Here is a 62,361-nt window from a genome sequence, read left to right as displayed (position 1 = left end):
TTTATTTTCCTATTGCCAAGAGGGCCATTCATACAAACTACCAAGAGGGCCATTCCATATCTATGTTTCTGCTGCCGAGAGGGCCATCGCTTCTTCTTGTATACCAAGAGGGCTATTCATACAAACCTGCCGAGAAGGCCATGTATTTCAAACTACCAAGAAGGCTATTTATTTTAATCACCAAGAAGGCCATTCATACAGATATGCCAAGAGGGCATTTTATTTCGATTGCCGAAAAGGCCCTGCATATAAATTGTAGGATGTAACAAGACAGCAAATCGATGTAAAACCGGTCATGAGACCGCAGTATTTTCTCAAAAGATAAGGCGATATAAATCTGATCATGAGACCGCAGTATTCGTCATTCAAAAAGCCAACGTTATTCAGCAGATGGAAGCAAATTGGTAGCCGCCAAAGAGCAGGTTGATCAAATCAAATCCAGGCAGATTGTGGAGCAAACGTGAAACTTTTTCTTACGCAACCGGTCGAGATAAAGTGCCCATGAGAGTCAAGCTCTCCGGCCAGGACTTCGAAGATCCCTCCCAACTATGCTCAGCCACACAAAATTGTTTATTTGCTTGCGTGCTTTGTCTGTTTTATTATTCCGTAACCGGTCGGACACACATCGGAACACCCAAAGGCCTTCCCACATAAGGGATGCCTTTTTCCTCCAATCGAGTCGAACTACAAGTGACTTGATTCCCAAAAATAGGAATATGTAGGCGGACTCAATGCCCGAGAGTCAGTCACACTTTCACCAATCACACCGGACTTCCCAGCTTGGCAGCTGAGGAATCCGAGAATTTGCTTTGATATGCATTTAGAAGTCATAATTGAGTCGTACTACAAATGGCCTGAATTCTCATGAAACCTGAGATATGTAGGAAACCTCGAAACCATGGTCCGGCCATATATTTTGAAAATAGCATAAAAATGAGGGGGAATATGACTTGGGTCCTGCAAAATCGTGTTAGTCACCTTTTCTTCGGGGAATGATTCCATCATCCCCGAACACCAAAGGGGCAGTTCTTGACACCTAACTTTTGACCTCTCATAATTTATTTTAACGGCTCAAAGCACTTGAATATTAAATGGGGTAATATATGTTTTCTTTTAGAAAATCAAGATGATTTTATAAACTATGCAGATAATATTTTACCTTTATTGTTTGGTGAAGTAATTTCTATAACAAATCATTTGGAAATTATTTCACGGCAATTAATGTTGCATTTTACTAATTTCAACCAGAAAATAGTGTGGAACAGTTATTTATTTAATTATGCAATTATAAGAAATTAATCAGCAAATATTTACCCCATTTTCTTTAAAATTCAAGGAAAATTGTTTGATTGAAATAAATAGTCATTTTTACCCCCAGTTTTAATTTCTGCATGTACAATTCTCAAAATAATTATAATTGATTTAAATAATTAATTATAATTATATTTATAAATTGCTTATTGTAGGTGTAACTATGACTACAGTTGAAATAATCAATTAGTTAGTCAAATAAGGCCATAATTGAAATAACAAATTTCATGTTTTAATGGCTACACCTATAAATCCAATATTTTTGTGAAAATCATTCGTGTCTTTGAATTGATTTGTTATTTGGTTTTAATTTAATTGTTTAATAATCAATCTTTTTTTTACATGCGCATTAGTTCGCATTTCTTTTTTTCCCCTTATACATATATATGTGCGTTAATATATTTATATATGATACATACACATATATATGTATAATATACACATAAATGTATAGGGCCACCCCCTCTTTTTTTATTTTGGACCGAGTCCAGCCCAATAGGGCCAGACCCGGCCCACGCCCTGGGTATTTAACCCCCTCTCTTCAGACAAACAGACCCCTAAGGCGGTGATTTGTATATTTGCCAAGGTTTCTTTAAGAAACCCTAGCCGCCAGGAGGCGACTCGCCTCTCTCTTACATGTATCGCCATTTTTGGCAAATTCTCAGAGTTATCAGAGGCATGGCAGTCATGTTGGGTCTTTTTGAGGAGAGCATTTTAATGTTTCTTCATCTTTCACTCAACTCAACACCGAAGCCAGAAGAGGTATAACTTGCTTCTTTTACACTACTTTTTCGATTTTCAACGGATACATGACTGAAAAACCTTAATGGATTTTGTTTTATTTGATTTTAAATGGTAGGTTTTGTCACACCCCAACCTTGGTAAGGCGTGACTGGCACTCAGCACCTTACGAGAACCGAGCGGACCAAACTGTAACTCACGTTTTCTGTATCTCGAAAGGCAACATAAGACTAAGGTACTATAAGCCATAGGGGCACAAGCCCAAAAGATAACATACTTAAGTCTTCAAACTAATCTCGAGTGCATGTGCCGGTAAGGCTATCCATAATAATGATACAATATAGTATAAGTCGAGATAATTATAAGATATCTAACCGCGTGCATATCTATCTATGAGCCTACAGAGTACATGACATAAAGTGGCCGAAATGGTGGCCCCGCCATACCCATGCAAATGCATATACAAAGGCCCATGTTGACTCACGGGCAACTGGCTCGAAGCAAGGGAGCGCCACGACTCGCTCGCCGAGCCGTGGTATCCTTGCTAAAAGATCTGTCAAGCTGTATCTCAAGACCTGCGGGCATGAAACGCAGCGCCCTCAGCAAAGGGTCGTTAGTACGAGCAATATACTGAGTATGCAAGGCGGAAAGTGCAACAAAATAGCCATATACTAAAGATGAGAAGAATAAGAATCAACCTAGCATTCTTGAACTACCGATGGAAATCTAGCATATGTATACATACCTCTTCATCTTCTTGCGATCTTTACTAGGGTCGTATACCCTACCATAGTCTTGGTTACATTATCATCAAACATTATCTGAACATGTGTTGCGGCGTGCAACCTGATCCATATATGATACATGTCCCTCTATACTCTCGCATGCTTAACCATATCTATGTAGAGCATCGTGCCTTTATCTTACTAATCATCCTATACAATCGCCCAAATGATCGTGGTAATGCCCGACCACCGTAGTCCGTGGTAATAACTACCCGTCCGATTATCACCCGACGGTAGAGCGCAACTACTCGACCGATCGGGCCGTAATCGCCCGGGACGCAAGTAGCACGGGGTAACTACCCGACTAGCCTTCCCGGTGGTAAATATATACATCCGCCCAATAGTCATAGACTGGTGGTAATTATAATCAACATCATAACTAAACTTCTACAAGTAATCTCTATGCACTTTCCGTGGTCATCACTTAACCCGTAAAGGTCTACATAATCACATAAGACTTATAAGCACAAAGCCATTAGTACTTCTTCCCACTTGACTAGACTATAACCAAATCCTATGATACAACATGAATCTCTCTTCGAACATTAAATACCTCATTAGAGATCTTCTGCTAGCACTCTATTCATGTCCTATAAAATATTCCTTAAGAACCTGTTCCTAAACTCATTAGATTATTATTAAGGAACCGTCATCATGAACACATCTCACCTTGGAGGAACAAAGTCATAAGATGAGATCAACATCAATGAATAACATCAATAGCCATGAAATAAGCTCAAGGATATCACAAGAACGTCGGGAACTGTAAGCTTTGGTACTTTTAGAAACGAGGTTATTGAAGATATCATGTATATGTTCACAACAAAGGAATCATGCCTTAAGAAAGGACGGTTTAGCCTTAACATACCTTTCAGTCTTCTTAGTCACCCAATGTTTATTCTCCCAAGCTCGTATGTCTACATATAAATCATTTATACTATCATTAGACTCGTTGCCACACACTTGTCTCAAGCATTTAAATGAAACCCCTTTTTGAATCTGCCAAAATTCGGGCAGCATCTCCCCTGTTTATATGCCCAGCCCGAAATCATAATCCAGCAACCAACAACAATAACAACATCAACTACAATATTATCAATACCAATATATTCCATAAAATATCCCACACGACATTTGTCTAATTTTTTGACCAACAAATCCACTATACGATTATTCTACAACTCTACTTCCGTAAATAAACTTATATCCATATTAATAAGGAGAGATTCGTACCTTATTCCCGCTAATACCGTGATATCTCCAATATTTGCCTTGAATTCCAACTAAGATTCACCGCAATACGATAGTATAATCTCAACTACGCGCTGTCCAAACTTAAATCCGGAGATTATACTTAATTCGTGTTAAAATCTAATGGACGTAACTCGGGGAGAATTTTCTAGAAGATTTGGGTAATATTTGGAGAATTCTTGGCTAAAAAATGAGGTTTAGGATCAGATTTGATCCTTAAATAGTGGGTCAAATTGGTCCGGTCACCGTAGCAAGATCGTAGCAAGTGGTATCAGAAAGACTATAGCAGCCCAGTTGCCATCGTAGCCACGTTTCTGCTCTGTCAGCCTAACTTGTAACGCCAATAATTCTCCACTTCAATGCCGTATCGATAAGCGATTTGTTGCGTTGGAAACTAGACTCGATGAACTTCATTTTAGGCTTTTAAAACACCTTAATACTCTCAATATACTAGGAGATATATCCCTCCAAAGTTGACCCAAAATTCTTTCCAAAATTTTACCAATTTCTAAATTTTCGACAAACTTATTTTCTTCGATTTGCTTGGTCCCGAAATCTTCCAAAACTCTCCACACATGATATTTATCATTAATCATACTTGATAATAGTCATGTCCTTTGGTTCCAAGGTCGTCCTTCTCGGTTATGACTTACGAGATCGTAATTCATCCTTTACTCATACAATATACTTAATAATGTTTCATTCCTCATAATCCAAAGTTGTTTTACTTAGCCATAGCTCGACATACTTACGTTCAAATTTACTAAGTGCTTCTTTGAAAGTACGGGGTGTAACAGGTTTCTATTGGTCGTTAAGAGACCCTACAGATTTACCTTTTGTTGGCCGATTCTTGGCCTTTGATGTTTAATCTGAGTAGATCTCAGCCCTGCAATACGAGATTGTGAGGAGGACCCAAAAGACTGGGTTTTATCCCACATTGTGGACTTAGGGTTTTGATAAGTTTGAGATTCCTATATAAAGGGTCTCTGTATTAGCATTTGAAAAAAGCAGAAAAAATTATTTTTCACAAAAGTATAGACTTACGCTCAAGTTTTGGCATTTTGCTTTGAGACTAAGATTTTAAGAAGTTTAAATTTTTTTTGAAACCTGGTTCGTGTTGTGTGGTTAAGCTTGAATTTGGGAGTAAAAGGGCTTCCAATTCCTATTCTCGACGAGGTTGCACCAACAGAAGTTAAAATCCCTAATTTTTTTTCTTTTTATGTATTTATCTATTTAAATTTCATAGATTCAGTTTTTTTTTGTTTTTTTTTTATGTCTAAGTTGCATTAGGAATCATATATTAGATTTATTGCAATAGGTACTGTCTTAGTTAAACTGTTTGTTTAATTTATATAGATTATATTAAAGTGATTAGTCTTAGAAGGACCTTTTACCTGCTTGTTCTGTGTGATGTCTTTGTTATATGAGTTGACTTTAGTGTGGGATTACATGGTCAAGTGCCCTTTTGCCAGTCTAATATGTATATATGGTTCATAAGTCTGATATGCGAAGTCTGTTTCGTTTGCTTTTTCCACTACAAGATCATGTTATGGAAATTGGTTCACTTAGAGTTAATAAAGTTCAAATTTAGGGTCATGTTTATGAGAGTAAGAACATGTTAAGTACCTTATGATTAAATACTATGGTTACGGGGCCTATCCTTAATAATAATAAAAGCTCTGAGTTTCTTATTAGGGAGATGCTGATTGTTTTCCTACCATACTGTCTTTGGATAAAAAGGGGACCTAAAAATTGTGTTATGTGTAAAGTTGGTTTATATGTATAAATGTCCCTTCTAGACCACTTTTTCCTAAAAAGGGGATCTGTTGTTGAAGATTCTTTGAAACCTGAGGCATTAGCACTTCATAACTTGAACCTACTAAGATATAAGTTGGGATGTTGGTCATAATGTGTTATCAGATTTTTTTATCAGGTATACCTAAGCAGTGACCTAATTTGTTTAATCAAAATATGTTTATGGGATTAGCCTTTAACTGGCCTATTTTAGGAAGGTGTTATATGTAGTTTGACTAAAGTGCTTTATTATGTGATGGTGACTTACACTAGGTATAATTAAATTTGATTTAAAATTGTATTGACAAGAGTTTTTTAGTTGAGTCCATACTTAACAAGGTTTGTGTTCATAGTTAATAGAAAAGGTCTTACCAACTTGGTTGAGTGTGAAATAACATTAAAATAGACCTGAATCTGTTAACACTAGTTGTCTAGGTTGTCTTGATCTTATCACTAATTAGCCTTGATAGAGTCTAAATGAAGGTTGAATTGCCTATGACCTGCTTACTGTCCCTATTATGTGATTGCCCTTCTTCTTTTCTATTTGATAAAAGATTATATTATAAGTTGCCTGCTTTGGTTTTGGTCCTATCTGGCATTTATGAACATCTGTCAGTTTAAATGTTTGTGGTTCATCAGTGGAATACTGTCATAAGTGTATCCTCATTTTCATCCTACCTTGTTGCTTGCTTATGCTCCTGTATGATTTTAAAAGGTAGAAATATGCCTCTTTGAAGATTTAATGGTCTTTATCCCTTGTCTGTTTGTTTCAACTTTGGAAACGCTATTTTAATTTTTTACAAAATCCAAGTGTCTGAGTCCTTCATAAATCCCTTTGGTGCCATCCAATCATTTGCTTATGTCACGCCCCAATTCCAGAGTGACGTGACCGGCCCCGAAGCCAAACTAGGCCCGAGTGAATAACTCTAAATCTGAAACCTTGGTGTGTGAACCCCAACTTAAATTGATAATGTCTAATCTGGAGATATATAAAAATACTGACCATCTCGTCTGAACTGGGCGCACACCCAAAATGTATATATATAACTGAGCAAGCCGAGGAGGCTGCTTTAATCGTACAAAACCAACAACATCCAACAGACATATACGAGCTAGCAAGGCTATCACACTGACATACTATTTACAGGACTCCTCTACAAGCCACTAGAGAGATGTGACAGACTATACCATGCTAACTGGAATCAAAAGTGGAAAGACTCAAAGGACTCGGCAACTCCGAATGTATGGGAGCTCACCAATCACCGATGTCGCATCCCGTCTACCGGGGAGGCTTATCATACGTCGATCCGCACCGCAGCATGAACGCGAACGCCCCGACAAAAGGGACATCAGTACGAAATGATGTACCGAGTATGTAAGGCAATGATAACTGAAACAATACAATTCGGAGGCCAAAGAATGCCCTGAATACCTCCCCAAGCCTGTCTCATATGAAATGCAATATAATACCATTATATATATATATATATATATATATATATATATATATATATATATATATATATATATATATGTCTCGACCGACCAAGTGGGCTGTGCAACTATAAAATCTCACCGGCCAAGTAGCCGTGCAATATGTCTCACCGACCCGTCACTCGTGCAATATGTCTCATCGACCCGTAGCCGTGCATATCTGTTTCCCACCGACCCATGTGCCATACATATCTGTCTCACTAACCCATAGGCCAGGCAAAATAAAAATGTCCCACTGACCAAGTCGCCAGGCTAAAGAAAAGTATCTGTCTCACTGACCAAGTTGCCATGCTAAAGAAAAGTGTATATGTGTATCATACATATGCTGAAAACACTGATATTGTCACGTGTCTCTGCTGTCTTTCTATGAACTCAAGGACATATGGAGGGGATGTGGCCTCTCAGAAGGAATAACACAACACTCGGAGACTAGACAACTATCATGACAAGCTCTACTTTGACAAGTCTCGAATCATAAGATTTATCACACTCTTACTATCTATGATAACATGCCAAGAAAAAGACGGAACAATCTTAACATACCTGATTGATCTCCTACAAATTAACACTTATTCTCCCAAACATGTAAATCTACATTTAAGAGAAATTATACGACCGTTAGACTTATCGTCATATGCCTATCTCAAGTCTTTACACGAAACTCCTTTAGAATCTGCCAAAATTCGGGCAGTATCTCCCCTGTTTATATCCCTAGCCCTGGATCATAATTTCAACAACCAACACAACAACAACAATAACATCATCCTCAATACCAAAATATTCCATAAAACATCCCACACGATGTTTATCCAATTTTCTCAACCAACAAATTTGGTATACGATCATTTAATAGTTCTACCTTTGTAAATACGCCTAAATCAATATCAATAAGGAATATTCATACCTTACCTCCGCTAGAACCGCAATATCTTCAATTTTTAACTTGAATTCCAGCCAAAATTCACCGCGATACGATATTATAATCGCAACTATAAGCTGTCTGGACCTGAAGTCGGAGATTATACTTAATTCGGGCTAAAATTTGATGTTGGGAAGTAGTGGGAAATTTTCAGAATATTGGGGAATTTTCTGGGGTGTTTGGATGAAGAAAGGGGGGTAAGCCTCCTTTATATAATGTTACAGATTCTGTCCAAACCGACTTAAAAATTACTCAGCGCGTTCACACCACCTTGGGGCGCGTTCGCGCTGAGTTGTCCCCTGGCTCCTCTGTGCATTCGCGCCACCCTTAGATGCGTTAGCGCAGAGTTAAACCCTTCTCTGGCAGCCTGTCTTAAAATGGTCATAACGCTTGATCCCGATGTCCGATCGATGCACGATTTATTTCTTTGGAAATTAGACTTCATGAACTTCAATTTAGGCTTTTGCTTTACCTCAAACCTCCTCATATACTAAAAGATATTCCTTCTCCAAGTTGGGCCAAAATTGTCCCCCATCTTTTCTCCAAAGTCCCGACAACTTAACTTCCTTAATCCACTTGCCCTTCAATGCTTCCCTAGCTTATTATATGAACTTAAACTCTCATAAACATAAGGTAGGCGCATACAATCTCATATATCCTAAAAGGTACTCCGGTACCAACAATACACAACTAACACCTAACCAATCTTAACGTACCAAACTACGAGGTGTAACATTCCTTCCCCTTAGAAACATTCTTCCTCAAATGTTAAACTCTTAGGAATTCTACGAAAATTTCACCAGAGTTTCCCCTGTAATTGTACCACTACCATCCTATCACAACAACCCAAAATATACAGTGCCTCGCAGCGCTACAACAACAACGCCAATAATGGCCCCACACGGCAAAGGATCTATAAGAAGGAAAATGTTACGCACCCAAAGACACTGACGCCTCTGTCCGAACTCCTTCTGGGAGTGGAAACAAATGTGGATACCTGGACTTCATATCTTTCTCAGCCTCCTAAGTCATTTCTTCCCTATTGTTGTTTCTCCAAAGAACTTTCACTGAGGCTACATCTTTAGTTCTTAGCCTCCGAACTTGTCTATCCAGGATTGTAATGAGAACCTCTTCATATGATAATTGTTTGGTAATCTGAACATCATCGATAGGCACAACTATCGAAGGATCTCCAACACATTTACGGAGCATGGATACATGGAAGACTGGGTATACGGACTCTAAGTTGGAAAGTAGATCCAATTCGTAAGCTACCTTGCCCACTTTACGAATAATCCTATAAGGCCCAACATATCGAGGGTTAAGCTTACCCTTTTTACCAAACCTCATGACGCCTTTCATTGGCAACACCATTAGGAATACCCAATCATTTACTTGGAACTCTAAGTCTCGTCGGCAATTATCCGCATAAGACTTTTGTCGACTTTGGGCTATTAATAATCGATCTCGAATAAGCTTAACTTTATCCACCGCTTGCTGGATTAAATCTAGCCCTACTAATTTCGTCTCTCCCACTTGAAACCATCCAATTGGTGATCTGTACTCCCTCCGATATAAACTTCATTCAAGGCCATCTGAATACTGGAGTGGCAACTATTATTGTATGCAAACTCAATAAGAGGCAAGTGATCATCCCAATTTCCCTCAAAATCTAGCACACATGCCCTTAATATATCTTCAAGGGTTTGAATGGTACACTCTGCCTACCATCTGTCTGGGGTGAAATGCTGTGCTAAGATTCACCTGAGTCCCTAGACTCTCCTGAAAAGATCTCCAAAAATTAGTCGCGAACTGCGTATCCCTCTGAGAGACAATGGATATAGGAACACCATGAAGTCGGACTATCTCCTTAATATAAAGCTTCGGTAATCCTGACAGGTAGAAAATGTGCTAATTTTGTCAACCTGTCAACAATCACCTATATAGAATTGAATTTACACTGAGATCGGGGTAAGCCTGAGATGAAATCCATATTAACTACTTCCCACTTCCAAGTCGGGATCTCCATAGCCTGTAATAATCCGTCGGGCTTCTGATGCTCAATCTTCACCTATTGACAGTTAGGACACTGGGCCACGAACTCCGCTATATCCTTCTTCATTCCATCCTACCAATAAACCTTTTTAATGTCGCGGTACATTTTTGTTGACCTAGGATGGATAGAATAGCGGGAGCAATGCGCTTCCGCCATAATTTCCTGACGTATGACAACATCATCCTTAATAGCCTTCATTGACTCATTATAAGGATACAGTTCCACAAAAGAAGAAATCGCCAGTATGAAGGGTCTTTATACTGGCGCCTTTTCACCTCGGCTATTAAGGATGATGTTGCTGTAGTCTGAACAGTAACTCCGGCATCTCCTAAATCTATAAATCTGACCCCCAAATTGTCTAGCTGAAGAAGCTCATGAGCCATCTCCCTTTTTCCAGCCCGTAGGTATGCTAAGCTACCCATAGATTTGTGACTGAGGGCATCTGCCACTACATTCGCTTTCCCTGGATGGTATAAAATATCAACATCATAATCTTTCAGCAATTCTAACCACCGCCTTTGCCGCAAGTTTAGCTCTTTACGCGAAGATGTACCGCACTCTTATGATCTGTATAGATATCAACATGAACGCCATATAAGTAATGTCTCCAGCTTTTAAGTGCATGAATCACGGCTGCTAAATCTAGGTCGTGAATTGGGTAGTTCCTCTCGTGCTTCCTGAGCTGTCTAGAAGCATAAGCAATCACCTTGCCGTGTTGCATCAATACACAACCCAATCCGACCCTCGAAGCGTCACAATAGACATCAACGCCCTCAGATCTCTTTGGAAGTGCTAGAACTGGTGCTGAGGTCAACCTATCCTTCAATTCTTGAAAACTTGGCTCGCAAGCATCTGTCCATTGGAACTTGGCTGCCTTCTGAGTCAACTTCGTCAATGGGGCAGAAAGAGAAGAAAAACCCTCCACAAATCTTCTATAATACCCTGCTAAACCCAGAAAACTACGAACCTCTGTCGGCGTCGTAGGTCAAGGCCAAGTCTTCACTGCCTCTATCTTCTGAGTATCTAATTTGATGCCCTCATCTGATACAATATGCCCTAGAAAAGCCACAGAGTTTAACCAAAATTCACATTTGGAGAATTTCGCGTACAAGGTCTGATCCTGAAGGACTCTAAGTACCGCACGCAAATGGTTTGAATGCTCAGTCTCTGATCGAGAATAAACCAAAATATCGTCTATAGACACAATCAAAAACAGGTCCAGGAAGGGTTTGAATACACGATTCATCAGGTCCATGAATATAGCTGGAGCATTAGTCAACCCGAAAGACATAACAAGAAACTAGAAATGACCATATCTAGTCCTAAATGCTATCTTCGGAATATCCTTCCCTTTGATCGAACCTGATGATAACCTGACCTCAAGTTTATCTTGGAGAAATATTTAGCACCCTGCAGTTGATCAAATAAATCATCTATTGTTGGAAGTGGATACTTATTCTTAATCGTCACCTTATTCAACTGCCTATAGTCGATACACATCCGTAGCGAACCGTCCTTATTTCTTACGAACAATACTGGGGCTCCCCATGGTGACATGCTAGGTATGATAAAACCCTTCTCCAATAGATCCTCCAACTGTTCCTTCAACTTCTTCAACTCAGTAGGGGCTATCCTATAAGGAGGGATGGATATCGACTGAGTATTCGGCAGTACATCTATAGCGAAGTCAATTTCTCGCTCTGGGCGAGACCTCGAAGCTCATCTGGGAACATGTTGGGGAACTCATTAACTACAGGAATGGTAGATGCATCCTTTCGAAATCATCTTCTTCGCCTTGAGATAGGAAATGAATCTACCTTTCGGCGAACCAATATTGACCTTCCATTCCAAAGTTGTTTCCTTCGAAAAGTGGAACGTAATAGTTCTCATCTAACACCCTACACTAGCATAGACGGAAGCTAACTAATCCATTCCCATAATGACGTCGAAGTCGACCATCTGCAACTCTACAAGATCCGCTATGGTCTGACGAACACAAATAACTACAAAACAACCACGATAGATCTTCCTAGCAATAACAGACTCACCAACAGGTGTAGACACAGAAAATGGTTCATCCAACATTTCCAGCACTATATCGAATTTCCCCGTAATAAGTGGAGTGAAATAGGACAAATTGGACCCCGTATATATTAACGCATAAACATTATATGAATAACAGACCGCAATGTACCATCCAACATACGGCGAGGAATCCAAGTCTTGACGACCGCCAAAGCATGAATCTTGTTCGAGCACCGCCCTTTGTGCTCCGCCCCTACCTCTCTCTTTACCTGAAGACCGGTGACCTGCGGCCAGAAGGATGCACGAATGTTGATGACCCTACTACTGACCCTGTCGGCTGTGCCATACCAGTAGGTCTCCCCCATGGGCAGCCCCTCATGAAATGGTCTAGACTGCCACATGTACAACAAGCTCTCGATCCATACTGACATCGCCCATAGTGCGCTCTGCCACAATTACCACATTACTGTAGTAGTGATCTAGCCTATATCAGACCCCTCTATCGTCGTGACCCGGACATACTGGAACTCTCTTCTATTCCCGATGGAATATAATACCCCAGTATGTATCCTCGGGACCGAGTCGATGGTGCCTAAACTCCGCCTTGGTGGTGGGGTCTGTACCCCCCCCTACCGCAAACCCACCGGCCAGCCCCAGCTCTCTTATGATGTCTCTCGGACGCGACCACACCGTCGAAGTCGATGATCCTCGCAGTTCTGTGCAAACGCCTAAATACGAGAAAGGTCCATATTATCATTTACCACCGCAGTGGTACAGGCCTCAACATAGTCGGGGTGCAAACCCGATATGAACCTGTGAATCCTGGCCCTCGAAGAATCAAAGAAGGATTGATCATATCTGGCCAAGGTATGAAATCAGAGGCAATAATCTCAGACGCTGGAACTACCTTGCTGCACCGTAAAAAACTGATCTATCCTCGCCTCTCACACCTCCAATGACAAATGATGATCGAGAAAATCCTCTAAAAACTCAGACCAACACGCTGGAGGTGCCTCAGGACCTCTAGCTTGCTCCCACCGCTCATACCATAAGACCGCTATATAATGAAGCCTGAAAGCTGCTAACTCTGCTGCCTTAGTCTCGGTAGCATGCATGACCCTGAAAATACGCTGAAGCTTATCGACAAAGTTCTGTGGATCCTCGTCCCGCTTAATCCCTGAGTGCTCTGGAGGGTCAAGTGCTAAAAACTCACGAACCCTCGAACTTTGGGACCCATCAGCGGTCACTGCTCCAGCAGGTACTCTCGGTTGTCTCTGTGTCGTCACAATCTTGGTCAATAAGTGCACCGCCCTCTTAATATCCTGGTCTGTCGGTGCAGGAGAAGGCACTGGAGGTACTGCCTCCCTCGGGGGCTCCTCAAGCGGTAGAGTCGTCGATGATGGCGGGGATAGGGTCTCACCCTAGCCCTCAAGCCGAGCCTCAACTGTCGGGTGTGCCCTACTTCTCCCCTCACCAGTCGCCATATCACTTCTTCGGTTACAGTCTTCCTCATCACCGGCATAGCTGTGCACAAATACGAAAGAATAAGTTTAACTTAAATCTCCTATGACTTGGCTCTACAACACGATTTAGATCTGGAAGAAGGGTAACCAATTCCTAAATGCCCTGTAGCTTCCTTTTTATATGATGTTGTGCACAACACACCTATAAATAAGACTCTACCAGATATGGCTTATAGACTCCCTAGGACAGACATGCTATGATACAAAGTTTATCACGCCCCAATTCCAAAGTGACTTGACAGGTACCCGAAGCCAAACTAGGCTCGAGCAAACCACTCTAAATCTGAAATCTTGGGGTGTGAACCACAACTTAAACTGATAATGTCTAACATAGAAATATATAAAAATACTGACTATCTCGCCTGAACTGGGCGCACACCCAAAATGTATATATATAACTGAGCAAGCCGAGGAGGCTATCACACTGGCATATTGTTTAAAGGACTCGACTGTTATAGGGGAGATGTGTATCGTATCACTTACAATGCGGAATCAAGGAAAGACTCCAAAGGACACGGCAACTCCGAACAAAAGGGGAGCTTACCAATCAGCTGATGTCAGATCCTGTCTACTGGGGAGGCCTATCAATTTGTCGATCGGTACCTGTAAGCATGAATGCAGCACCCCCAATAAAAGGGACATCAGTACGAAATAATGTACCGAGTATGTAAGGAACGATAACTGAAACTGAACTAAAATAATTCAATCCGGAGGCCAAAGAATGCCCTGAATACCTCCCCAAACCTGTCTCAAATGAAATGTAATATAATACCATTATATATATATATATATATATATATATATATATAAGTGGCCAGGCAACTGTAAAATCTCACTGGCCAAGTAGCCAGGCAATATGTCTCACTAACCCGTCGGCCAGACAATCTGTCTCATTGACCCGTAGGCCAGGCATATCTGTCTCGCTGACCCGTAGGCTAGGCATACTATCTCATTGACCCGTCGGCCATGAAATATAAAAATGTCTCACTGACCAAGTCGCCAAGCTAAAGAAAAGTATTTGTCTCACTGACTAAGTGGCCAGGCTAAAGAAAAGTATATATGTATATCATGCATATGCTGAAAACACTGATACTATAACATGTCTCTTCTATTTTTCTATAAACTCAAGGACATAGGGAGGGTATGTGGCCCCTCAGAAGGAATAACACAACACTCGGAGATTAGACAACTATCATGACAAGCTCTACTTTGACAAGTCTCGAATCATAAGATTTATCACGCTCTTACCATATATGGAAACATGCCAAGAAAAGAAGGAACAGCCTTAACATACCTGATTGATCTCCTACGAATTAACGCTTATTCTCCCGAACTTGTAAATCTACATTCAAGAGAAATTATACTACCGTTAGACTTATCGTCATATGCCTATCTCAAGTCTTTGCACCAAACTCCTTTAGAATCTGCCAAAATTGGGGCAGCATAATTTCAACAACTAGCACAACAACAACAACAACAATAACATCATCCTCAATACCAAAATATTCCATAAAATATCCCACACGATGTTTAACTAATTTTCTCAACTAACAAATTTTGTATACGATCATTTAATAGTTCTACCTTTATAAATACGCCTAAATCAATATCAATAAGGAAGATTCATACCTTACCTCCTCTAGAACCGCAATATCTTCACTTTCCACCTTGAATTCCAGCCAAAATTTTGCGCAATACGATACTATAATGGCAACTATACGATGTCTGGACTTGAATTCGGAGATTATACTTAATTCGGGCTAAAATTTAATGTTGGAAAGTAGTGGGAAATTTTCAGAATATTGGGGAATTTTCTGGGGTGTTTGGATGAAGAAAGGGGGAGTAAGCTCCCTTTATGTAATGTTCCAGATTCTGTCCAAACCTACTTAAAAATTACTAAGTGTGTTCGTACTGCCTTGGGGCGCATTCGCGCTGAGTTATCCCCTGGCTCCTATGTGCGTTCGCGCCACCCTTAGGCGCGTTCGCGCAGAGTTAAACCCTGCTCTAGCAACTTGTCTTAAAACGATCATAACGCTTCATCCCGATGCCCAATCGATGCATGGTTTGTTGCGTTGGAAACTAGACTTCATGAACTTCAATTTAGGCTTTTGCTTTACCTCAAATCTCCTCATATACTAAAAGATATTCCTTCTCCAAGTTGGGCCAAAATTGTCCCCCATCTTTTCTCCAAAGTCCCGACAACTTAATTTCCTTAATCCACTCGCCCTTCAATGCCTCCCTAGCTTATTATATGAACTTAAACTCTCATAATCATAAGGTAGGCGCATACAATCTCATATATCCTAGAAGGTACTCTAGTACCCACAATTACACAGCTAACACCTAACGAATCTTAACGTACCAAACTACGAGGTGTAATAGCTTACCTATCTGAAGACTGTCATGTTAAAAAATGAATTTAATAGCTAACCATCTAGGATCTCTGGTGACTAGTTTAAATACTTGCAAGGGTATTAAGAAAGTCATTTTGATACTATGGATTGGAACTTCAGAGTCATGATTTGTTGAGGTTGTTGCTATGATGATTATGTTGGGAAGGGTAATACATGATTTATAGCAAAAAACAAGCAAGTCTTTGGGAGTTATGTGTCACATTTTGTTTAAACTAGGAGTGTTCCATTTAGCAGTTTACTGGGAATTAGAATTGTTTCTTTTCTTTTTCTCTCTTCTTCTATGTGAAGTATGGTTTGTGTGTGATTAGATGTATGTGTGAACCAAGTATTTCCATAAGGGTCTTGTTTTCTTGTACGTTGTCTGTCCCCTCACAGGTTGGGATTGAATGGGAGGTATATACCTCAGTGTATTTGGTAACACATGGCCTGATTAATTAGGATATATCATCTATGATAATGGAGTTTACCTTTTTCTTATTTTCCTGAATCAATGTCTAGTTGGGCATTGGTTTTCGTTAGCTTGATGGGACTGAGATTTGCTTTGTTACTTTTTTTTTTCTTTCTTTTTTTGTAACTTACTTGGGAGATCATGTTTTCTTTATTTCTTTAAAAATTGCTGGTCTGATGTTGGGAATTTGTTGTGCTTTGATTCCTTTTCCTTCTTGCATCATACTAGTTGATTAATTCTAAGGATGTATACTGTGCATATGGAACATTCTGTGTAGTCTCTTTTGCCACAAAAGACATAAGCGTGGGGAAAATTCTTCTCCTATGTATATCATAGTTCAATACATAAGTAGAGAATTGAAGTAGTACTTGGGGATTAAGTTTGAACTTCCTCTAATGTCTGCCATGTTTGGGGTTCCTAGAAAGCCCTTGGATCTTGTGCGACATTAGGAACAAGGGGGTAAAACTTTCCTTTTTGAACTACTTTCACATCTCCATGGTTGCATACCCATGGTATATTGGCTGGAAAACTTGTATACCCTTGTTTGTGTGATGAATGTCATCTGGGCAGATGACTTGTGTGAACTTTATTTTTATCTATTTCAAATATTGGGTTTTCTCTTCTATTAATACAATTCACATGGCCTTTCCATATATTTGGGTCTTCGTCTTATTTGTGTTTGGGCCTGTTCTTTCTATCTGTTTCAACCCAATATTTAGTGGGCTATATTCAGTCCAATGGTTTGCTACGAAGTAACATATACATTTTTTCCATTATGCGATTTCTGTTACATTAGAAAGTCTTTGCTAAGTTTATGTGTTTGTTTAGATTACTTGCTAATCTTTATTTTCCCTCTTTTGCTTTGCATGAAATACTGTCTATTGGGATTCTCCTATTGTGTAAATTCATTGGGCCAAAGGCCCAATACCTTCTTTGATCGAGTCCGTGGAAAAAATGAATAAAAGGGAAGGTGATATGTTTTGAAGGCCCATCCAATGGGTGAAAATGGCACTGATGGGCTTGGGTAGGCCCATCAGTTAAAAAATTCACTTTCCTCCCTTCCATTTTTATATTTGACATGTATACATTGTATATATATTGAATATGTGAATAATGGAACCCTTATGCATGCTAGAACTTAGGTAGAACACCTAGTATTTTTAAGAGATCGCCAAAAACTTTTTAAAAAAAAACTCGGTTAATGATTAATTTTGCATAAAACGGGAATTTGGTTTGATTTTGAGTTCTCAAATTAGTTTAAATGACACAGCTAATGGCAAAAGAGAAAAATTCGGATCTTGGTTAAGTTTAAAAAAAATGGAGCAACGTTTAATGTTTTTCCTTTAAGATGACTAAAAATGAAATGAATTTACAAGCTATCATCCATGATTTGAAAAAGGGCAAACTGCTTAATATTTTGAAATTGGTTGGAAACAGTCTTTTTACAAAACTCAAAAGACCATTTTTCAAAATTTGGACTCGATCCGTTGAAACATAAGAGAATTTGCATACATTGTTAAAAGTGGAAATAGGTTTTGGACTTAGCAAAAATCTGATGAGATTGTGATTGGTTTGGGCTTCACAGCTCCAAAACGAAAGGGACTGAAATGATAAAAACTATTTGGACCAAGATTGAGGACTTTGGGTTTGGAATATAAGTTGACTTTATGGTCTTAAATGATAAAATTGGGCTTAAAAAGTTGTATTTCCTTACATATATAATGTATAAAATCGGAGATATACTCCATATTTTCTATATATATGTATAACAAAACCCTAAGTACTAAACCCATATTGTTAAGACTAGAATAGTAGCGACTCTACTCGGGAGAAATCCCGGGTGTGTCCTCGTCTGGCAACGAAGTGAGTTGAACACTTGCGTGGATTTTAAAACCAAAACCCCTTTTTTACAAGAGGAATTTTTGCCAAATTCTTTCTTGAAACCATGTTATGATATGAAAAGAAATGACATTTTTGCGGAAAATTAAAACACTCTTTTGCAAACAAATACATTAATTATACATTGAAGCTCATAGGTCAACCGTATTCTACGGATCTTTAATACTAGGGTGCGTAAAACCTTCCCTAGGGGATCACCAGAACCCTTTCTTCGAACATTGGTCCAAAAGATTTTTTTTTATTTAGAAAAATCTTTTAAACTTGATTTTCCTAGTTTTCCATAATAAATTAGGTGGCGACTCTAAAAATATAAAAAAAAAATCCAATTAGAGCACCAAAAACCTCATAGTAACTTTTATGCCTAACCCGCGTAAAAGCGAACCTTAGCATACGGAAGCAGCAACAGAAATTGAAAAACTGTGACCTGAGAGGGATCAGTTAAAGGTCATAGTGGATGAACTTCGAGACCAAATGATGAAGGACCAGCGAGCACATAGTGATAGAGTTGATAAACTCCTTCAAGCCCAAAACCGTCCCAGTAATCCTCCTAAGTCCCTGTCTTTTCAAACATGCCCTTTTTTTCGCCTAGATTATGTACTTGTAGTTGTTGTGACTTTTGGTACATTTGCAGATGAAATCAATATAATTGTGTACTGAATTGATTACTATCCTCTTTGCTAATTTCTATTGGGAAAATTACTCTGTCTTTGTGTTTCATTCTTTGGTTGTACCTTAATTACTTTTCGATGATGCCAAAATAGAAAAGTGTGTGGTATGTGGTTATAGCCGATGAATTAGCAATGTTGTGATCAAAAGGGGGAAGGACCGCAAAAATGGTTTAGCGATGATTAGCAATGCTATGATTAAAAGGGGCGAAGGACTGACATTAACGGGATTATTCTGTGTGCACCACACTGATGAGTGATCTAGTCCTCCAGTCTATGTTTGAATCCTATTGCTAAGATTTATTATGCTTTAAAACTGATCTATATCTCAGGGGGAACAAGTGGGACTTAATTCTCAGGAGGGACATTGTGCCAAAGTTCGTCATAATCAAAAAGGGGGGAAATTGATAAGACAAAGTGCATTCTATGTTTTGATTATTGTCAAACTGCTGAAGTAATAGAAAGAGACCTGGTTTGCTATTTGCTCCTTCTATACGTCGCACAGTCAACAGCAACAGCTGTAAAGCTGCACTGCCAATTGTACAACTATACATCAGTGTTGCGGCCCATCCCTTAAGTCAAACATGGGGTGAGTGGTCTCTATCTCACTCACATGTTCCCCAATATATATACAACTTGTTCCAACATATTGAGTAACACTTGAAAACCTAAACTACCTTGTGCAAATCCTTGCCTCCACAAGTTCTCAAGTGCTGTCAAGAACAAAGCCACTTACAAGTTGAAGAACCTGATCCAAACACCAGATTATGTCTATGTTCTTTAGGTTGTTGTGAGTCTTTGTTCATTTGTTCTACCTGCTGTAAACCTACTCTTCTTTCAAAATTTCGTTATAGGTAGCTTAAATTCTCAGTAGTTGTTAGGCAGTTTACCTATTCAATCTATTGAATGGTACCCTTGGCTAGAGTTAGTTAAGTGTGCTAGTTGGTTTGGCTAGAGTTAGTCAAACATAATTGTGTGCTTGGCTAAGGGTAGTCAAGAGTTGTAGCTTACAATAGGTGTATTGTAAGGGTGAGGGATTTATGTGAGTTAAATTTCTAGATTGCAAGAGGTTGTAATCTGAAGTTGCTCGGTGTTAGTGGAGTTGAAATCCTACGTGGTAGGTCGTGGTTTTTAATCCCTTGAGCAAGGAGTTTTTCACGGTAAAATCTTGTGTTATTTACCTACTACACTGTCTGAGAGAACTGGTAGACAACCAGGTCTCTCCATATACTGTTTGATGGGACGCACTGCTACTATCAAAAATATTTTTACAACTTATAACTTCGAATATGTATTCTTATGACTATAAATATTTGTTATATAAAAATAACAATGGGAAGTTCAAATAAAATTATTTTAAATTTTAAATGTATCATACTAATTTATCCCCCTCTCATGGACCCAAATTCGGCTCATCTGAGGAGCTAATGACTGAATTTTGCAGAGAATGCAGAATACCATGGAAAGGTAATTTGAGATCTATCAGTATAAGTAGCTGATTCAGAGAATATCACGGAAATTGATCTATATTTCAACATTAAATAGGAAATTAATGCCTTTTGATATAGTGAAACACCACTTATTTTTAAAATAAAATACCATCTATTATGAAACAGAAGGAGTATCATAATGTGTCTCCTTTGTCGCTTACTTATAATACTTAATTGTTTCTTGAAGTGCATTTGTGTTTTTCTTTTTTAAAATTTTATTGAACTCTCTGATCGGAAAAGATGGATTGCAACTAGCAGACAGTGAGTCCTTAAGATTAAAAGTCCAGTACGTTGCATATTTGTAATTTACTTCCTAAATCAGCTCCTTCAGTGTCTTTGCATATCTGTCATTTGTATACCTTCAAACCTGAAGCTTTAGTCTATCAAGAATTTAATGGAGCTACTTAGTCATTTCTTTTTATTATTATTTAATTTGCATTCCGATTTTGCCTTTGTGAAATTTTTAAAAAAGAGTGGTTTCATTATTTTGCAAGAAAAAAAAGGTGTAAATCACAAAAGAGAACATGCATTAGGGGTGCAAAACACAACAAATTCAATACTTCACATATTGGTAGGGGGAGAGAAGCTTTGGGTAAATAAGTAATTTTTACTTCTTTTGGAATTGAATAATACCAGACAAAAGCACGAACAGCAAAAACTCTAAGTGTAATCGACTCTTAACTCTAGTTAGAGCCGAATCTCACACCTACAAGATGTAAAATGATAGTTTTATAGTATATCATTTACCATTAATTTAACCTCTAGATTGCTTATTAGTTGTTGTCTCGTAAAAATGAAATAGATTTAAGAATATCATGTATGTTTGTTTCCACACCACATAGAGGGACATCATAGAAATTCAGATTATATCATCACAATAAAAAATAAAAAATAAAAAATAAATAAAAAAGACAAACTCAATACTAGAACTAGTAATAATTCTCTATCTAAAAATTTCTCTCCTCCTCTCTTAATGTCATCAAATGAGCCCGATTAACGATAACAACTCCAACCCCATCAATTCTTCCACTCCTTCTCTCACCAGTAACCAAATACCATCCCCCCACAACCAAATATTTTATCGAATTTCGACAAACCACAAATCAAAACAATCATAATCCAAAATCACAATCAAGAGAGTAATAATCACATGCAATTCCAACTAGCAAAAATTGGTACTACAGAGGATCAGGTGAAGATCAATGTACCCCAAAGCACCCCGGTTAATGGGAAATTGACTGCTGGAGGTTACAGAACTAATGATAATAAGGGGAATAGAAGAAATGAGCAACAAACGATTTCCAAACCGATGTTTGCTGCTATGATTTTTTTTGGTGAAGGAAAAGTTTTATTGATCTCCATGAAACAACTTACAATTTCAAAGAGTTCAGCCTCTTCCCTACATCTACGTATCAGCTATACATTAGCAAAAACTGGAACATAAACAACCTATCTAAGTATGTCCTCTATCCATCCTTTATCAGTGTTGTTATATTTCCTCTTCAACAATATATCCTTTCTGATGAAAGATCAAGAAGGTCAAGAAAACCAAGAAGCACAAGATTGAAATTCAAGAGCAAGAAAGTCCAAGAAGCTCAAGTTTCAAGATTAATTTCTTCCAAGAATGGGAATTCTTGTTTCTTGAATCCTTTTCTAAATAGGTTACTTGTTTCTTGATTTATATTATAGTAGGGATATAATTTCCTATTATTAGAAGGATCTTTGTCCTAGTTCTAGTAGGATTCTAGTTTTCTTTATTGTTTTCCTTATAGAATAGGGATTTTGCTTTCCTTGTTTTTAGCTATTTCTTTTCTAGAGTAGAATAGAGATTTGTAGTTATAAAAGAAGAGACCCTAGGCCTATATAAAGGGTTCTCATGACTTGTAAAGACATAATCCACATTTTTCAGCTTAAACCCTTGTTTGCAATAGAGTTATTTTTTCTATTTGGTGTTCTTTATCCTTGTTTTTGGTTCCAAGCAAGGTGGTGGTAGTCTTTACCTTGTTTTCAGTTGCGTTGGTGATTCTTTAACACGTTAATTGATTTCAAGTGGTGACTTAGGGACTCTTTAGGTTCTTGTTCATTCAAGAACGCGTTTCTTGATTGATAATTCGTTCTAGTTCATACCCAGAACCTTAACTTTCTTTCCATCATCCTGATCTCAATATTTACTTGTTTTAAAAAATTCAATAGTTATTTTCATAGTTCAGATCGTCATCTTTCATCTTGTTTTACAATCACCTAATTCCAAGACATATAACCTGAGATATGTTTGTTTCTTGAAATCTGCCCATCAAATCGCTTCAAGAACAAGATCCTGGTCGATTGATTTTTTGTTAACTAGAAGAATCACATCAATTTGGTATTAGAGCCTGTTTCACATCAATTTGGTGTTAGAGCACAGTTTTTGAATATCATGGATTATATGCAAGAAAGAAGAGGGTGTTGGGTTCAAGAAGATGAAAAACTATGGAAAAAGGATTCTCTTTTCCGCACTAGCTGTATCTCCCATGGAACAAGGGGAGAATGATGAAATATCAAGAAGGTCAAGAAATCCAAGAAAACCGAGAAGCACAAGATTGAAATTCAAGAGCAAGAAAGTCCAAGAAGCTCAAGTTTCAAGATTAATTTCTTCCAAGAATGGGAATTCTTATTTCTTGAATCCTTTTCTAAATAGGTTTTTAGTTTCTTGATTTATATTATAGTAGGGATATAATTTCCTTGTAGTTGTTAGGGTTCACATTTTGCTGGCGGTTAGCACTCGGAAAGCAACTTCGAACTTGTTGGTGCTTCTTCGGACTTTGTTTTGAAAAGAGTCACCACCTAATTTTAGAAAATTAAGAAAATCAGTTTCGAAGGATTTATTAATATACAGTGAAAAAGCCTTCGTAATCCAAAGTTCTAGGTAAGGGTTTTGGTGATTCCCAAGGAAAGGTGTTAGGCACCCTAATATTAAGGATCCATACTATACGGTTGACCTTCGAGTTCCAATGTATGATTATTTGCATGAACTGTTTATTAAGTGTTATTTTCCCGCATTATAAAGTCTGTCATTTTGCATATCATTTATGAATTGAATGTATTCCCTTTATATATATAGGGTATTTAGGTTCGGATTTATAATATCCGGATATAAATAATTTCCTTTTATATATAAGGATAGTATTTGTTATAAAAGATGTGAAGAATTTTTTATACTTAACTGAGAAATGTAAATATGTTTTTTTTCATGCATAACTCATACATGGTTTAGGTTAATCCGTTTAATACATTTTTTAGAACGACTTGCGTAAAACTTGGCATATTTCCAACGCGGATTTGTTTATAAACACTTATAAAACTGTATGTGTTATATGGACAAAATGGGCTTGTTTAATAAAATCATACAACCAAATAGGTTTGATTCCTTCTGGGCTCGGCCAAAAACCTTTTTATAGTTTTTCTTTAAAACTTCATTGAGCTCGGCCCAACGCGTTTCTTTCCTTTTACAATTAATCATAGTCAGCCGTTTACAACCCAAAATTTCACCAATTCCTTTTAATTATTCGGGTTCTGGATCCAAAACTTTTCCTTTATTTTTACTAGATCCATACTAAGTGTATTTTGAAGGGAGAACTGGTCTGGTTTATATATATATATATATATATATATATATATATATATATATATATATATATATATAAAAAGAAAAAACAAGTCAAAGCTTTAAATGTTTTTACTTGTTTTCACTTATCCATTCTAAAAAAAACTGTATTTAAAAAAATAATTTTTTCCATGTTTTATCTCGAAAAATTATTTACACTAAGCAGGTCTAAAAATCCATTTTTGGGGACCTAAATTCGGCTAAACGGCATAAGCACCGTTATTCTAAGATGGCTAGTTCAAACAATTAAAGATTCCAATATAATATGCGAGCTTTTACAACTTTATACAAATATAAATATATAATAAAACTGCATTTTAAAGCTAGCAAAAATAAAAATACAAGAGAAGGAAGACTAGAGGCGTACCAAGCTCCTAGTTAGCCATTTTCACCCATGATCGGGCCTTCTTTGTGCCTTTAACAATATTAGCTTCCATTTCTTTCCTCGAACTTGATAATCTTTGAAAGAATTTTCCTATTGGACCTTTGGCCCAAGTGGTCGTGAAGTAAGGAGAAGGAAGAGAGGGACCCGGTTAGTTAATATTTACTGAACCTATCACATAATTGACTGTATTTATGCAAGATACGTACACATATACATACACAAGTCTTTTAAAAAAAAAAAAAAAAGACGAAGATACAGCATTGGGCCTTAATGGCAGAGATTAAGGCAACATGGGGGGGGGGGGGGGGGGGGGGGGGGAGGTATCACTATCCGTATCCCTGATGCCTTTCAAGATCAAAAAAGGTTTCATCAAACTTAGGCATGGCAGGCTATCGGGGGGAAGGCTAAACCAACCTCAAGGTTGCCTTAATTTCTCAACCATACATAGCAGCAGGGAAGAAGCATGATAGAACAATATTCATACTCAACAATAGCATGGTCTAGACAAGATGTGATGTCTTAAAATAGAGGACAGTAGTTTGCAGTTAAAGCGCATAAGCATAGTGTAGACAAAACAAGCTGAGACACGTAGATATGGTATAAACAGATGCAAACTGAAACACATTGATATAGTACCGACAGAGTCAAACTGCAAGTCTGATACTTATGAGGATGATACAAAGTTGCCCACACAATGGCCACAATATAATGGACAATGTACATGACTTATGCACAGTCAAAGCAAGCACACACATAAGCTAAATCATGGCATTTCTTAAACTTGGATGAACTTTTACAAGATGCAATAATACGAAAGAAGGCATTGTTTATGACTTTAATTGACATAGCATGGATAGGATCAGATTCCCTAGCTGAGCAATCACTTACAGAATAGGTAACACACAGGACAAATAACTGCGCTCTAACTACTGTGACACCAGTAGAAGCAAAGTACAAATAGATCTAAATATGCAAGGGAGATACAGGAAGGATCAGGGCCTTTCTAAGCCTAATGACCACCAGCATGATGCAGCACTATCTTAAGAGTAAGCAGTTCCAGACAAGGCAAGTAACCATGGTGCAAGCAGGGCCAAATACAAGCAATGTCAAAATGTTCTAAGTCCAAATGACCTTATGTAAGATATACAGTCTTCAGGGAAGAGTAACTATATTTGGATACATATACTATAAGCAAATAAAATGCAAGCAGTCCCAAACATGTGCAGATGGTGCAAAATTATCACTATAGATTCCAATTGATTTCATTATGACAATTGTTACACCTCGAAAAATTTTCCGTTGATGCACAGTGAATAGGATAATGAAGAGAACGAAGTATATGATATTTCGATAAGTAAGTAATGACTTTTGATGACCTTAAGTAAGATTTTAAAGGCATCTGATGTTAGACGAGAAACTTTCCAAGAGAAGGCAATGTATACGATAAGTATCGGAAAAAGATTTATGAGTAGCAAGTTGATGACAACATAATGATGTTTTGGGGAAGAGTTATAACACCCCTTAGATTGTTAATGAAGTGATAAACAAGTGTTAAGAAGGTTCCATAAAGATTGGAGATCGAACGAGACGACAGGACAACTTCGGAGAAGCTGTGGGTTTCACGGCCACTTCCACGGACCGTGAAACCTTGTACGGATCGTGGAATGGTCCGTGGAACTGCCAGCAGAGATGGTGGTAGGCTGGTGGTGAACCACGACCAGAACCACGGACAGCATCATGTTCCACGGACCGTGGAACTCCCGACGGGCGGAACTCTTCCAAGTTTATAAATGTGATCCCAACTTCATTTATTTCATTCCACACACTTCTTCATCTCTCTCAAGACCTCTAGAACATTCCATACACTTCATACACAAGAATTCCAGGAAAATTTATGATCAACTTCATCAAACCAACAAGAATCAAGATTGTGAAACTCATTAAAGTCATCTAAACCAAGAAATTCCAAAAGAAGTGAATTAGGGTTTTTGGTGTAAGAAGGGAATATCCACTCAACACTTATTCTACCATTATATAAGGTAAGTTTTATGGTATTTTCATGATGTTTGAAATATTGTAAAGTTGAAACACTAGAATTGTAGAAGAATATGTGAAATGGGTCATAAATGTGGGAATAGTGTCATTGTTGAGTAGAAGTTTGGATTGAGTTGTGGGTATTGATATGTTGAGATTGTAAATACGTTATGAATGACATTTAGAACATGGAATGAGCATTATATGTGAAGAAACATGATAGTGAACTATGGTCATGATTATGGAGGAATTGAGGGGAATTACCAAATGTAGATAATGCAAATGAATGATGATTGTTGTTTATGATATTGTGATAGTTATTAATGTTTGGGAGTTGATATGGAATATGGAGGAAGTCGTAAAAACAAAAGAAATGCTGCCCAATTTTCTTTAGCTTTAGTAAGTACGTTCTTATGATTGTTTAGCTAATGTCGATACGAATTCCCTTGAAGGTATAATGAGTGCATCAAAGGAGAACAAGCAAGCAATCGAATAGTTAAACAACAAAGGTATGTAAGGCTAGTCCTTTCTTTCTAAGGCATGACTTTATGGTATGAATCCTCCTATCTTTCTATGACTTCTCTACATATATGTATGTATCGGGAATGATGAGTCTACGTTATAAAAGAGCTCGCATGAGAAGAAGTTAAGAGGTATGTTATAAATATGATGATGAGCCCAAGTCTAGAGATCCTAAAACTCATGATACAAAATTTCTACAAAGCCAATGACCTTTATACGATTCTTTGCTATTATTCATTGTTGCTAGACCCATTTTATGATGTTCGCCTCTTTCCTTTCAAGGCATGATTTTCCTCCTCCTCCATGAATCTCCTAAATTTCGAAGAACTAAGAGCCCACGTTCATGAATAGCCATACGAGCGAAAGATAAGAGATATATTATGAGCACGATAGTAATGACGATGAGTCTATTACTATAAAGAGCTACACATGTATAAGATAAAGAAGAGAGATAAGGCACAAGTATGATAATTGATGATGATGAGTTAAAGTCTAAAGAAGTTATAGTTCATGATATGAAGTTCCTATAAAGCTAATGAAGCTATCCATAGTTCATTGATGTTGATTATTGTATACACTCACCTTATATGCTAATTCCTTCAAGGTGAGGCAGAATGTTCATGAATGCTCCATAATGTAATCGGGGGTCCACGACCTTATGTCAACCCGATAGGGTATGATTAGCTATGAGTCTCTATACATGCTTTATGATGAATTATGATAAGTATATTATGATGAGCATATGATGATATCACACCGCGCCTATATGGCCGGGCAGTCACCGCCAAGGCAGGCAGCTATACACCATGGCCAAATGGCATGGGCAGCACCACTAGTGGGCGGCATGAGATGGTACCCCGGACGTGGGAGGCCTAGACGCGGGCTAATGTTATTGATTATCACACCGTACCTATATGGTCAGGCAGCTTATACATTTATGCATATATGATATGATGATGATTATGACGATGGCCGAGCATGCATTATTCCTTTTATGATTCGATCGATTCTGATTGCTCCTCATTTGATGTCTCCCTTATTTCATTGACAACTTATTATTGTTAATGCCTTACATACAATGTTCGCGACAATGTTCGGACATCGATGTCCTTACATATCCTATCGAATAGTTACGAGCCCTCCGTGTTCGAAGGTGCTATTTTGAGACGAAATATTTTGTGTACATATATTTTGGGCACGACGGGGACTGCACTTCCATAATCCACAGTAGAGCTCGTAGATCGCGGTGTGGGTAGTGCGGTCTTACGATCTTTCATGTATATATATATATATTATTCCGAAGGTGCTACGTTGATAAAAGTTACGTTTCAAATGTTAATAATTTTTCATGATTATGTACATAGAATAAGTGGTGCTCGGTGGTTAGCCCCGGGTGCCCGTCATAGCCCTAGTCGGGTCGTGACAAAAGTGGTATCCGAGCAGTTCAGTCCAAGAAAGTGTCTACGAGCCGTGTCTAGTAGAGTCTTGTTTATGGTGTGTTACACGCCACGCTAATAATCAGGAGGCTACAGGGCATTTAGGAAAAATGACCATCTTTCTTCCTATGAGATCGTGCGATAGAGCCATGTTATAAGATTTTCCCCCTCCCTAATGGTGCGTTTATGATTTCAGTAAAGTCGATGAAAGGAAAAGCTACTACAGCCCAGAAGGGCAAGGAAGTGATTGCAGAAGGGCTAGAACGGGGGCCATCTACGGATATGGAGGAGAGTGAACCCCAAAACAAGGCCCTATCTCGGTTTCTACGTACCCCGCCCACTTTAGAGGATCAGAGGGAAGCCCCAATCTTAGCTCCCGCACCCCCAGTCCCTTCTCCAAACACCTCGGGCCAAGAGATGAGACAAGCCATTCTTCTATTGACTCAGTTAGTAGCCGCTCAAGCTCAGCAGCAGGATGTGGGCCACGGTAACAGGGGTCGGAGAAAAAGAGTTAATTCTTCAGGGTTTGATCACGAGTTTAGGGGCGCTCTGAAATAGCAATTCTCCAAGCACTCAGTTCGTTTGACAACTAGCGCTCCTCCACAGTTTCCTGGACCGTGTGTGATGGATCTAGTAATTCTAGGCTGCCCCAGAGTCTCAGGGTACCCAGGTCTTGGGTTAGGGGTGATTCAAGCCAGATAAGATCGCTCGTACCGCGATGTAGTCAATGCAGGAAGTTACATTGGGGACCGTACCGCTTGGGTTTGGATGTTTGCTATGTTTGCGGCCAGTCAGGCTATATTATGAGAGAGTGCCCATTTCGAGGCGGTAGGCGTGCGGTTCAGCCCACGGGATCCGCAGCCGGCTCTTCCTCATCCATGCGCCCTCCGAGGCAAGACTCCCAGACACCAGTAGGTCAGGGTAGAGGTAGGGGAGAGCGCTTAGTTCGAGTGGACGCCAGCGTCATACTTATGCATTAGCTGGGCGACGGAATCTTGAGTATCCCTCCGTTATTGACCCAGGTATAATTTCAGTAATCTCTTATGATATGTATGCGCCGATTGATTCGGGTCCTACGCTGTCATATATTACTCTCGATATGATGATTGTGTTGAGGTGAGCCAACCCAACAAACTAAGATGATTATATTTGTTGATGACCTAGTGATAGCCGGAATCGTGATTTCCAAGTAAGTTGACTGGAGGTGTGTGATATCTAATAATATGTGCATGTATATGTGTATATATATATATATAATGGAATCCTAGACCGAGTGTGCAGGCGCAACTTGTGAGACAAGCTCTGTTATTTATATCCTTTAATGGTAAGTGATCTTATGTTGCTGAGTTACGTATTATGTATGTCCCGATACATGTCCTATTAAGGCATGGGACGTGTTTTATTGGGCTATGTGTAGGTTTGGGATTGTTATGTTTACAAGAGAAACCCTGGCCAAATTTTCCTTGGAATTTAAAAGAAATGGCGGGAACCGTAGACAGAATTATCGTGAAGAGAAGAGAAGGCCAGCGATGAGTTATTGAAGACGGAGTGTATGAGAATAATATATATTCTAAAGGACAAAGCGGTACTGAGTTAAGGATAGGATTCCATGTCCGAGGAATAATTCGAAATGGGAAGAAAGGGAAAAAGATGATGCTATAAGTGAATTTTGGGTATCGAAGAAAGGTAAGTGACATTGTGTGGATGGTATGGGTAACTAGACATACTACTATTGTGAGCATTCCTCTGGGATAAAAGTTGTTAACTGGAGTGAATCTAGACATTGACTCATAACTACCAGATGAGCTAAGTGAAATACGTCCTTGTTCGGATTGCTATGTCGGTTGTATTACGTGATTACGAAACTATAAGACGAGTATGTTAGGACTTCACACATGAATTATCGTAGTTATAGATCATGGGAAACGGCATGGATAAGATGCAGTATGGTAAGGGATATATATATATGAAATCAAAATTTGAAAGTGAAGCAACGGATTGGAGAATGGTACAGGCAAAAACCCTTAAAGGGGGGGAAGCGAGTAAAAAGAACACAAGTATAGAGACTGAACGATAGACCCTAAGATGTGATAGATAGATGTAATGAACGACGATAGTAACGATGCTAAAGATGCCTATGATCTTATATGTATATGTGCCTACATATAACACTAAACCCTCGTGGTCGGGTATGCTATGTAAATGCTATGTATATGAAATCAATATGAGTACGAATATGCTAAGCAAATGTAATATGTGTGATATGTATATGATACGAATGTGAGTACAAATATGTTACGGATACGGAACGGCTATGAAAATGAATATGTAGATGAATGCGGGTATGAATGAAAATACGACTACGAGCGGGTATGGATACATGTATATGTATAGGTGTGTATGCACACGAATCACTCAAGAACGATTATGTAACTTGCCAGTATTTATACTTTGCCAATGAAACCAAGTGAGATAGATTTGCAAACCATGTAAGACTTAATATCATTATTGAGCAAGAAGAAGGGTCGACGAGACTTAGAACTTCAAATGAAAGATTGGGTATTCTTAGAAGTGTTGTCAACGAAGAGCATTATGAGATTTGGCAAAAAGGGGAAGCTTAGTCCCCGATACATTGGGCCTTATGAGATTGTGCGCAAGGTAGGCAAAGTGGCTTACGAATTAGATCTACAACCTGAATTGGAGTCAGTTCACCCAGTTTTCCGTGTCCCGATGCTTCATAAATATGTTGGAGATCCTACTAGGACCGTGCCAGTAAATGAAGTTCAAGTAACAGAAAAATCGACATGGAGAGGTACCCATTGCCATATTGGATAGGCAAGTACGGAGGCTTAGAAACAAAGAAGGGGCCTCAGTTAAGATTTTGTAGAGAGATAATAGGCGAGAAGAGATGACATGGGAAGCGGAAGAAATCATGAGATCCAAGTATCCGCACTTATTTCAGCCCCCGGAAGAGGGCCAAGACGAGACGTCAAGATCATAAGGTATGTATGTTTTCCTTTTATGCATGTGGGTCTTGTGTGACAAATTCTATTGCTATTACATTGTGGCCCTGTGAGGCACTGTTATTATGGGTTGTTGTGATAGGATGATAGTACCATATTATAGGGAAAACTCTGGCGAAATTTTTGTAGAATTCCCGAGTGCTTAACATTCGAGGACGAATGTTCTTAAGGGGGAAAGAATGTTACACCTCGAAAAATTTTCCGTTGATGCACAGTGAATAGGATAATGAAGAGCATGAAGTATATGATGTTCCGATAAGTAAGTAATGACTTTTGATGACCTTAAGTAAGATTTTAAAGGCATCCGATGTTAGACGAGAAAGTTGCCAAGAGAAGGCAATATATACGATAAGTATCGGAAAAAGATTTATGAGTAGCAAGTTGATGACAACATAATGATGTTTTGGGGAAGAGTTATAACGCCCCTTAGATTGTTAATGAAGTGATAAACAAGTGTTAAGAAGGTTCCATAAAGATTGGAGATCGAACGAGACGACGGGAACAACTTCGGAGAAGCTGTGGGTTTCACGGCCACTTCCACGGACCATGAAACCTTGTACGGATCGTGGAATGGTCCGTGGAACTGCCAGAAGAGATGGTGGTAGGCTGGTGGTGAACCACGACCAGAACCACGGACAGCATCATGTTCCACGGACCGTGGAACTCCCGACGGGCGGAACTCTTCCAAGTTTATAAATGTGATCCCAACTTCATTTATTTCATTCCACACACTTCTTCATCTCTCTCAAGACCTCTAGAACATTCCATACACTTCATACACAAGAATTCCAAGAAAATTTATGATCAACTTCATCAAACCAACAAGAATCAAGATTGTGAAACTCATTAAAGTCATCTAAACTAAGAAATTCCAAAAGAAGTGAATTAGGGTTTTTGGTGTAAGAAGGGAATCTCCACTCAACACTTATTCTACCATTATCTAAGGTAAGTTTTATGGTATTTTCATAATGTTTGAAATATTGTAAAGTTGAAACACTAGAATTGTAGAAAAATATGTGAAATGGGTCATAAATGTGGGAATAGTGTCATTGTTGAGTAGAAGTTTGGATTGAGTTGTGGGTATTGATATGTTGAGATTGTAAATACGTTATGAATGACATTTAGAACATGGAATGAGCATTATATGTGAAGAAACATGATAGTGAACTATGGTCATGATTATGGAGGAATTGAAGGGGAATTACCAAATGTAGATAATGCAAATGAATGATGATTGTTGTTTATGATATTGTGATAGTTATTAACGTTTGGGAGTTGATATGGAATATGGAGGAAGTCGTAAAAACAAAAGAAATGCTGCCCAATTTTCTTTAGCTTTAGTAAGTACGTTCTTATGATTGTTTAGCTAATGTCGATACGAATTCCCTTGAAGGTATAATGAGTGCATCAAAGGAGAACAAGCAAGCAATCGAATAGTTAAACGACAAAGGTATGTAAGGCTAGTCCTTTCTTTCTAAGGCATGACTCTATGGTATGAATCCTCCTATCTTTCTATGACTTCTCTACATATATGTATGTATCGGGAATGATGAGTCTACGTTATAAAGAGCTCGCATGAGAAGAAGTTAAGAGGTATGTTATAAATATGATGATGAGCCCAAGTCTAGAGATCCTAAAACTCATTATACAAAATTTCTACAAAGCCAATGACCTTTATACGATTCTTTGCTATTATTCATTGTTGCTAGACCCATTTTATGATGTTCGCCTCTTTCCTTTCAAGGCATGATTTTCCTCCTCCTCCATGAATCTCCTAAATTTCGAAGAACTAAGAGCCCACGTTCATGAATAGCCATACGAAAAAAAGATAAGAGATATATTATGAGCACGATAGTAATGACGATGAGTCTATGACTATAAGGAGCTACACATGTATAAGATAAATAAGAGAGCTACAAGTATGATAATTGATGATGATGAGTTAAAGTCTAAAGAAGTTATAGAGATATGAAGTTCCTATAAAGCTAATGAAGCTATCCATAGTTCATTAATGTTGATTATTGTATACACTCACCTTATATGCTAATTCCTTCAAGGTGAAAGTCTAAAGAATGCTCCATAATGTAATCGGGGTCCACGACCTTATGTCAATGAGGGTATGATTAGCGTAGTCTAATACATGCTTTATGATGAATTATGATAGTATATTATGATGAGCATATGATGATATCACACCGCGCCTATATTATATGCTAATTCCTGGCCAAAAGCATGGCAAAGCAGCACCACTAGTGGGCGGCATGAGATGGTACCCGGACGTGGGAGGCCTGGACGCGGGCTAATGTTATTGATTATCACACCGTACCTATATGCTCCATAACGTAATATATTATACATTTATGATATGATGATGATTATGACCTCGATAGGGTATGATTATTCCTTTTATGATTCTATACATGCCTCATTTGATGAATTATTTCATTGACAACTTATTATATTATGCCTTACATAGTACAATGATGATGTCCACCACGTAGACAGGGAGACGGTGCAGATCCATAGGAGCTATCAGCAGATTTACAGGAGCCCTCCTTATTCCGGAGGTGCTATTTTGATAGGTATTTTTTGTGTACATGAGTGGTACTCGTGCTATACAAAGATTTTGTGTGGACCTTTATACGATTCTTTGCTATTATTCATTGTTGCTAGATCCATTTTATGATGTTCGCCTCTTTCCTTTCAAGGCATGATTTTCCTCCTCCTCTATGAATCTCCCAAATTCCGAAGAACTAAGAGCCCACGTTCATGAATAGCCATACGAAAAAAAAAAAGATAAGAGATATATTATGAGCACGATAGTAATGTTATGAGTCTATGACTATAAGGAGCTACCATGTATAAGATAAAGAAGAGAGATAAGGCACAAGTATGATAATGGATGATTATGAGTTAAAGCTATAGTTCATGATATGAATGATGATTATGAAAGTATCCATAGTTCATTGATATTGATTATTGTGTACACTCACTTTATATGCTAATTCCTTCAAGGTGAGGCAGAATGTTCATGAATGCTCCATAATGTAATCGGGGGTCCATGACCTTATGTCACCTCGATAGGGTATGATTAGCTATGAGTCTCTATACATGCATTATGATGAATTATGGTAAGTATATTATAATGAGCATATGATGATATCACACCACGCCTATATGGCCGGGCAGTCATCCTTTATACACCATGGCCAAATGGCATGGGCAGCACCACTAGTGGGCGGCATGAGATGGTACCCCGGACGCGGGAGGCCTGGATGCGGGCTAATGTTATTGATTATCACACCATACCTATATGGTCGGGCAGCTTATACATTTATGCATATATGATATGATGATGATTATGACAAGAGCCCATGCATTATTCCTTTTATGATTGCTATTTTGCTCCTCATTTGATGTCTCCCTTATTTCATTGACGACTTATTATTATTTATGCCTTACATACTTAGTACAATGTTCGTACTGATATCCTTTTCCTTGGACGCTGTGTTCATGCCCACAGGTAGACAGGGAGACGGTGCAGATCCATAGGATCTATCAGCAGATTTACAGGAGCCCTCCTTTATTCCGAAGGTGCTATTTTGAGACAGTATTTTGTGTACATATATTTTGGGCACGACGGGGTCCTGTCCCGTGTATATATATATATATATATATATATATATATATATATATATATATATATATATATATATATATATATATATATATATTCTTTGATAGCCTAAGGGCTTACGTTGATAAAAGTAAATACGTTTCAAATGTTAATAGTTTTCCATGATTATGAGTATAAATTATGAGTGAGAGCAGATGAATAATAGAATGAGTGGTGCTCGGTGGTTAGCCCCGGGTGCCCGTCATGGCCCTAGTCAGGTCGTGACAATAACAAACATGGATCAAGAACAATATGAGTCACATGAAGGATACAAGTTCAGAATGGATAAAGGAAAGGATGTGAGAAGAGTAATTCATGCTTCTTATCTGTGTTCTTGAAGATGGGCATTATATGATCTTTCAAAGGTACAACTGCTTAATGTTCAGAATTTTTAAATACCTTTTAGACCTTCCCCATTTTATGCCCAATATAAATACATATATGCAATTAAGCTTTTCATTTAACTTCAGCAAATCATTCATTAGGCTATCTCTGTTTCTAGTTTTACACCCTTGAGTCTATATGATTACAAAGGCTTCATACAGTAGGCTTGCCCTATAGGCCATGGAAGTGCCATGGTGCTCTTTATATGGAGGGAAGGTGTTATGAACCAGACAGTTTCCTGGTTCTCCCTTAACCCTCTCTCTAGAACACCTTTTAAAAAGACTCATTCAGCTCATGTGGCTTTTAGCTTACTATTAGTCCCTAATGATCATAAGGACTCTACTTTAAGCTACTTGTAACTGAATGTTCACATAGGTGAAAATACAAGCAGGCAGGATCATTCAAGCATAGATAGGGATTACTTTCATCTCTAAAACCTAATTGAGTTCATATAAGGACATAAAATGAGTTAAAATGGCATAAGATAACTTTCTAGATGACTTTAACCTCACAGAGGTGTCACAGACTATTCCTAAGCATTGAAAAGACCCAATCATATCATAAATCTCATTCGCCTACATCTCAGAGGTATATATCAGTTAAATAGCTAAGCAATGATAACTAAACATATAAGCAACATTACCAGAAGTACAAGCAAGTAGAAACAACTGAGTAGTGGCACTATATTCATCTCAATTAGGCTACCAGAACCGAGATCAAGGACTTCAAGCAATTTGAATATGGATGTAGCATTGTCACAACCCAAATCACGAATTATGTCGGCACCCACACTAATCCCCCTGGTAGGCGAACCCTTCCCCTAACTACCTTAATTTCATACAACATACGGAATAACAATATGTAAACGCACTCCAACAGTTTAAATATTGAAACCAATGCGGAATAAATACTTTTAATAAAAAATTCCCAAAACCTGGTCTAGACTTGTATAAGAGCTTCTACGAAGTTTACATTTTGAAGTAAATAACAGACTCAAACTAGATATGACTTCTGTTTAAGGATAAGGAACAACAAAAATCTAAGAAGAGACTCTGGGTTGCAAGATCTCAAATAGCTCATCCAAATGCCTCTGACGAATGCCTCGAAACTGTCGCGAGACTTCTAATATCACCTGAAAATAACTCTACACTCCACAAGGAGTGTAGCAAGAGTAGTATGAGCACAACACAAGGCTCGTAGGTATCGTAGGCTGAAAATGGTTAGTTCATGCATATAAACAAGAAGCAACTAACAAGTAAGCAGATAAGTTATCAAACACAATCACAATTCTAGCAAATTTAGAAGTCTTGCAGTAACTATAGTCATAAGGGATTTCAATATCCCAAGTTATAAGCCTAGGTGGAAATCTCTAAACCTTGAGTCCATCAAGCCTTTAAAATAAATACTTACAAACAACAACATGTTACGCCTTGGAAATTTCCTGTTAGCGTACAGTGAATAGACTAACGAAGGGCATGGCATATACGATGTTTTGATAAGTAAAAAATAGCATTTGATGACCCTAATCCAGATTTCAAAGACATTTAAGGTAAGGGAAGAAAGTTGTTAAGGAAAGCAAGTTATATGTTGTGTGTCGGGCAAGATTTACGAGTATCGAGTTAATGATATTTTAATGATGCTTTGGAGAAGAGTTATAACGTCCCTTAGATTAGTAATGAGGTGCTAAATAAGTGCCAAGAAGGTTCCATAAGGATTGGAGATCAAACGAGTCGACGAGAATGAGTTCGGATGAACTGGCATTATACGGCCCAACATACTGGCCGTATAAATTATACTGGCCGTATGTCTGGCCGTATAATCAGCCCAAAATGGCACATCTCACTGGACCAGATCTACAGCCAGACATACGGTCAGTATAATTTATACGGACCGTATGTTGGTCCGTAGAATATGGTCGGGACATATTTTAAAATGATATAAGGACCTCTCTCTCATTTTATTTCATTTCATTTCTCTTCTCCACAACTCAAGAATCCTCTAGAACTCTCTCCACTCTTCATCCACAAGAACCCAAGATAAATTGATGATCAACTTTATCAAACCAACAAATCAAGTGTAAGAAATTCATTGAAGTCCATCTACGCCAAGAAATTCCAAGAGAAGTGAACTAGGGTTTTGGTGCAAGAAGAGTATTTCCACTCAAGGCTTATTCTTTCATTATCTAAGGTTAGTTTTATGGTATTTTCATTTTGTTTAAGGTATTGAGAAGTTGAAACACTTGGATTGTAGAAGAATATAGAAAATGGGTCATAAATGTGGGAATAGTGTCATTGTTAAGCCATAGCTTGGAATGAATCATGAATATTGATATGTTGTGAATGTAAGTATGTTATGAATGGCATTTAGAACATGGGATAAGCATTATATGTGAAAGAACGTTATAGTGAACTATGACCATGGTTATGAAGGAATTGAAGTGAAATTGTGAAATGTGGATAATGTAAATGAATGACGATTGTTGCCTATAATATTATGAATGTTGTTACGGATGTTTGGGAGTTGATATGGAATATGGGGAAAGTTGTATAAACAAAGGAAATGGCACCCAATTTTCTCTAGCTTTAGTAAGCACGTTCTTATAATTGTTTATCTAATATCGATACGAACTCCCTTGAAGGTAAAGACGTGAGCATTAAAGGAGAACGATCAAGTGATAGAATAGCTAGAGGAAAAAGGTATGTGAGGCTAGTCCTTTCCTTCTAAGGCATGAATCTTATGGCATGATTTTCCCCTTTCTTCAAGAATTTCCTATATTCCAAAAAACTAAGTGTCTATGTTCATGGATAGCCATATGAGATAAGAGATACATTATGAGCACGATAACGATTATGATGAGCTTAAGTCTAAAGATTCTAGAGTTCATGATATGATGTTCCTATAAAGCTAATGATGCTATCTATACTCCATTGATTTTATTTATTATATACACTCACCTTATATGCTAATTCCTTCAAGGTGAGGCAAAATATTTATGAATGCTCCATAATGGAATCGGGGGTTCACAACCTTACATCACCTCGATAAAGTATAGTTGTCTAGTTTCTATGCATGCATTATGATGAGTACATGATGATGATACTAGACCGCACCTATATGGCCGGGCAGACACCGCTAAGGCGGGCAGCATATACACCATGTTTAGATGGCATGGGCAGACACCACTAGTGGGCGGCATGAGATGGTACCCCGGACGCGGGAGGCCTGGACGCAGGCTAATGATTATCACACCATACCTATATGGTCGGGTAGCTTATACATATATGCATATATGATATGATGATGATTATGAAGTAAGCCAACATGCAATATTTCTTTTATAATTGACAGACAGTTACAGATTGCTCCTCATTTGATGTATTATTATTGTTTATGCTTACATACTCAGTACAATGTTCGTACTGACGTCTGTTTTCTTTGGACGCTGTGTTCATGCCCACAGTGTTCATGCCCATAGGTAGACAGGGAGGCGATCCAGACTCGTAGGAGCTATTAGCTGACTGAGAGCACTCCTTTGTTCCGGAGGTGCCATTGACGATTCTTTTGCGTATATACATGTTTTGGGCAATGGCGGGGTCCTGTCCCGTCCATATGTCTAGTACTCTAGTAGAGGCTCGTAGATGCGTAGTTGTGGGTAGTATGGTCTCACAGTTTCTCATCGTATATATATATATATATATATATATATATATATATATATATATATATATATATTTTGATAGCCGAAGGGCTTATGTATATAAAGGTAAATATGTTTCAAATGAAAATAGTTTTTCTATGATTCTGAGCATAAGAGATATGAATGAGCGCAGGTTGAGTAATAGAATGAGTGGTGCTCGGTGGTTAGCCCCGGGTACCCGTCATGGCCCTAGTCGGGTCGCGACACAACAACTCAATAATTCACCAATCAAGAATCAATCAGAGAATGTGCCATACAATGACATGAATAACAATTCAAATGGAGTGCAATGTCGTGCTATGCAATGTAGTAGTCCCCTCTCATTCTTCACTATCGTACACACATGCTATGGAAATGCCTTATAGCTATGACCCATGGGGGACTCGTGAAGTCCATGTACCACTCGTGCTCTCCGGCAAAAACCTTGGAGGCTATCAATTTCTCTCAATCTCCAGCAAAGACCCCGGAGTCTCTCAGTCACTCTCAATCTCCGACAAAGACCTCGAAGTCTCTCAATCACTTTCAATCTCTGGCAAATACCTCAGAGTCTCTCAATCACTGACCTCACTATCAGGACAATATAAGAGTAATATGGAAGCATGTCATGTATGATATCAGTCTCAACAATATCACCAATATTCAATCAACAAGTACAAGTCATATTATTGTCCACTGTTCAATCATCAATATTACCCTTCCCTTTCAAGAGATGAGTGAGCTAGTATGTGACATAGATAGAACTAGGTGATAATCACATCAAATAACACATGGAATATGGGATGCATGCCTCACATGAAATAAACCTCAATAATCTCCGCAATCACAGGTTCCACCGATTCATACTATGAAATGTGATTCAATATTCAATTCTCAATAATAACCTTTCTTTTCCATATGACAAGTGAGATAACAAGAGAGAGATAGACAATTATATCAAGTGCATGAAATCACAATCATTGCGACAAGCTCACATAACAATATCACAACAATGGCGACAAGCCTATATAACAATATCACAATAATGGCGACAAGCCCACATAACTGCTCACAATACCAACCTAGATAGAATTCACCTTCACACCATGACCCAAGGCCTATCATGCTTTCCTTGTCAATCACTACTATCTACATACGTTTCGCTAACCAGAGTCTAGACATAAAGTAAACCGTAACCTACCGCAATGCTGAATAGGAGCCATAAACTCTCATACCAAAGCTTTTTCCTTCCGGAGTGCTTCCGAATGGACAAAGTCTATCAAATATATAATCTACGTTAGAATACAAATCTAAGAACACCCATATTGCTATACTTATATTCGAAACCCAAAAACTCACCCCGAAAGGTGACCATGGGCCCACAAGGGAAAAACTGAAATTTTCTTTAAAAATCATTTTACTTATAACCTAAGGGTCTTATATTCAGAAAATCAGTCAATTCCATCCACAAATGGACTATCAAATCATAAATTCTCATTGCTTGGGGTTCAAAACTTTCAACTACCCCAAAATCTTAACTTAGTATTAAAATCTAGCTTCCCACATCTCAAATACTAGGAGTTCGAAAGTGGACTTATAATCCGATACCCTAATAATCAATTACGTGTACCCACTATATATTAAAAGAAAACAAATTGTGACTTGAGAATTATAAGAAAAAGTGAAACTGAAATAAGTTACCAAAATAGTAACTTCAATCCCGAATTAAGATGTGCATAATCTTAACCTGTACCCTATTCATCCATTCTATCCTATTTCTCAATGATTAGCTCATAATTGTCTCATCATTAGCCCATAATCATTATATTACTCAGTTTGAAAACTAACAAATGGACTCCAATTTTTTCTGCCTCTAACTTATTCATTTCCATTTCTTTTGCTGGTGAAATCGTCACTTCTTTGTGATAATATACAAAGCTAATAAAAGTTCTTTTATACTTTCACATGTGATAACAACTGGATGATTTGTGATGGTATAGTATTATATAATCTTTGATAACCATTATTGTGCAATGATTGCATAATCAACAAGTATAATTTAGTCAAAGAAATATAACTCCATACCTGATGTCCCTAAGATTTACTTGCACGAGAAAAATTCCCTTTCAGTTGTTTGCCTCCGTTGTAATGTCAAAGTGTTCCTCTTCTTTTCTTTTTCATGCCAAGATTAAATATATTTATTTTGGAACCCTAGACCACTACATGTATGTGTCTTGAGAAGTGGATCTGGCCTAATAACTTATCATTATAGCTTTCCCCAGTTCACTTAACTTTTTTGTGCACTTTAAAACTTTTACACACTACGTCAAATACGTTATTTACCAACTTATACCTTATATGGGCGCAACCACTATTCCTATGAATAAACTATTCATACTCATTAAGTAATTATATAATCGTACCACCAATCCCCGCAAGTGAAGAATATTATTTCCAAGCTATGGAAAGCATAATTTGGGGAAAAGACGTCAAAATGACCAAATTGCGGGAAAATAAACACATAAACAGTTAAAACAAATAAACTCATATTATACTGGAATCCTTATGGTTAGAACTTTTAGGTCCCCAGCAAAGTCGTCACCTGTTACCGTTCGCATTTCGCAGGCAGGGTTAGCGCTCGGAAATCTACTTCGAACTTGTTGGTGCTCTTTCGGACTTTGTTTTGAAAAGAGTCGCCATCTAATAAGAAATTAGGAAAATCAGTTTTGAAGGATTTATTCAAATACAGTGAAAAAGCCTTCGTAATCCAAAGTTATAGGTAAGGGTTCTGGTGATCCCGTAGGAAAGATGTTAGGCACCCTAATATTAAGGATCCGTACTATACGGTTGACCTTCGAATTCCAATGTATTCATATTTGCATGAACTGTTTATTTAGTGTTATTTTCTCGCATTTATACAGTCTGTCATTTTGCATATCATTTATGAATTGAATGTATTCCTTTTATATATATAGGGTATTTAGGTTCGGATTTATAAAATTCGGATATAAATAATTTCCTTTTATATATAAGGATAGTATTTGTTATAAAAGATGTGAAGAATTGTTTATAATTAAGTGAGAAATGTAAATATGTTTTGTTCATGTTTAACTCATACATGTCAAAGCTTTAATTGTTTAAAGGTTTTTACTTATTTTCACTTATCCATTCTAAAAAAAAAAACTATATTTAAAGAAACAATTTTTTCCATTTTTTGTCTCGAAAATTGATTTACGCTAAGCAGGTCTAAAAATCCATTTTTGGGGACCTAAAGTCAGCTAAACGACATAGGCACCATTGTCCTACGACAGCTAGTTCAAACAATTAAAGATTCCAATATAATATGTGAGTTTTTATAATTTTATACAAATACAAATATACAATAAAACTGCATTTTAAAGCTAGCAAAAATAAAAATGCAAGAGAAGGAAGACTAGGGGCATACCAAGCCCCTAGTGTGAGATTTTCACCCATGGTTGGGCCTTCTTTGCGTCTTTAACAATATTAGCTTCCATTTCTTTCCTCGGACTCGATAATCTTTGAAAGAATTTTCCTATTGGGCGCGGCAGGACCTAGGCCCAAGTGGCCGTGAAGTAAGGGGAAGGAAGAGAGGGACCCGGTTAGTTTATATTTACTGAACCTATCAAATAATTGACAGTATTTATGCAAGATACATATACATATACGTACACAGGTTTAAAAAAAAAACAAAGACAAAGATAGAGCATTAGGCCTTAATGGCAGAGATTCAGGCAACATGAGGGGTTGGAGGGGGGGGGTGGTTGTCACCATCCGTATCCCCGATGCCTTTCAAGATCAAAATAGGTTTCATGAACCTTAGGCATGGCAGGCTACCGGGGGAAGGCTAAACCAACCTCAAAGTTGCCTTAATTTCTCAGCCATACATAGCAGCAAGGAAGAAGAATGATAGAACAGCATTCATACTCAACAATAGCATGGGTTAGACAAGATATGATGTCTTAAAACAGAGGACAGTAGTTTGCAGTTAAAGCGCATAAGCATAGTGTAGACAAAACAAGTTGAGACACATAGATATGGTATAAATAGAAGCAAATTGAAACACATTGATATAGTATAGATAGAGGCAAACTAGAAGTCTGGTACTCATGAGGATGATACAAAGTTGCCCACACAATGGCCATAATATATAGGACAATGTATATGACTTATGCACAGTCAAAGCAAACACACACATAAGCTAAATCATGGCATTTCTTAAACTTGGATGAACTTGTACAAGATGCAATAATATGCAGGAAGGCACTGTTTATGACTTTAATGGACATAGCATGGGTAGGATCAGATTCCCTAGCTGAAGCAATCACTTACAGAATAGGTAACACACAGGACAAATAACTGAGCTCTAACTACTGTGACACCAGTAGAATCAAAGTACAAATAGATCTAACTATGCAAGGGAGATACAGAAATGATCAGGGCCTCTCTGAGCCTAATGACCACTAGTATGATGCAGCACTATCTTAAGAGTAAGCAGTTGCAGACAAGGCAAGTAACCATGGTGCAAGAAGGGCCAAATACAAGCAATGTCAAAATGTTCTAAGTCCAAATAACCTTATGTAAGATATACAGTCTTCAGGGAAGAGTAACTATATTTGGATACATATACTATAAGCAAATAAAATGCAAGCAGTCCCAAACATATGCAGATGGTGCAGAATTATCACTATAGATTCTAATTGATTTCATTATGACAACAAACATGGATCAAGAATAATATGAGTCACATGAAAGATACAAGCTCAGAATGGATAAAGGAAAGGATGTGAGAAGAGTGATCCATGCTTCTTATCAGTGTTTTTGAATATGGGCATTATATGATTTTTCAAAGGTACAGAAGCTTAATGTTCAGCATTTTTAAATACCTTTTAGACCTTCCCATTTTATGCCCAATTAAAATACATATATGCAATTAAGCTTTTCATTTAATTTCAGCAAATCATTCATTAGGCTATCTCTGGTTCCAATTTTACACCCTTGAGTCTATATGATTACAAGGGATTCACACAGTAGGCTTGCCCCATAGGCCATGGAAGTGACATGGTGCTCTTTATATGGAGGGAAGGTGTTATGAACCAGACAGTTTCCTGGTTCTCCTTTAACCCTCTCTCCAGAACACCTTTTAAAAAGACTCGTTCAGCTCATGTGGCTTTTGGCTTACTATTAGTCCCTGGTGATCATAAGGGCTCTACTTTAAGCTACTTGTAACTGAATGTTCACATAGGTGCAAACACAAGAAGGCAGGATCATTCAATCATATATAGGTATTACTTTCATCTCTAAAACCTAATTGAGTTCATATAAGGACATAAAATGAGTTAAAATGGCATCAGATTACTTTCTGGATCACTTTAACCTCATAGAGGTGTCACATACAATTCCTAAGCATTGAACAGACCCAATCATGTCATAAATCTCATTCCCCTATATCTCAGAGGTATATATCAATTAAACAGCCAAGCAATGATACTAAACATATAAGCAACTTTCCCAGAAGTACAAGCAAGCAGAAATAACTAAGTCATGGCACCGCATTCATCTTAATCAGTCTACCAGAACTCAGATCAAGGACTTCAAGAAATTTGAATATAGATGTAGCATACATGCTTTTATTTTTTCAATACTGGAACACCTCTTGCACTTAGACATTTAACATACAGACATTGTTTCAGATCAATCCTAATTGGTCTGATCTTAAGACCTCCATGTTCGCCCTACTTTGACTTTATTTGACTTCCTCTCTTATAGTTATGTTACTTAGTCAGATTACGCTAGGTCCTGTTTATACCATTACACATATACCCTAGATAAGCTTTTTTTTTTTTTTTTTTAAAGGGCTTCACAATCTCCTCTTAGATCAAAGTTGGTCCTATGTAGATGCATTTGACCTTACCCAGGTCCTCTCAAGCATCTTACCCAAATCTCAGGATTTGTTTAGGCATGCTTCAACTCATTAAGGTCTTTCGAAGCTTGTATATAACACCTTACTAGCACTAGATGTGATCAAAAGTGCACAGACAAGCATACTTGGATCAAGCAAATAAATCTAAAGGTCCAAGAGACTCTGATTTGATTGCCACACTAACAGACGCTTCCTATTCAATTCAAAAGACACACCACAGTCCCATCTAGCATATATCATTCCTTTTCTATGATTAGACACAAATGATTTAGAGATTCAAACTAGATCAAGCAGTGTCACTTAGAAATTACTCAAGTCATATACTATTGAGTTCACAATTAAATATCCTCCCATCAGGAGAGCAAAGGATCAAACAAAGTCCCTATTAGTATTCAGCAGAGAAATCTGAGTTCAAACTTTACCAATAAATCAAATCAGCCCTTAAGCCAACTACACAGTGCTACACTAATCGTTTAAGCAAATAGAATAATGATTAATCTAAGTATATTAACAATAAGCCCGGTTCAACCTCTAACTAACTTAAACAGGAATCATGCTTGAACAAACTAACCACTAATCTAGTTACTCATTACAAAATGCATCATACCATAATAAGGAGGACATGAATGAAAAAAAAGGACAACAACAAGATAAAAGATTACCTTTTGTTGGTGCAGCCTGTCTCAAGAATGGATCTTGAAGCCATGTGCCTCCAATCTAAAGACTCAGCCCCCACAAGGAAAAAAAAAGAACAAGTAAATGAATATTTTAGACTAGTGAGACTCTACTTTTAACAGTTAAGTCTTAAAAATAATTTAAACTAAGAACTCGAAACTTCAGAGCTATTCACTCGAAATTCAAGCTATGAGAGTTCAGAACTTGTGAAATAGGGAGGGTTGAGGTTCTATCTATAGAACCCCAAAATTTTTCCAAAGACTTAAAATACTGATGTGGTATAGAACGATCTTTCAGATGAAAAATGTGAGTCTATGAAATTAACGGCTAGATGCTACAAAGAAACGAATGTCTACGATTAGATCTATCGTATTTTGTATCGGTCCGAACCAACAACTATGGACCAATAAGAAATCATAAAAATAACAATGTGATACAACAACAAAAACACAGAAAATTGCAGGTTTGACTCAAAATCAAAAGAAAGAGTAAAAGTAAAAGATTTATTACCGTGTTTGGATGAATTTGAGCGAAAACAATATTGAAACATTAATTGTTGTATGAAAATAGATGTGCAAGGATTGCAAAAAGCTTGAGGTCTCTGCGCTATTGCCATTTTTGGCATGGAGAGAGAAGGAAAATTGGGGCGACGCTAGGGTTTTTTGGGGAAAGAGGAAAAGGGTAAGAGGAATAGGCTTTAGGAATCGTTTGGTATGCTAATATGGAAATGAGATAACGAGAGGGCGTATTATGTAACGACCTTCCGGTCATTATGAAAAATGTAGGATCACCCCAACAAATAGAACCTTCCCAAGGGTAGTACAAACTAATACAAACTCAATTTTATAAGTCTAAGAACTGAAAACTTGACTTGTTTGTGATTGTTGTTTTATTTTATTGAGTCTATCGGGGGGTGATGTAGAAAATTAGAACTTCGTTAGAAATTCTGAGGCCACGAGTGGATTCATATGACGTTTTTATGTATATGTGCATGTTTTATTTGTGTTTGTGAGGCCTCGGATGAAATGCTGGGTGATAGAGGGGAAAACTGGGAAAAAATCAAGCTTACTGCCAAAATAGGACCGCTGCGGCGGGGTTTGTACCGCTATGGCGGCACCGCTATAGCGGTGAGCCCCTCGCAGCCAGCTGTCAGCCATGGTCCATGTGTCCACCGTGGCGAGCCATGTGTCGCTATGGCGGAACAGCGATAGTGGAATATGGGCCGCCATAATGATGGTCGAGTTTTAATATGTCTGCTGTAGCGGGCACTTGACCGCTATAGCGAGATTGCTGCAACGCTAAATTGACCGCCACAGCAGTTGACGGATGGCATAATGTCGTGTTTTAAGAAAATTAGTCCCACATTCTTTATTCATAATACTCTAACATAGTTCCCTATAAGCACCTAGGGTGAAATTCTAAGCTAGGGCAAGAAAACTCTTTAGAGGTAAGTCTCATCTATCCCTTTCAATCATTCCGTATCATCCTCATAATTATCATCCCTTTAATGGGTCTTCCATGGTGAAATTTGTAATAGTAACCCTAGGAATTAATAAACGTTCTATACTAGATGCGTTATGGTGGTTATCACTTATTTATCATCTAATGGTTGGGTTGACTCCTCTTAATCATGAACTGCACCCTTAGAGCCATGAACTAAGTAAATTGAGACCTAGGGTTCTATAAAAATGGTAGTTTGACCATTAAAACTATTTGTAGTTGGAATGTTAATGTAATATTGTTATAATTGGATGATTAGTGATTACTAAGGCCTTTGTTAGGTTGCTTTACACCTAGAAAATCATTTACCCATTGGAATGGGGTAAAGGGAAGGGTATTCTTGAATTGATATTTGTGATTAGAGTATTTGTGACTCATTGAGCATTCTAAGTGCTAGACTTTGAGCGTTCCGAGGCTTTACAGAACGGAAAAGTTGTAGCAGAGTGACTTGAGTTGTTCCAGCTCTACGTTGAGGTAGGTTACGGTCTACTTGAGTTAGACTTTGATTAGTTGATTGTATGTATTGTGAATTCATTAGGAGAAAGCATATCTAGTCTTCATGTATGATATTGTGTGGTTGAACTCCTATGTGAAATTGATTGAGTGATTGTGTAGGCTTCGTGCCACTATTCATGTATGTTGAATCTACAGTTGATGTGATTGTGATGAGAAGTTAATATGATCTTCTCAGTGATGTTGTGATACAAAATGATGATTTGAGCCTTAATAATAAGAGGGCAGGAAATACCGTTACGTACATATATATGGAAAGGCACATATGTGACCTAGATTAAGGCTCGTGGTCCGACGTTCATTCCGAAAATGAGGGATACATTGATGTGGCCCGTATCCGAGGTCTTTTCAGAGCGGAGGTTTATGCTCGGGTCCGATGAGTATCCGAAACGAGTGGTATGTAGACATCATGGGTCTCCTGCAGGTCATGACTACTGAGCAATGACATTAGTTAGCATGTGTGTACAGTGATTATGGTATTTGTGGTAGACTTATTCCCGTTTTGTGGTTTTCTGTTGACTGAGTTCTTCATAGTTTAGGTGACTTGATTAGTGATTGTCTTTAGTTGACTTGTCATGGTTTATTTATTTCATGTATGTTGTTTGGCTTGTTTATTCTATCGATTTTATGAGATATGGATGATGCTAATCTTAGTCGGCCTATGATATCTACTGGACATAGTGTTTGTATTGATACTACCTTGCTCCATTCTTTTGAGTGCAGATTGTGATACAGAGATTGCTACATGCCCTCACATCTAGTGTTGAGGACGTTGCTGAAAGATTTAGTGTCACATCCCGTGTTTTTGTGTGTTAGAAAGCCTGCAAGTTAAAAGGCGTAATAGGGGAAACGAGGTTACCCCCAAGCTTATAGGTGGTTAGGATGAAGTCCCGAAATTATATAAGATTCGAAAATGGAATGATGGTAATTGGAAATAATATTTTGTGTGTACCAAAATGGGTTATGGACTAGTGCTATGTCACATAAATCATTGAGAAGTGGCACAAGTGGGATATACATGTACAAAAAAGTAAAGTAATGAAAACACAAGGTGTAGCTACATGGACTACACATATCACATAGCATTTGATGACAAAATGAAAAGAGGCCCAACAAATGACATATGTCTATAGTGGAGGGCCCTTCTTAAAACACTTATACCCCTTTGTTGACTTCTTATCTAGATAAAGAGAATGCTGCACGTTTTTATAGATGTATAGGACTTTATATACATATTTCATAACATCCAAAAGTGAGGACAATTTCATTACAAAGATACAGGCAGCAACGGATACATACAAGTATATATGTACAATAACAACAACATACCCAATTGAATCCCATAGTGTGGGGTCTGGGGAGGGTTCAGTGTACACAGACCTTACCCCCACCTTGGAAGGTTGGGAGGCTATTTCCGAAAGACTCTCGACTCAAAAGAAAATAAGGGAAAAGAGTCAGATACAGACAATCAAATCAAAGCAATGTGAAAATGAGAGATAATAAGAGCAAAGAAATCATGATAAAACAGCATGGAAAGACAAGACCCAACACATAAAAGCATGAATCAAAGGGCAATACACAGTAGAGCAAAACTACGCCTACTAGTACGAAAGAAAAGTGAGATTACCTAATAGCTTTCTATCCTAATCTGAGTCCTCCACAACCTCCTATCTAAGGTCATGTCCTCGGTAATCTGAAACTGCGCCATGTCTTGCCTAATCACCTCTCCCCAATATTTTTTTGGCCTTCCTCTACCTCTCTTAAAACCGTCCATAGCCAACCTCTCACACCTCCACACTGGAGCATCTATGTCTCTCCTCTTCACATGCCCAAACCATCTCAGCCTCGCTTCCCCCATCTTGTCCTCCACCGAGGCCACTCCCACCTTATCTCGGACGTCCTCATTCCTGATCCTATCCCTACTAGTGTGCCCACACATCTGCCGCAACATTCTCATTTTTGCGACTTTCAACTTCTGCACGTAAGAGTTCTTGACTGGCCAACACTCTACCTCGTACAACAGAGTCGATCTAACCACCACTTTGTAGAACTTGCCCTTAAGTTTTGGTGGCACTTTCTTGTCACGCAGCACTCCGGAAGCGAGCCTCCATTTCAACCGTCCTACACCAATACGATTTATGACATCATCATCAATATCCCTATTTTCTTGTAAAATAGACCTAAGATACTTGAAACTTCTTTTCTTTTGGATGACCTGGGTACCAAGCTTTACTTCCACATCAGCCTTATGAGGTACGCCACTGAACCTACACTCTAAGTAATCTGTCTTGGTCCTACTCAACTTGAATCCTTTAGATTCTAACGTCTGTATCCAATTCGCTAGGGGCAGCAACTTGGGGAGGGGAAAAATCTCTTTAACTGAAGCAAAAACGCGAAGAACAACATAGAGGTTCTACCCGCATTGGTTTCCTCCGGATCCTAGAAAATCGGAGATTTCTTTGAAGAAAAGTAAGGTGGAAGAAGGGTAGTTATTGACATATGAGGTAAGAATCCTCCTCTCCTAGGTATATTTAAATTCATCCCGGTCACAGCTAAATTGTGAGATGGGAACTACAAAATTAATTGTGGGAATCGGATAAGCTATTATGCTACACCCCGTAGTTCTGTACGCTAGAATTCGTAAATGTTGGCTGCCCCAAGTGTGGACTTTGGAGTCACTCTTAAGAATAGGTACGATTGCATGTGTTTATGCTATAATCATTAGAATTTAGTTTATGTAGTAAGCCATGAGAGAATTGGAAAGCAGATGAATTGTGATCTGGAGTGATATGCATCTATTTTATGGTCATATGGGTCTAAGATCATGTATGAGAAGTATCGGAAAGATTGGAGGTCGAACGGGTGAAGAACGAAAATCTAGCTGAACTGGGCAGATTTATCCTACGCGTTCACAACAGGGGGCCAGCGTTCGCGATGGCCAGAAATATTCCAGCCCATCACATTCGCAAGATACCCTTGCGTTCGCGAAGGTCAGTGACTAAGTCGGTTTCCACCAATTTCAACACCCTATAAAAGTGTCAAAACCCCTTTATTTTCATCAAAAATCAGATGGTAAAGTTCAGCAACATATAGGGTGTTTATGTCATAAAAAAAAGTGAGGCATTGGAGTGATTTTGATTAGTCGAGGCTCGGGTAGCGCATAACCGTAATTCTAGTATTGTTGTACGGTTGGTTTTAGCGTGGATTCAAGCGGATATCGGAGATAATGTTGTTTTAACAAGAATAAGGTATGAGTCTCTTTTATTAATATTACTTTTGGTTTATTTACGAAGATAGAGTGATTAAATAGTCATATAATAAAGTTGTTGGTTGTGGAAATTGGAAAACGTCGTGAGGGATATTTTATGGTACATATTGGTGTTAGAAATGTTGTTATTGATGTTGAGATTGTTGTTGTTGGTTGCTGAATTGAGATTTTGGGCTAGGCATATAAACAGGAGAGATGCTGCTCGATTTTCGGCAGGATATAAAATAGTTTGACTTGAAAGCTTAGCACAAGTATACTACGATGAGCCTAACGATAGTGTGAATCCCCTTAAATGTAGACTTGGGAGCTCAGACGAATAAGTGTAGATAATTGGAGGCTGAACATGTATGTTAAGGCTCATCCCTTTCTTTCAAAGGCATGATCCTGTGTTATGTTTCCATATAGATATTTCCATAACCTCCTTGTTTCTAAAAGTTAGAAGTTCATGATTCAAAGGCAGGACTCTTTTCCTGATAATCCATAAATGTTTTCCAAAATGTCCGTGTTTTGCAAATCAGAGATTTATGATTCTGTAAGCTCTTATGACAACAAATATGGACATGTTTTTACAGTGATAACGATGATTCCGAAGATGAGAACTATTCTATGATGATTACAATGAAAATGATGATTTTACGTTTAAAGGTTCCAAGTTTATGATTTCAATGTATTATGAGAATGTTGAGTTATTTCATGATTTTCTCGATTCTATTCATTGTTTCACCTTATAATAATTGTTCCTTCAAGGTGAGATAGAGCGATGATGATTATTCCATAATATAATCGGAGGTTACCGACCTTACATCACTCCGATAGAGTCATAGCGTTCTTTGGGCTCTCATGCATGCTACTTATGTTATAATATATTTATATATGTATATATGTATATATGGGGTTATGGGAAAAGTACGAGGCATTATATATGCATAGCCACCTGATCAGTTGGTATATTATGATATCGTCCCGGACGCGGGATATATGGTTAAATGGATCGGGCCGTTCGTTCCTCGGCACTATCATATATATATATATATATATATATATATATATATATATATATATGGATCGGCTGCACGTTCCGCAGCAATTCTATTTTATGTATACATGTATGAGAAATGTTTTTCAAAAAGAAAGCTAAGCATGCATGATATCCGCCCTATAATGCAATCAGATGTGCAGGTTATTCCCTTATCTCATGTTATGCTCTATATTTCTCATTATGTTACTATTCATTCCTTACATACTCAGTACTCTATTCGTACTGACGTCCCTTCTTGTTGACGCTGCGTTCATGCCCACAGGTTTAGACAGCCAGCCGAGTGAGCCAGACCAGTAGGACCTCTTTCTAATTCCAGCTAGCAAGCTCCATTTGGACCGGAGCTACAGCCGTTTGTATGCTATTTTGATATGTACAGGCTGGTGATCCATCTATTAAGATGTCAACTCAGCAGATGAGGTTGATGCACTCCATTTGTTCTGGAGATGCTAGAAGTCAGCATGGTCTTATGTATATATATATGTATGGGTATGGCGGGGCCCTGTCCTGGCCACGTTATGTTATGTTTTCCAGCAGAGTCTTGTAGACAGTTATGTACAGTCAGAGGATGTCCAGACTTGAAGTTTCATATATCGGCTCATGCAGTATGTCCAGCATATTCATATTGATGAGTCTTTTAGATTATTTGATACAGGCATGGTTACTTATGAGTTTATCGAGATTCATAAGATAGCCCTATCGGTCCACCTATGCTCATGTTGATGTCACAGATGTATGTCAGATGGTGCTTGACTAGTACGGTCAGGTGCCCGTTATGGCCCTCTAGCTTAGGTCGTGACAAAAGTAGTATCAGAGCATTTCTGTACTAAGGTTGTCTACAAGCCGTGTCTAGTAGAGTCTTGTTTATGGGTGTATTGTGCGCCACACTTATAAACAGGAGGCTGCATGACATTTAGTATGGTTACCTTCTTTCCTATTATAGATCGTGTGATAGAGCTAAGTCATAGGATATAATATTTCCAATCCTAACCCTGATTGTTTTGTAGTTGTGAGATGGCTTCTATGGGGAAGAAAGCTGATGGTCCAGGGACTCCCAAAGTCAGTCATTCTTATGATATAGGCAAATTGGAGAATGTGCCCTCTATCGAGATAGATCCATTGGAAGTCATGTCCTCCATAGAGACAGATCTGTCTGAGATCCAGGTGGAACCCACTGAACAGGTAAGGGATAGACAATTATTGGGATATGACCATTTGCATAATCCCAGATTGATGGTATCTGTAGAACGAGGGTCAAATGAGAACAGTGGAAAGTCTGGGAGAGTCAATATAATTGGTACATTTTTGAGAAGGTATGGACGCCATGGAACAGCCTGTGGGAGGACAACCAGAAGAAGAACTCCCCCAACTCCTATTGGACTGAATTATACCGGCTTAGAGTTCTCGAGTAAGGCCAAGGTAAGAGTTTCTATTGTTGGAACTTCAGGACGTCAATGCTTATATAAGAAAGTAAAGTTTATCGTTCACGTTCAATCATTTTGGAATATTAGAGGTAAGTTATGTAATATGAGTATTAATTGTAGTAGTAAACCTAGATTCACTTATAAGGTGTTAAAGAATAGGAAAATAAGGGCAAAATATGATTTACGAGTACGTAAACCTCCGTGAAGGGAGTTGATTGATGAAATTCTTAGAAGGAAAGATGGAGTTTTAGGAAGAGTGTTCAGGCATGAATTATGAGACAAGCTTTATTATTTTTACATTCTTTTGCAGTAATCAGCCCTTTGTGGTTGAGTTGTATATCATATGTGTTTCTATATATGGCCTTGTAAGGCATGAGGTGTATTTTCTGGGCTGTGTAAAGGTTTAGGATTGTTACAATTATAGAGGAAACTCTGCTGAAATTTCTCGAGAACTTAAGGGAAATTGTGGAAATTTTTAAGTGGGATTATTACGAGAAGAAAGAAAGGGTACAGCAGTGAAGTAATTAGAGGTGAAATTAATCAAGCATGTGGACAGTTTAATAAATAAACATTAGATCTGAAATGGGAAAAATGAGATATTATGATAGATGAGAGAGGATAGGATATAAGAATGTGAAGGAAAAATGTGTGCTTGGGGTAGAAAGAAGTTTTATGTATAAAAAGAGAATTAAAGAGATAAGCACCCGAAAAGAAGTTCACAAATCGGAAAAGGTTAACCAACCCTTATATATCTTCAAAAGATTGAGCTATGGGATGAGCTTGATGTGTAAATGTATATGTATGCGCATGTAATACCATTATAGATTGGCAAGTTAGACCTAACCCGATGATTAACGCGGGGAAACATTTAAGTCAGTATAGGCTATTGACCTTAACAAATTCCTCGAGATAATAGGTGGAAAGGAATATGTTTACTAAAGCTCTTTGCTTGGTAGTTTGTTGAATTTATGACTACAGTTACATCCTGCTTTATAGCCTAGGTTATTCACCAAGATGGTTATGCGATATGAGTTTGTTATTATTGACACGAAGGAAAGTGAGAGATGCAAAGATCCAGACTATGATAATGGAAAACGAGATAAGATTGATCAACGAAACAAAGGAACGACAAGTGACGAATGTCCAGTATATGTGATGTGTATGATCAGGAAAAAAAAATTTAAAGACAAAGAATGAAAGGTAGAAGTGAGGCGAATAAAATGAACGTCCACTAGTAATAGTAACTTGATGAGCAGAGTATGAGAGAGCATCATACCTTGTGGATATTCCAGTACTATGCAAGAATGTTAATGGATATTATTATGAGATGATTGAGGTTTCGAATTGTATCATAAGTAATGTGTGATCATAAGTAATGTATGACTAATTAGATTACTATGAGAGGTACAAGGTTATTTGATGAGTAAAACACCTTATGCACAAAGAAGAGTGACTCTACGTCTATACTATATAACATCTCCCCAATGGATTCCAAAAGAACCACTTATTACCACGTTACTAATACATTGGAGTAGCAGAGAAAAATGGGCCTATGACAGTGTGAGTTGATCGGAGGAGATTATGGAATAATTAATTTTGAGTTTTAAGTCACTGTTTTACTAAAGGAAAATCAAAGGCATTCTTGATTATGCTTATGTTTATTGCACTACTAACGAAATTACTTGAGCAAAAGAATGAGAAATGAGACAAGAAAAAGAATGAGGTATGATCTTGAATGACTAGTGGACTGATCTTATATGCATATTGGGACGGTAACAAATGGAATCACATCACCGGTAAGCTATGCGGCAATATCCTAAGAAAAGACCATTGAGAAAAGGCAGGTCAAGAGAGGACAAGTTTGTGGATGATGCAAGAAGGAAACATGGATTAGTCATGAGTTATGTTGATGAAAATGACTAATCTGTAAGGCAATCTATGGGTCTTAATGAAATCGTGGAAATAAATATTATGACAGAGACATCTACCCTACGGGTTAATAGTTGTAAAAATCAGATGACGATAAAGGAATTAACCTTTGATATTATGAGGCAATGTGACAGGCGGAAACATAAGGATGAAATGATAAAAGGTATGGGTCGTAGGATGAAAGAGGGGCGGGAAGTCCCTAGATGGTAGTTTGTACAATAAGTAGATTGCGGAACAGAGTTGAAGGATGGGCATATGATAGAAGAGAGGTATTAACCTCAACATGATGATAGATGTGGTATAGGGAAGATTACTTATATAAGCGTTAACTCGGGATATGGTACGAGTATTTACCTCAGAGGAGTGCTCTCAAGAGATTCATTACAGGACATGATTAACATAGGATTTCAAACCCCTTTAAGATGAAAGATCATGTGAGTATTATGGCTTTTGTTCAAGCATAAGATAAGTGAGAATAGGCACTCGAAGAGGATTCTGAGGATAAGAAGAAGTTCCCTAACTATTACATACCTTCGAAAGGCTAAACGATGAAACGATATTGATGCGTAACAAAAGATTCACATGGTTGATTTAGTAAGCGGATACAGAGGCGATGACTATAAGATTATGGGAAAAAGTAATTAATGAGGATAAAAGGTATCTAGAGCAAGTAAGTGTGGAAAACGACCGACGAGTTCAGGAGTCAAGAAGAATTATACCAGGATGGTGATTCACTTACTTCTTCAAAGAATGCTCAAGAGATGCCAAGGGACTGACTAACGAAAGTATTTAATGTACTGCATACCTCAACATATTCAGAGTAGCGATGGATTTCGAATAACCACTCACGAGAAATGCGTGTTCCTAAACAAATTCTATAAAGAGTGTAAAAGAGATATACTGCGCAGGTAGCAAAAAGGGAAGGAAGTGGACAATGAATGAGTAACTTAGGAGAATCAGGGATCGTGAGAATGGAATTAGGCCGAGAAGGGGAAGTTAGCCAAGTTACGCCAGTTGACTACTTAGGAGTCCGATTGTTGAAATCAGAATATGGCAAGTGTTGTCATTTAGAAATACGACACCATCATTTGTAAAAGAGAGGGCGCAAATAAGAAGATCCTCCCTTGATTTGTGAGTTAAAGAAAGAAGTATGATGGAATGAGGTAGCAACATGTGAGATGGAGAAAAAGATGAGGTTCTGAGATGCAAAGCCAATTATACGTTGTAGATGTAGTGGGACTAAATCATGGTAGGGATACACTACTCTCGTTATCTAGTCAACCAAGGTCAATGAAGATATACCATGATGTCAAGAGAATAAATCATATGGATGGTCTTCAAATGGGAAAATAACCCCTCCTTGAGATGAATTATATGGATGGCATGATTGTTAACGAAAAATTGGAATATCTGGAGAACCAATCATGTAGTTAGAGTCGATTATGGTCTGGTTTAACTGATACGTTCTAGAGTCTCGCTAATGAATTCGAGATCGTTACTTAAGGTGAATCATATCGATAACATTAGGCAATCATTATGGATCTATAGTTCTTGACTTAAGGTAAAATATGTTGGTGGCATTCGAATTATTATTGTTGGGTTGTAGAACGTCCGTAAATATGAATCTTATCGACATAGACGAACATAGTCTTCCTATTGAGTAGATGAATATCAGACGAATAGAGTACAAGTTGGAAGGTACCAAATGAAGATCCTAGAATAGTATGTGCAAAAGTCTCCATGTGTGAAGATCGACAGGCCACGAAGTGACATATGCCGATTGTGTAGGGACATCTATATATATGATATTTGTATGGCCCTGCGAAGCACGTAGGTTGGGTTTTGGTTGTTTGCAAGTCTTGAGAAGTGCCCAATTATAAGGGAGGCTCTGTCAAAATTTTCGTAAGATTCCTAATAAGTTTACCCTCCCTATACACCTTTACATTCGAGGACGAATGTTCCTAACAGGGGAGGATGTTACATCCTGTATTTTCGTGTGTTAGAAAGCCTACAAGTTAAAAGGCATAATAGGGGAAACGAGGTTACCCCCAAGCTTATAGTTGGTTATGATGAAATCCCGAATTAAGATTCGAAAATGGAGTAACGGTGATTGGAAATAATATTTTGTGTGTACCAAAATGGGTTATGGACTAGTGTTGTGTCACATAAATCATTGACAAGTAGCACAAGTGGGATATACATGTACAAAAAAGTAAAGTAATGAAAACACAAGGTGTAGCTACATGGACTACACGTATCACATAGCATTTGATGACAAAATGAAAAGGGACCCAACAATGACATATGTCTATAATGGAGGGCCCCTCTTAAAACACTTATACCCCTTTGTTGACTTCTTATCTAGATAAAGAGGATGCTGCACATTTTTATAGATGTATAGGACATTACATACATATTTCATAACATCCAAAACGGAGGATAATTTCATTACAAAGATATGCAAGCGAAACGGATACATACATACATATATATATATATATATATATATATATATATATATATATATATATATACATACACACACACACGCATTACAAGCGCACACACACATACATATACATACATACATATATATATATATATATATATATATATATATATACATACATATATATATATATATATATATATATATATATATATATATATATATATATATATATATATATATATAATAGATTTTTCTTTCAACATCTAGAGAAAGGGGAAGCAACGCAGGGAGGGAAAAAAAATCTCTTTCACCAAAGCAAAAACGCGAAGAATGACATAGAGGTTCTACCCATGTTGGTTTCCTCCGAATCCTAGCAAATCGGAGATTTCTTCGAACAGAAGTAAGGTGGAAGAAGAGTAGTTATTGACATATGAGGTAAGAATCATCCTCTCCTAGGTATATTTAACTTCATCCTGGTCACAGCTAAATTGTGAGATGGGAACTGCAAAATTAATTACGGGAAATTGGATAAGTTATTGTTGTTGTGTGGGTTGATTTGAGGTATACTTTTGGGTTGTGTTGTGGCTGGAAATTGTTGGAGTAACTTAAGTATATTGTTGTTGTTGTAATTGATATGTATTTTGAAGGAAAGAAAAATTGGAAAAGTGTGTTTTATAATCGTACCTGGGCTTGTCGCTCGTCGTGAAATGTTTATGAGCCCGTTTGGATTGGCTTATAAATTGCTTATAAGCTGTTTTCAGCTTTTTTGAGTGTTTGGCTGGCCAGTTTAAAGTCATTTTGTGCTTAAAATAAGCTCAAAAAAATAATTTGGCCAGTTTGACTTAGCTTTATCTAAAGCAGCTTATAACCCAAAAAAATAAGTTGGGCTACCCCAACTTATTTCTTTTTAGCTTATAAGTTGTTTGCAGCTTATAGGCTGCTTAAAATAAGCCCATCCAAACAGGCTCTATGACTTGTTACTGCTACATGGTATCTTGTTATTGATGTATATACTTGCTGGATTGTTTTGGTTGTTATTGTTGATATATGGAGTTTGGAGAAATGAGAAGAACGGGGGAGATAGTGCCTGTTTTATTTTAGGATAAGTTAAATTTTTGTTATATGATTAACAGAATCGTTTGTATAATTAACGATAGTATCATTGTTGTTAGATATAGATTGTAGAGCAGTTACGAATTGAGTTCTTGAGCCGTTGAGCTAAGACCAGGTATGTTAAGGCTATCCTTCCCTTCATTTTGGCATGGTCTTTATGATATGAACGAACTTCCATATCACTCTACTCTTAGAAGCATTAGGAGTACTCTAATCTCTGATGTCCCTGTACCCTTTTTATGATTGTTACTTCTGTTCATGGGTCTTGAGATTACGTATATTGACGATATTAGCTCAAGGATAGTCATCGAAGGTATCACGACTTTATGTCACTCCGAGAGTTCTATTTATTCATCTTACTTATGCATTACATTCATTTAGACATATGCACATTGACCCATGACCAGAAGGCATTATGTACGCATATATTATATGTAATAGGGTATGGGGAAAGGGATAGGCATTATATATGCATCACCACCTGATCAGCTGGCATACGATGATGATGATGATGGTGATGCCCACAGCGGGGCCGACCTGATATGATATATGGATCGGACTGTACATTCCGCAGCACTAACATTTATGGATCGGGTTGTACGTTCCACAGCACTAATGAGCATACTATGATATACGAATATGATTTTTGAAAGAAAGCATGCATGTCATACCCGCTCAGAGGCACTTTCAGTTATACAAAGTTATACAGACACTTCCAGATATACCGTCACACAGGTATATTCAGATATGTATAGATAAACTCATATGTCTCAGATTCCTTTCATGATTCTTACGTATATGTTATTTTCATGCCTTACATACTCGGTACATTATTCATACTGACTCTCCTTATTATTGGGAGGGGGGGAGGGGGCTGCGTTTCATGCCCGCAGGTCCGAACATACAGGTTGGTGATCCATCTATTAAGATGTCAGCTCAGAAGATGAGGTTGATGCACTCCATTTGTTCTGGAAATGCCAGAAGTCATCTTGTTCATATATATATATATATATATATATATATATATATATATATATATATATGGGTATGGCGAGGCCCTGTCCTGGCCACGTTATGTTATGTTTTCCAGTAGAGGCTTGTAGACAGTTATGTATAGTCAGATGATGTCCAGACTTGAGGTTTCATATGTTGTCACACAGGTGGTTATGATATCTTTATCGCTCATGCAGTATGTCCAGCATATTCATATTGATGAGTCTTTCAGATTATTTGATACAGGGATGGTGACTTATGAGTTTATCGAGATTCGTATGATGGCCCTATCGGCCCACCTATGCTCATGTTGATGTCAAAGATGTATGTCAGATGGTGCTTGACTAGTACGGTCAGGTGCCCGTCATGGCCCTCTAGCTTGGGTCGTGACATTTAGGGTAAACTTCTATCCATACTAGGCTGCCCAAAGTTTTTCCTCTTATGATGTCTATTTCATATTCCGGACATTATGGATATTTATTAGACAGATTTCATTCCTTAGACATGTTCAAGTTTAAAGTCCTCGTACGATGACTTTTGGATTTTAGGAAATTGCAATAGTTAGGACTTTTGCATTTACATCGTTATTTATCGCATGACTTATTTTGATTATCTTATGCTTGAATGAGTAATAACTTATTAATTTGGGTCATATAAAAACGGACATAAATGAATAGATGACTTGTGTGTTAGTTCGCCCACTAGGAGTTAGTGTGGGTGCCAGTCATGGCGGGTTGGGTCGTAACAGAGTTTGTATCAAAGCTTTAGGTTCATCGATCTCGTCGTACAAGGACGTGTCTAGTAGAGTCTTTCGGATCGGTACAAAGATGTCTGTACTTATCTTCGAGAGGCTATCGGGCACTAGAAAAATTTTCTTTTCTTTCTTTCGTTCGTGCTACTTGATTTCAATTGGTATCTGCTGATTCAAATTGGTATCTAACTGTCCTTCACTTTCTCATAGATAGCGAGAACATGCGCAGCAACAGCTAAAGAAAGAGGTGGAGGCAGAGGAGCCAATAGAGGGGCAACCCTAGCTGGAGCGGAGTCCCAGTTGTTGATCCCGTGCCTCCAGTGGTTCCTAATGAGGCTGCAGGAGAGGCAGCCCGCGCCGGCCCGGCCGGCGGTAGTACCGGATCCGCCGGGGCTGCGGCTGCTCTGGTATACCAGATGCTATGGCACAGGTGCTACATTGGTTGCATGGGTTAGCACAGGTCGAAGCTACACCAGCCGTTCCAGCAAGTAGGGGCGCGGGTAGCGGCCACCGGTGTCCGGATAGAGTTCGGGCTCCGAGGGTTCGACATAGCGGCAAAGAAATGGTACTAGCTTGGATGAAGTTCCAGGTTTTGAGGCCTTTCCGAGGCTAGTTGCAAGGCCGGTGATTACTGGCGAAGATCATGACTTGTTTTGGAGATTCACTAAAATGAAGACTCCGATTTTCTATGGTACTGAGTCTGAGGATGCATATGAGTTCATCATAGACTGTCACAAGAGGCTCTATAAGATGGGGGCTGTGGACAAGTACGATGTAGAGTTCGTAACCTTCCAGTTCTTGGGTAATGCTAAGTTATGGTAGAGGGCATAGGTGGAGTGCAGGCCAGCAGGGTATCCTCCATTGACTTGGGTTCAGTTGTATTCAGTGTTCTTAGATAAGTACATTCTGTGTACTCTGAGAGACTGAAAGAAGGATTAGTTTGCTAATATTGATCAGGGAAAATGATCGATTGCTGTGTACGAGTCTCGTTTCCACTTCTTATCCCGATATGCTCTTCAGTTACTGCCTACTGGGGGGGGGAGGATCCGGTGGTTAGTGAAGGGATTGAACACTGGACTTTAGCTATCATCTCTTTAGCTTGTAGCCACTAGCCTTCATTCCAGGAGGTAGTGGAGCATGTTCGTGTTATTGAGGGGATTAAATAGGAAAGTCAC

At 38.1% G+C, this 62,361-nt stretch overlaps 1 protein-coding gene across 10 annotated transcripts; it reads right to left on the bottom strand.

Annotated features, from left to right (window-relative positions):
• Positions 1 to 36,805: 36,805 nt before the first annotated feature.
• On the bottom strand, positions 36,806 to 51,605 carry LOC132035457 (uncharacterized). Of its 10 annotated transcripts, none has more exons than XR_009409260.1 (4): positions 46,718 to 51,605; positions 46,195 to 46,256; positions 40,793 to 43,163; positions 36,806 to 37,062 (listed from the first exon to the last, which is right to left on the bottom strand). XR_009409260.1 is itself a non-coding variant. In XM_059425739.1 (4 exons), exons 1-4 carry the CDS (start codon positions 46,236 to 46,238, stop codon positions 36,958 to 36,960), a joined length of 348 nt encoding a protein of 115 aa, XP_059281722.1. In that variant the 5' UTR covers positions 46,239 to 46,711; the 3' UTR covers positions 36,806 to 36,957. The 10 variants fall into 10 exon arrangements, 1 of the variants encoding a protein (XP_059281722.1); XR_009409261.1 differs by lacking the exon at positions 46,718 to 51,605 and having other exon boundaries at positions 40,793 to 40,867; positions 41,677 to 43,163; positions 46,195 to 46,711; XR_009409259.1 differs by lacking the exon at positions 46,718 to 51,605 and having other exon boundaries at positions 40,793 to 42,291; positions 43,037 to 43,163; positions 46,195 to 46,711.
• Between the last annotated feature and the right edge of the window lie 10,756 nt (positions 51,606 to 62,361).

The sequence above is a fragment of the Lycium ferocissimum genome, chromosome 10 (assembly GCF_029784015.1).
Source record: "Lycium ferocissimum isolate CSIRO_LF1 chromosome 10, AGI_CSIRO_Lferr_CH_V1, whole genome shotgun sequence".
Taxonomy (NCBI): Eukaryota; Viridiplantae; Streptophyta; class Magnoliopsida; order Solanales; family Solanaceae; genus Lycium; species Lycium ferocissimum.
Note: the sequence above shows the minus strand (reverse complement) of the source record. Positions and strands in the feature narration are given on the sequence as shown.

Coding starts and splice junctions, on each gene's coding strand:
- LOC132035457 (XM_059425739.1), bottom strand. CDS start 46,238: ATGGCTTCAAGATCCATTCTTGAGACAGGCTGCACCAACAAAAG. Junction 42,292..46,194: donor ACAGGCTGCACCAACAAAAG/GTAATCTTTTAT, acceptor ATTTCTTATTAG/ATGGCGACTCTTTTCAAAAC. Junction 37,063..40,792: donor GGCTCCTATTCAGCATTGCG/GTAGGTTACGGT, acceptor TGTGGAGTGTAG/AGTTATTTTCAGGTGATATT.